At 42.8% G+C, this 72,089-nt stretch overlaps 2 protein-coding genes across 2 annotated transcripts; both read right to left on the reverse strand.

The window, feature by feature from the left end:
- Positions 1-25,178: 25,178 nt before the first annotated feature.
- Eogt (EGF-domain O-GlcNAc transferase) lies at positions 25,179-53,841 on the reverse strand. The gene is made up of 12 exons (XM_080285129.1): positions 53,656-53,841; positions 50,152-50,245; positions 47,188-47,300; positions 41,331-41,479; positions 39,312-39,478; positions 36,955-37,052; positions 35,653-35,749; positions 34,692-34,771; positions 32,848-33,048; positions 31,636-31,769; positions 30,283-30,385; positions 25,179-25,346 (listed from the first exon to the last, which is right to left on the reverse strand). Exons 1-12 carry the CDS (start codon positions 53,830-53,832, stop codon positions 25,179-25,181), a joined length of 1,581 nt encoding a protein of 526 aa, XP_080141255.1. The 5' UTR covers positions 53,833-53,841.
- A 12,138-nt stretch (positions 53,842-65,979) lies between these two features.
- On the reverse strand, positions 65,980-66,354 carry LOC145416031 (uncharacterized). Its single transcript, XM_080285130.1, has one exon. It carries the CDS (start codon positions 66,352-66,354, stop codon positions 65,980-65,982), a length of 375 nt encoding a protein of 124 aa, XP_080141256.1.
- Between the last annotated feature and the right edge of the window lie 5,735 nt (positions 66,355-72,089).

Raw genomic sequence — 72,089 nt, forward strand, 5'->3', positions numbered from 1 at the left:
AGAATAAAACAGAAATGACATACTCAGGCTGAAGAGGTTAATGGCTATCCTTTACTACTGTCAAAAACTAGGAAAAAAGGACTGCAAAAAACATATTAAATCTCCAGTACGTCCAGTAGTGTATTAATGAAGAGACACTGGATGCAAACACCTAAGAATACTGCCAGAACATGTGTGCTTACCCTTTATATCCCAGTGACTCAACTTCCTGTTTAAATAGTGTTGGTGTACTTTATATTCCTCTATACTTGTCAGGCTAAACTCCCACTGACTTTACCTATATGTATGTATGCTATGTAATTATGTCATGTATGTATGTGTGTGTAAATGTATATATGTATGCAAATCAACTATGGATGCAATCATTAAGTCTATTGATTCAGGCAAAGAGTTTTTCAGTGTATCTTGCTGCTACGAAACCATTTTACTCAGCACAGGAAGGGCATTGGTTATTACTGTGGTATATTACTGGTATTTGGTGCTGGCTGCCTTCATGTGGTGGCACTGATATACCTGCCACCTCCACTGACTGGTTATACTGGAAAGGCACTGGTTATTACTGTGGTGTATTTCTGTTATTTAGTGATGGCTGCCTTCATGTGGTGGCACTGATATACCTGACCAACCCACTGACTGGTTATACAAATGTGCCACAAATCCCTCCTTGTCCCATCAACGTAGGCTGGTGGATGACAGGCACAAGACAGCTCCAGCCTGCAGTCCACTAGGTTCACAGCAGCCTGGCGTTGCAAGAATTATTACCGTACTAGTACTATCCAGGCTGTGTCTAACCCCTCCATCTAACCCTCTCCTTGGCCAAATAAAATCATCTCAAGGCAGCATGTATAAAACGAAAAAATCAATCAATAAATACCTCACTAGTTTAACCCCTCACTGGCCGTGGGTTCAGATATTTGTCTGCCGCCCTGGCCGGCCCAGGACCATTCTGTCAGTCTTAAAATCAATTTCTTTTTCTTACAGATGTGAAGAGAGTTGTCTGGCACACCTGACACTGTGTTTATTAGCGTCCTAAACCCATCCTGTGATTTGCTATGACTCACAGAAGATATAAAATTACTCTGCGTGTGCCATTAACGTGTACACGTGTGGGTGAAAACGTGTACACATGTGGGTGTCCTAAACCCATCCTGTGATTTGCTATGACTCACAGAAGATATCATAAAATTACTCTGTGTGCGCCATTAACGTGTACACGTGTGGGTGAAAACATCCAAGAATAAGGACAGAAAGTGACCTGGGATGGTACAGCAGGGTCAGCTTAACATATCAGTGACCTCTGTTCCCTTCCCATAATTATCCGCAATTTTTTACAGCTTCTACTAATTCGACGTCACCGGCACGTTTACGGCCGAGCGTCACAACACCAGTGGGCATTGAGGGGTTAATCTTACACACTAAACAAAAGCAACGGACTCTCACCTTGTATGTCGCTTCATATCCTGGAAAACATCAGTGAGCACATATTACAGTATAAAGAATCTATACAGTAAAAGTCTATAGCAATTTTCAAAAACACTCAGTCCTCATTATAAGCCGTGGATTGATCAGAAATGTCACAAATTTGCCATATATATATATCTTTGACTTACTGCAGTTTGAGGAGACAGACTGACAAAACAGGGAAGTGAAGGAGCGTTGTGGTGTGGACGTGGCTGTGATGGAAAGCACTGGGAGAAATACACTGAGGTGGTTTGGCCACGTGGAGAGGATGGAGGGTGAAAGACTGACATGGAGAGTGTATGTGAGTGAGATGGAGAGAGGGAGAGGGAGGGGAAGGCCACACAACCGGTATTATGTATGTGCGTCAACTAGCCAATTCCTTTAACAGGGACCAATGGCAATATTAACACTCAATTCTTTAATAAGTTAATCTAGAGTCATTGGGAAAAAGAACGACATTAACGCCAAGACTGTAAGAAAGAAAATAATCCTACAACAGGTGTGTCAATTTTTGGTTACCTGGCAAATCAGCATTTTACGAGGCAATGGATTTTTTTGTATGGCAATGTTTGTACGAATTACTAAAGACCTAATGGTGAAGACTGATGCTGATGTGTTTATAATGAGGACTTAGTGTACTGCTGCAGGCTAAGTCACATTAATTACTGCTGTGAGGGACTTCAGGAATGAGGGACTGAATAGGCAGGCTGCCAGAGATTGAGCAGCAGGGAAAGCCGCCATCAGGTGACCAAGGCCAATGCATATAAGCATGTTGGAGCCTTTATAAACTATATGAATTGCTTGCCTGTGGTTAATGGGACTGCTCAGCCACTCAGACTATGAACATTTACAACTACTAATAACAAGGGTATGTCTTGAGTTGTATGAGGGAGTGGGAAGCCTTCATGTGGTGGCACTGATATACATGGCAGCACCTCTGCCAGGGTTATACACACAACCATCAACTCCCTTCCTATCCCACAGAAGGAGGATGGGGGACTGCAGGGGAAGGACAACCTCAGCCTGCAGTCCACTGGGTTTGAGTTTAAATGACCCACAAACAACCAACTGAATTAGCCTGCAGCATTGAAGAATAAATAAATCAATAAATAATAATAATAATAAATGCCGGATGGAGGTTATTTTGAAGCAGACGTGATGGTGTTGAGGTGACACTTGAAGGTGGTGCTTGAAGATGATGCTGAGGTGATGCTTGAGGGTGAAGTGAAGGAGCAACACATCAAGTATCTGTGTTGCTGGTCTTGGCACACCACACACTGGCCAGCACCTGTACAGATAAAACATCCACCATTATATATAAGGTACCAACACACACCAGTACACATCAAGAAAGAACTGTATGTAAGTATGTATGGATGGATGTAAGTATGTATGGATGGATGGATGTAAGTATGTATGTATGTATGTATGTATGTATGGAAGGATGTGTTCAAGTGGTGGGAAGTAATTATCTGGTTTTGTCACTTGGTTCAGCTTCCCTTGCATATACTGGAGTCAAATTCTGGGTGGCAGTGTGTCAAGTTGTCGTTCGTATTGCGTTGTTTGATTTATAAAGGCGCCAGAGTGCTTGTAAGTGTTGGCCTTGGTCACCTATAGGCAGCTCTCCACTCTGCTTGATCTCTGGCAGCCTCCCCTTTCAGTTTCTTATCCCTGAGGTTACACACTATGACCTTGTCGCAGGTCTTCTTTGGTCTGCCTCTCAGAACCCTATCCCCAGCATTCAAACTTCTCACCTTCCCCACCCAACTGTCATCCTCCATCCTCTCCACATGCCCAAAACATCTTAAGCTATCCCTCCTCATCACAACACCAATACAGTACATCCAAGTCCCATGCTTCCTCTAAACTCTTCCATCGTAAACCTACAGCAGCTCCCTCCAGCCCTCGCACTGAAGCACGCACTACACATCCATCTGATCAAGTTGTCATTTCTGTACGTGAGCCATCAAATATCCTCTTCCTTTACTGCCCAGGTCTCACTACCATACAGCATTACAATCCTAAAACATGCTGCACACAATGATATCTTAGCATGGAGGGAGAGCCCTCTCAATGTCAGGACGGGCAACATCTTACCCTTGCCACAGAGCTGCTCCAACCCCATCTCCAGCACATAACATGTCTCCAAAATAACCAAACTTCCACACACTCAAGAGATTCACCAGCAAGGTCAGTCCTTTCAAGCCTGACAATCTCCACCTGCTCTCCCTGACACACCACACACGTGAAATCAGCATTATCTTGCAGTCTACCTCTAATACCACTACATCTCTTATGCACCCTCTTATAAGTACTGCACAAGATTTATAAAAAACTGATTCTGCTAGTTTTCCCTGATTTACAGTGCTATTCATTTGATGTAGTGCTGCCTACTTCTTCCTTCACCTTTATCATTACTTTTCTGTGTCTGCCCTCCTCTTCCTAATTCTCCTATCCTTCCTGTCACTTTTTATTACTCTTCTCTCCACTTCAGGTGACTCTACACTGAGTGACAATCCTAATGGTTTGCTGTAACCTATGGAGTCATTTACAAAGCGTGGTGGTAACCATATGATGAAATAACAGGGTGATGTGGTGCCCACTATGGCGCCCTTGGGAACTAATTACTTTCCATTCATGAGCCAAACCTCTCCACTCTTCCCTACACCTTGCTGTGGTCAGGTGCTGTGTACCACAAGGGAACACTGATTCACTACATGGAACAACCTTGCTGGGGTGGCTGCTTGCCTACAGTTGATGGGTCTGCTCAGCCACACAGATCAACATTAATCACCAACAACACAAAGAGGTACATGAGGTGAATAAAATAACAACACATCTAGACCACTGGGAATATCCTGTATGTGTGATTGCTTGCCTACAATCGATGGGTCTGCTCAGCCACACAGATCAACATTAATCACCAACAACACAAAGAGGTACATGAGGTGAATAAAATAACAACACATCTAGACCACTGGGAATATCCTGTATGTGTGATTGCTTGCCTACAATCGATGGGTCTGCTCAGCCACACAGATCAACATTAATCACCAACAACACAATGAGGTACATGAGGTGAATAAAATAACAACACATCTACACCACTGGGAATATCCTGTATGTGTGATTGCTTGCCTACAATCGATGGGTCTGCTCAGCCACACGGATCAACATTAATCACCAACAACACAATGAGGTACATGAGGTGATTAAAATAACAACTCCTATACAGCACCAAAACTTGCCAAATACCTTTCTAAGCACGGCATTGGCTCCTGCGGCACTGTGAAAAGTAATCGTGCCCACATCCCCAAATTCCCAGAGGCGGGAACCTCGCAGCGAGGAGACGTGCACCTACGCAAGTCTGAGAAGATGCTGGCAATACGGTGGCATGACAAGAGAGTCGTGCACATGCTCACCACCGTACATAAGGGGGAGATGACAGACAGTGGGAAGGTCGACCGTAGGACAGGCGAACCTGTGATGAAACCTGATGCTGTGTTGGACTATAATATCAACATGCGGCTGGTGGACAAGTCCGCCATGATGATTGGTGAGATCGACTGCCTCAGGAAGAATACTAGGTGGTACATGAAAGTTTTTCTGCATCTGATAGATATGACGATGCTGAACGCCTTCATCCTGTACAAGATGAAGGTCAAGCCACCCAAGTCCTTCTCCCTGAGGTTGTTCGCCAGGACTTGTGTCCAGCAGCTGCTGGAAAGATATGGCAGGGTGACAGCAGCAACTCCAAGGCGCCATCCAGTAACACTTCCCGACCGACTTGAGCAGAGGGCGTACATGGATTGGCACAGACTTGAGCTTATGCCTGCCACAGGGAAAAGGAAGGCTGCGATTCGCAGGTGTCAGGTATGTGCGCATACCACCTGCCGCACACCTGAGCACAAACGCACCTCTTGGCAGTGAGCTGAGTGCCAGGTTCCCCTCTGTGTTACCTGCTTCTTCGATTATCACAGCCAGAAGCAGTTCTAACAGTGCAAGTGTGGAAGCAGAATGATTTGGAAATAATGTGTAAATAATGTGTAAATAGCGGGTGAAAGCAATGGATGTTCAGTACATATGATTGAACAGTGTAATATAGTTTTATGTTACTGAAAGTGACAGTGAATAACATAGTGTAAGTAAAATAGAAGGGTAAATATTGAAAATAGAATAGAAAATGTAAATAGTAATGTAAGTAATTAGTAATATAAGAATATGAGTACAAATAATTTATGTTATAACAGTGAAAGTGAATCCGTGGCTCTCTACGTATTTTACTGAATGGAAAATTGAATGACTTCAGTGATAATAAACTAATATGACTGAAGGAAACTTATGGAGAAAGACTCCAGATATATATAAGTGTGATATAGTAATAGAAATATAAAGTGTGAGGGGTTTTATGAATAATAAATGGCAGAGTGCCAAGAGCGAACTAGCGCAAGTGCGACGATCAGACGCGCTCGTAATTTCCATTGCTTTCACAGTGTTTTTTTTTTGGAGTATGGATCCCAAACTACTTGAAAATTATACAATAGTGTTTATAGTGTTTGTATCTGGCTGTGGTAATCATATTACAGGTTGTTGGGAAGTGTAAAGTGGAGACTTCATTACCCTACTTCAGAGGTCTCCACAAGTCCTACGGTAACCAACAAAGGCTCAACAAACATTCCAGGAGAAAGCTGAAGGTATGTGCCATAAGCATATGTAATTTTATTATTCTAGGACTAATAACTGATTTTTGGCAAATATTTTTTGAGAGTCTGTCGGAGCCCGAATAACCCCGCGGGACACGCAAAACATTGGTAAACAAGCCCGCGGTGTAGGGGTTAATTAACAATGGTCAAAATTACAAGACTTCCACCTGGCAATTTAGAGGCTTAAGCGAAGAACCCAGCACCACCACCACCACCACCACCATCACCACCACCACCACCATCATTACCACCATCATCACCACCACCATCACCATCATCACCACCATCATTACCATCATCATCACCACCACCATCACCACCATCATCACTATCAGCATCATCACCAACATCATCATTACCACCATCATCATCATCATCATCATCATCATGCTGATCCTTACCTAATTTCACACTGCTCATGACTTTGATTCTTTTCTTTGTTTGATTCTTCCATGGCTCTGTTTGATACTTCTCTCTGTTTCATTCTTCTCTGTTTCATTCTTCTCTCTGTTTCATTCTGCTCACTCTACATTGTCCTGGAAAGCAAAAAATACTTGTTATATTCTCAACACACTGGTATGGAAAGCAAAAAATAAATGAATGCATAAATAAATAAATAAATAATAATAATCATCATCATCATCCGGACCTCCTTTCCCACCCAAGGGCAGGATAATAATAATAATAATAATAATAATAATACAGGTATACGTTGATATAGGATACCCCGGCTTAAGAATGGGAGTAGAAATACCACCATAAGCCACCTAATGACGGCCAAACCCATTTTACGATGGTTTTTTATTTCTTTTACCAATTTTGATGATAAAATTGTGTGCTGGGTCAATTTATAAACTGTTTTTAGACTTAGATTAATGTGTTTTAGCCACAGGTGGAGTGAACTTTTCATTTTGGGGTACAGTTTACGAAGCTTGATTTTTTCCAGACATATTTGACGATTTTCAGATTTTATTTGTTGGTTTTAGTGAGTTATTTACAGGTGTTAGGCTTAGGTTTGCTTCTTTTACAGCTGTTAGGCCATTTAGATTGCCTTAAACTTGTTCTGGGGTCATTTGGGTGGGTTTTGGACTTGGTTGGGGGGAAAACGTGAGACTGAAAAACGCATCCCTATACTTTACATGTAAATTCTACCCCGATATACGATACCCTGCCTAACGACTGGTTTTTACCTAACCAATTACATCGTTAAACCAGGCCATACCTGTAATAACAAAAGTCATCATCATCCCAACTGTTTTTTCCACCACAACCACCACCATCATCATCATCATCATCATCATCACCACCACCACCACCACCACCACCACCACCACCACCACCATCATCATCATCATCATCATCACCACCACCACCACCACCATCATCATCATCATCACCATCACCACCACCACCATCATCATCATCATCATCACCACCAGCACCATCATCATCAACATCTTCATCACCATCACCATTACTATCATCATCACCACCAACATCATCACTACCATCATCATCATCATCACCATCAAGCTACTCTCCTTACCTGCAAGTAGTGTTGGATGTCACTATAAATGTGGCTGGCAAACTCTAATTTCACTCTTCTCATGGCTTTCTTTCACTCTTCTCATGGTTGTGTGTCACTGTGCTCACTCTCCACTGTCCTGAAATGCAAAAAATACAGGTACTTCTTATATATATATATATATATATATATATATATATATATATATATATATCCTCCACACACTGTTAAAGGAAGTACAAAATAATCATCACTAATACCATCACCATCACTGCCACCCTATCACCACCACCACCACCACCACCCTGCCTCTTTTTCCTACCCAAAGGTGAAGGGAAAAAACAAAAGGGAGGAGTGACATCGAATCATACAAAAACCAGTGTCTGGATTTAATGTATTAATCTAAGAAGCATCTCTGATTATTGTTCTTTCGTTCATTTATAAGGCTCCAACAGGTTTATTAGTGTCGGCCTTGATCACCTAATGGCAGCTCTCCATCCAGCTCAATCTCTGGCAGCCTCCCTAGTCAGTCCCTTATCCCTGAGGTCACACTCGATGACCTTGTCCCAAATATGTTCCTCACTGCCTCTTGCAACCCTACCCTTAACATTCACATCTCTCACCCTCCACACCCAGTTGTCCTCCTCCATCCTCTCCACACGCCCACACCCTCTCCTTCTACCCTGCAGGGGCCACACAATTAGTGAAGGTGTGGCCGTGAAACCAAATCAACCTGAAAGTTTAACCTGATTGGCCACTTGCCATGGTGGGCATGTGTAACTAACAAGCTGGTGTACTTGATATTTCCATTATTATGCATTTATGCAGCTTTTTAAAGCTATCACAATGACAGTTATGTTATGGTTTATTGAAAAAAATAAAAATAAATAAATAAATTCTGTGCATGGCAGCTGCCCTACAGTTTCACACATAAAAAATATTTATAATGTTTACAATCAGTAAGGTGCATATTATTTATGGTGTTCAACAGTTGTGTTATTTCAAATTTTTCTCAAAAACCAATACTAGTGAGGATTTCCCTCCATTCTATACTGTGTCACCTTCAACCTGGCATAGTACCTGCACCTCCCCATCTTAAATACTATGCTATAACAAGAGAGTAACACTGCAAATGGTGCTAGTCATGAAGAAGTGCTGAGGGAAGGATATAGAGCTATACCATTGTCTTATTCTGACCCTCATTCACCATCCCCTCCACCTCATCCCCAGTCTCCGCCTCCCCCTGCCCTCCACCTCACTCACACACACTCTCCTTGTCAGTCTCTCATTCACAGTATATCTCCAGCTTCCATATAACCAATAAATCTGACTAACATCTATGCCTTGGATCCAGCCTCCCGTCACAGCATCACTCATATATACCATTTACCAACTACCTCTGTACACTTTTACACTCTACAATTAACCTGGATTATATAAAAATACTATGGCAATACTTACTTTCAAAATCCAAGCCGTCAGAGTCACAAATATATCAAATTAACTTCCAAAGCGTCCCCCTCACAGACGCCACGTTGTGATGCTCGGCGTCTATACATTATCAATATTTATTACCGGGTTTCAATTGGAGGAAATATATTTAAAATAAATCAATTCTAAATATTCCATCAAATAAGTATAATCATTTTTACATGGCTATTGCTTTTATTTCATTCTACGTTAACGAATTTTCTTTTTGTAAGGTGGATTTAACGCAGCTCATCTATACAAGCCTTGCCAATGTGGTTCAATTATTATTATTATTATTATTATTATTATTATTATTATTATTAACGGGATATTAATAATATAAATCTGAGAGGGAACGGTACGGTTTGTGTGCTACTTAAATATATTAATTTATTATTTTTACATATCCAATCTAATATATTCATAATTTGTTGTTTTCACTGTTCATTGTTGTCTGCATTCTGCACATGAGTTTTGAAAGCAGTACAGACAGTGACTGCTTCTGCCTTTCCTTCTTCCAGTATTCCTTTTCCTTCCTTTCTGTCATCCAATCATCTTTCCTTCCTTCCTTTCACTCTATCTTCCTTCTTTCCTTCATTCCTTTTCCACTATCTTCCTTCTTTTCACACTACCTTCCTTCCTTTCACCCTATCTTCCTTCTTTCCTTCCTTCCTTTCACCCTGTCATCTTTCCTTCCTTTCATTCACCCTATCTTCCTACTTCCCTTCCACCCCATCTTCCTTCTTTCCTTCCGTCCTTTCACCCTATCATCTTTCCTTCCTTTCTTTCACCCTATCTTCCTTCTTTCCTTCCTTTCACTCAATCTTCTTTCCTTTCTTCCTTTCACCCTATCTTCCTTCTTTCCTTCCTTCTCTTCACCCTATCATCCTTCCTTCCTTTCATCCTATCTTCCTTCTTTTCTCCTTTCCTTTCACCCTAGTTCCTTCTTTCTTTCCTTCCTTTCACCCTATCTTCTTTCCTTCCTTCCTTTCACCCTGTCTTCTTTGCTTCCTTCCTTTAACCCTATCTCCTTCTTTCTTTCCTTCCTTTCACCCTACCTTCCTTCTTTCCTTCCTAATCCTTTAAACATCGTCATACTCTGCATAGATAACGAACAGAAAGATATTAACCAGCCACACCCAAAAATAAATCGCAATGGAAGAGGTGTTAGGGAATCTCCTTACCCGACGAGAGTACAGATCTAAGACAAGGAAAAACAAAGAAGCGGGAGAGTTAGCTTTAAAAAGGAAGAAAATAGTAGTGTTTTAATCGACGTTTGAGAAAGATTTAGCAAGACTTTTTCATGCACGAACAAATACTATACTCCTTTCACCTTAACTTGGCCCAGATTTTCGTCCTTTTGCAGCTTATTTTACGTAACTCAGTGGCAGAAAAAGACAATACTACGGCTCTACATCCTTTCCATAGCACTTCTTCGTGACTATACTCCTTTCACCTTAACTTGGCCCAGATTTTCGTCCTTTTGCAGCTTATTTTACGTAACTCAGTGGCAGAAAAAGACATTACTACGGACCTCCATCTTTTCCATAGCATTTCTTCATGACAGTCATTAATTTTAGTGCTATAATAGGCTTACGAAAGAATTTTTAGCCAAGTTAGTGTTAAAAGAGTATAATATTGCTCCGTTTTCTGGCACAATATGAGGAACAGGTAAATATAGAAAATTAAAAAAATAGGGGTGACTAAAACAAAAAGCAATGATTGATATAATATTGATGTTAATGAGTGAATGAGATTTATGCTTGAAACTATACTTCTTTCACCTTAACTTGGCCCAGATTTTCGTCCATTTGCAGTTTATTTCACGTAGTTCAGTGGCAGAAAAAGACAATATTACAGCTACACCATCCTATAACCTTTCTTCTAACTTGGCCTAAAATTACCATCTCTCTATCTTGAATTCTGAGTTGTAACAACAGATTAACACTAGAATATGATGTTAGTGACGAAGTGCTATGGAAAGGATGTAGAGCCGTAGTAACAATAGATTAACACTAGAATATGATGTCAGTCACGAAGAAGTGCTATGGAAAGGATGTAGAGCCGTAGTAACAATAGATTAACACTAGAATATGATGTCAGTCACGAAGAAGTGCTATGGAAAGGATGTAGAGCCGTAGTAACAATAGATTAACACTAGAATCACGAAGAAATGCTATGGAAAGGATGTAGAGCCGTAGTAACAATTGATTAACACTAGAATATGATGCTAGTCACGAAGATGTGCTATGGAAAGGATGTAGAGCCGTAGTAACAATAGATTAACACTAGCTGCAGAATATGATGTCAGTCACGAAGAAGTGCTATGGAAACGATGTAGGGCCGTAGTAACAATTAACACTAGAATATGATGCTAGTCACGAAGAAGTGCTATGGAAACGATGTAGAGCCGTAGTAACAATTGATTAACACTAGAATATGATGCTAGTCACGAAGAAGTGCTATGGAAAGGAAGTAGAGCCGCAGTAACAATTGATTAACACTAGAATATGATGCTAGTCACGAAGAAGTGCTATGGAAAGGATATATAGAGCCGTAGTAACAACAGATTAACTCTAGAATATGATGCTAGTCACGAAGAAGTGCTGTGGAAAGGATGTAAAGCCGTAGTGATAATAGATTAACAATAGAATACGATGTCTGTCACGAAGAAGTGCTATGAAAAGGATGTACAGCCGTAGCATTGTTTTTTCTGGTACTGAGCTTCGAGAAATGAGCTGCAAAATGGACGAAAATTTAGGCCAAGTTAAGGTGAAAGGAATATAGGTAGGGCAGTGGATGTTGGTGTGTGTCTAATGAGAGGACAGTGTGTGGAAACTCCATGTACTGTTGTTTACTGATGATACTGTGTTATTAAGTGAAGACGAAGGGGAGCTGCAAGGTTTCTTGGATGAGTTTGGGAGAGTGTGTAAGAAACGGAATCTAAAAGTGAATGTGAGTTAAGGTTATGGTGTTTGAGGGAAATGAAGACAAAATGCATTGTGAGGTTGGATGATGAGGAAATGGATATGTGAATGCATTAAAGTAATTGGGTAGTGTGATGAGTCAGGATGGAAGTTTAGAGGGTGAAGTGATTGAAAGGGTACAACAGGGAAGAAAGGTTGCTGGTTCCTTGAAGGTAGTGATGAGAAATAGGGAAGTGAGCATGGAAGTAAGAAAGTAGTATGATAGTACTGACGTGATATGAACTCTAACATATGGAAGTGAAGCTTGGACCTTGTTGGAAGGACGCAAGTCAAGAGTGAAAGCAGTGGAAATGAGTTATTTGAGAAGAGCATGTAGAGTTACATGGAGAGACAAACTGACAAATGAGGAAGTGAAGGAGCGTTGTAGAGTTACATGGAGAGACAGACTGACAAATGAGGAAGTGAAGGAGCGTTGTAGAGTTACATGGAGAGACAAACTGACAAATGAGGAAGTGAAGGAGCGTTGTAGAGTTACATGGAGAGACAGACTGACAAATGAGGAAGTGAAGGAGCGTCGTAGAGTTACATGGAGAGACAAACTGACTAATGAGGAAGTGAAGGAGCGTTGTAGAGTTACATGGAGAGACAGACTGACAAATGAGGAAGTGAAGGAGCGTTGTAGAGTTACATGGAGAGACAGACTGACAAATGAGGAAGTGAAGGAGCGTTGTGGAGTTACATGGAGAGACAAACTGACAAATGAGGAAGTGAAGGAGCGTTGTGGAATTACATGGAGAGACAAACTGACAAATGAGGAAGTGAAGGAGCGTTGTGGAATTACATGGAGAGACAAACTGACAAATGAGGAAGTGAAGGAGCGTTGTAGAGTTACATGGAGAGACAAACTGACAAATGAGGAAGTGAAGGAGCGTTGTAGAGTTACATGGAGAGACAAACTGACAAATGAGGAAGTGAAGGAGCGTTGTAGAGTTACATGGAGAGACAAACTGACAAATGAGGAAGTGAAGGAGCGTTGTGGAGTTACATGGAGAGACAAACAGGTGCTGCCATACCTGTATTATCGAACACCAAAAGACGTCACGAGTAAGGATAGCCAGTGTCTGACGTCAAGGGTTCATTTCTGGACAGCATACAACAGGTCTATTTTAGAGGGGCAGAGGTTGGTTACTGGTAGGTGAGGTGAGGTGAGGTTTGATAGGTTAGGTTAGGTTAGGTTGGGTTTTTGGTTGGTTTAATAATAAGGCTTTTTTTTCCCCCAAAGGTTTTTATTTCTTTAATGTGATTTACTTGATTCTGATTTGCATTTCTGCCATAAATCCCTTGTTTTGGCATGTTTCCCCCACCTAAAACCCCTATAGTTTGCCACTGGTCCCCCATTATCTATGGGTGGGCATATATAACTCAAAAACGGGTGATTTCCAACAGAAACAGATATCAGATTAAAAAAAAAAACATTAAAAACTTTGGAAATATAATCTTAAGTTTCTTAGGGAGTTTGGTGCATTTGTGGAAATTACCAGAGGAGGAACGAAGTCACAGAGTGTGCAGTGAGGTTGGATGGTGAGGATATGGAGAATGTGAGTGCATTCAAGTACTTGGGTAGTGTGATGAGTAAGGATGGAACTTTGGGGGATGAAGTGCGTGAAAGGGTACAGCAGGGAAGGAAGGTTGTTGGTACACTGAAAGCAGTGATGAGAAATAGGGAGGTGAGTATGGAAGTTAAGAAGTCACTGCATGATAGTATTGTGATCCCTACCCTGACGTATGGAAGCGAGGCATGGACCTTGCAAGAGGGGAACAAGTCAAGAGCGAGAGCAGTGGAAATGAGTTACTTGAGAGGAGCATGTGGAGTGACGTGGAGGGACAGGTTGACAAATGAAGAAGTGAAGGAACGCTGTGGGGTGGATGTGGATGTGGTTGAGAAGTTCAGGAGAAATACACTGAGGTGGTTTGGACATGTGAAGAGAATGGAGAATGAAAGACTGACTAAGAGGGTGTATGTAGGTGAGGTGGAGGGAGGGAGAGGGAGAGGTAGACCGAGGATGAGGTGGAGGGATGGAGTTGAGAGGTATATGAGGGAGGGGGTGGTGAGTTGGGGGGAGGGTAGTCAAATGGTGGGTGACAGAGCGACTTGGAGGCGTTTTGTCTGCGGCCACCCTTTGCAGGATTAGGGCGTCGGGCTATAGATAGATAGAAAGACAGACCATGTCTTGATATTTAGCCTGACTGTTACCTTACACTTTTAAGGTGACTGCTGTATTAGCCCCTCCAGCACAATGACAAATTTCAACACAGAATCTTGCTAATGTTACAATTTTATTCAGCCCAGCAGACATGGCCCCTGGGCTTAAGAGGCTAGAAACAATTTGATTATTTATCTACTGCGGCTACAGCCAATTTCCTTCTGGCTTTGCCAGATGATTCTACTTAGGATAAACAGCTTAGAAAGGACATTCTAAAAGCTGTGTCGATCCTTAATGTTACCATTACCCTATCAATATAGTGCAATTCTTCTCAACTATTATCAGACACATCCATGCCATTAACAGTTAACTCAGGGCAGGCCTACCCGTGGCCTAAGGAAGCGAGTGATCTGCTGTCTTCCCACCACAAGATAATTCATTTGTGTATGTCGTCGTCTCCACGGCAGAAATCACTTTGAGTCTGGCAGACTAAATCTGGAAGATGCCAACTATTACGACCATTACTGTTTCAACAGAATAAATATTTCGTAACAACCGCATCACGCAGACATCTCACCAGTGCACGGTCACGGCACGACCCGTAGGCCAACCCGTATAAGCAACATTTTCAGGTAGTTCATAAGTATTCAGTTTTGCGAGTTTTTTCCTTTTATTTCTCCGACCATCGTTTCAGCTTACGTTACTGAAATACCCTTCTTCTTCTTTTTTTTGTTGGGGTAACTGCGGGAGGTTCACCTTCCAACCCGTCAGTATCGCCTAGATACCGGCATTCCCCCAAGAGAAAAGTAAAGGTAAGAGGAAAAATTTAGACTAGTTTGTAAAATCTGGTAGGAGAGAGATAGTTGGAGACTAGTTATAAGAAAAGCTTAAGATACGTATTTTTACTCCGCATGTACTCTCTCCCCTCCCTTTCCCCTTCCCTCCTCTTCTCTCTCTTCCTCCATACGTCACAGCCATTCTCTCCCTCACTTTATCCTCATTTAATTCTTCCACTTCAGACAACCATGCTATCCCTTTATCATCTTTTCACTTCTTCCCATCTCACTTCTCCCGCACATCCCCTCATTCTCTCTTCTAACACACCTCTGTCCCTTTTATAGGCCTCGTACTCAGTCGCTGCATGTTCAACAGTCTCTTCCACTCTCTCCCCACCCAACCAGCAATTCGCGCATTCCTTGACTCCCCCGTTACACCTCCCTGTTCTTGAATTTAGCTCCCAGGCCACTGCTCTTACTTTAAAGAGAATCTTGCCACCCAATCTCCCATCGTACCATTCTTCTCTCCCCGGTTTCCTTTTCTTCTTATACATCTCTAATGTCTTCTTGTCCATCCCGCTTTTCCATTCTCTTATCCCCCGCTCTTGGACACGTTTCTCTACTGTCTTCATTAAGTTGCCCCCTCCCTATATTGCCATCCCCTCTCTCCATTCTGCTCCTGGTCTGTCTCGTATCATCCCTAGTTTCCTCTGTCCTCTCCTACATTCTCTTTCCCATCTACTTCTAACCCCCGTCCACAAGCAGATTCTTCTAACCCAGGTATCATCCTCCACTGCATCTGGTCTCAGCCTGAATTTCATCTTCGCCTTCATTACTTGTTCTTTAAAGGTGCTCCATCCCATGTCTCCTCTCACCGCTTCTACCGCTGTCCATTTCTTTGCTCCCAGCCCTAGACTACCTATTATGTTCTGAACTTTTTCCAACCGTTCCACTTCCTCTTCTGGCACTCCAATCCCCTCCCACAATCCTCTTATTATACCTCGTACCCATTTGCTCCCTCCTTCACTGCATTTAGTAAACTTCCCAAAATTCTCCCTCCCTTCCTTACTTTTTCATTAATCTCTCTCTTAAAACCGTTCCTTCCTATCCACACTCCCAGGTATTTGTACTCCTTTGCTTCCTCCATTCTCCTCCCCCCTAACCACCACTCTCTATCCTCCATCTCTTCAACATCGCCCCCTATTTGCATCACTTTGCTCTTCTCTCCACTAAAGCTCACCACCAGTTCCCTTCCATATCTGTCTATACTTCCAGCATTCTTCTTAGTCCTCCTCTAGTTTCGGCCAATACCACCACATCATCTGCAAAACGTTAACACTCCAAGTTTCTATCCATCCCCTTCTACCTCCTCTCCCACCTTTTTTTACTCTTTGCACAGACTCTTCCGCAAAGATACTGAAGAGTACTGGTGATAGAGTGTGCATCCCTGTCTCACCCCTTTTGTCACTCTCACCCAGTCTGTTTCCCATTCCCCTAACCTCATTTTCACTTTTGTTCCTTCATACATGTTTTTTTAAGATTTCCTAGTTTTTTCGGTCACTCCTGCCTTTCGTAACACCTCCCAAAGAGCTTCTGTGTTCACTCTATCGAATGCCTTCTCTATGTCTATGAAGTCTAGCCACACCGTCTGCCCCTGTCTTCTTTTCTTTTCCAAAATCTACCCCAGCACAAACACATTCTCACTCCCTCTCCGTCCTTTTCTGAACTCGTTTTGTTCACCACTTAGCACGCTATTTCTTCGCTCAATCCTTGCTGAACTAGGCTACATTTGCAAACAGCTTACATATCACATTCACTACCGTCACTGGTCTGTAGTTCTTGATGTCCCCCTGGTCTTTGCCTCGCCCTTTGAGTATCATTGTAACTCTTGCCTCTCTCCATGTATCAGGTGTCCTCTCCTCTCTCATTATCCCTTTCATCAACATCCTCAAGTTCCTCACCATGTATTCACCCCCCTCTAGGTACATCTCGGGAGGCAGTCCATCGTTTCCGGCTGCCTTACCTTTCCTTAACTTCTTTATGCTTTTCCTTACCTCTTCCAATGTCATCTTGTCTAGCTCCCGTACATTCATCTGTTTCTCTTCCATTTCCACTATCCATTCCCTCTCTACTTCTTCTCCCTTCGCCCCTCCAACCCATTCCCAGTATTCCTTAATACCTCTCTCTATTTCATTGCCTTGAAAGACCTCTCCTCTTATGAACAGCTTATCCACTTTTACCTCCTCGTGTTCCTTCCCTTTCAACCACGCGAACCATTCCTTACTTCCTCCGCCTTTCTCCCTTTGTATTCTCTCCATTTGATTTCATTCCCAGCCCCCTATTGCTCTACACACTGTCTCTCTCTTGTAATTTCTCTCTGTTTCTCGTAATCTTTTGCCTTAATTACCATTCTTGCATCACTCCCTTCGCCTCTTTCATATTGTTTGCCTTTTTCTATATCTCTTCATCTCTTTCCTCTTTTTTTCTTTCTTGCTTGATTTCTTCCGTCCACCATATGGTTTTCTTTTCGTTCTCACCTTCATTTTTACTGCACCAACCCCCTTCGCTGCCGCTCTAACTATATTCCTTCGTAACCTGTCATTTAGCTCCTCTAACCCCCTCTGTAATATCCTTCCGTTCCTCTAATTCCTCCCTAAACACCTTCCACCTTGCTTTTTTTTTTTTTTTTTTTGTCATCAGATCAACAATCATCATATTGTGGTCACTTTTCAGCTCAACGTCTTCTTCCTCGTCAACCCACAAGCTCTTTATTCTGCCCCTCACCCTATCATTTGCTAACATGTAGTCTATCGCTGATGCTTCCCCGTCTGTACCCCTTCAGGTTGCCTTTCCCCTCAGTCCTTGTTAAATTGAGAATTTCTACCTCATTTTCTTCTGAAGAGTCCAGTAGCAGCTTCCCATTGCCTCTGATTCTGTCTCCAAGCAGTCCAGTATGCCCATTCATGTCCCCCATCACCAACACCCCCCCGTTGCACTGTCTCATTACCTTGCTCATCACTTCATATCGTTTTGCTTCCCTCCCATTTTCTACTCCCATATTTAGCATACCATTACCACCAAGTTCCTCTCTTCCTTCTTTCTGTTTTCCAGCTTCTTTGCCAGCACATCGTCCTGTTCCTCACTATCCCCCAAACGTAATTCAGTTACCCTCTACTCCTTCTTTGCAACTAGAGTTACACCTCCACCTTTCTCTTTTATCCTCTCCCTTCCCTTCCCTATCAGCTTGAATTCCTCACTCATTTTCTCCATCCTCCCTCTCAGACCTGTTTCTGTCAATGTTAAACGTTCCAGGTCCCTTTCTTCACACTTATATCACCTCGCTCCACGTATCCCTTCCCCATCCCTGAGTGTTCATATATCCTACCTTTATTTTCGACTCCTCTTCTCGTTTTTCTTCTGTCTTGCTGATCCGCCCTCCATTCTTTTTGTACTGTACTCTCCTTTTACTCTCTTGCTGTCTACGTTTCTCCTCTGCATCTGCTCTTCCTTTGCCCCCTCTGTCTGCTTCTCTCCCCTCCTGGTTATTGCATAATTATTAGTCAATCTGATTTCCTTTTTTCCTCGCTCCTCCTCTCTTCTCGCCTTATTGCCTCCTTAATCCTTACTGCTATGTGCTCATCTGCTTTCTGCTTTAGGTGCCATTCATCTTCCTCAAAACTCCTTCACTACCCCATCGAGGCCCATGAGGCTCACCTGTTTGATCCCTTCCTTCTTGAATTCTGAGTTCATCCACTGTGTGAGTTCCCCTATCTCCTCATTTGTAGCCAGCCTAACTTTTTCATTGCTCCTGCTTTCCTTTGGCCTCCTCAAAATCCCCCCTATTATGATGTTAGCCCACTTGTTATGTTCCCTGATAGTCTTAACACCTCTTTCTCACTGATTGTTCCCCTTAGCCCTCGTCGTTCAAGCCCATTTCCGCCTCCCTGAATTATCATAGTTCCTTCCCCTCCCTCGAATCTGACATCTCGCGCCTGCTTCACCACTTCACGCACACCCGCCCGTCTAAGGCTAATTGCTTCCGTGTCTGCCTCCTCCAGCCACTCTTTTGTTGTCCTCATTGAGCTATCACCACAGATAATCACTTTCTTTTGTTCTCCTTTTTCCAGCCTGTTATACCCACCTTCCATGCTCTGCGTTATTTGTTCTTCTTCTTTCCCGTCTCTCTGTCTCTTATCCTCCTCCCCCCTTCTGTTCCTTGCTCCCTGGGATCTATTTAGTACCGATACCCCCTGAGACGGGCTCCATTCCCCCCACTTTCCAGCATTTGTTCTTTCCTTTTCCTCCCTCCTATGTGTAGTCTGATCATCGTCAATCTCACTGTCTCTCAAGCGTTCTCGCCTCTCTCTGTCTCTCCTCCACTGTCTATAGTCTATCCTTCTGCTTTTTTCTAAACAGTTTAATACACTGCCTTCATCCTCTGAATCCGTATATTCTCCCTCCTTCCTTCCCCTTGTAACCCCTGGCGTGTCCAAATTTCCTGTAGGTGGCTGTTATGGGACTCCCCAAGAAATTATTCAGGTCTGTATGATCCTCTTCCGTTCTTACATTATTCCCCCGAGTTATTTTTGATTCACTCCCTTTGTTGTAATTTCTATGATCCTGGTGCCGGTTCCGGTAGTCCCTTTTCACGACATGTTCCTTCCTCTCCCTGTTCCTCTCGCTCTCAGCTGTCCTCCTTGCTGCGCTGTCATACATAAACTCCCCGTTCCTCGCTATCTGCCATCTTCTGTTTTTATCTTCTCTCTCACATGCTTTATCTGTTCTTCTTATTTGTTCTTGAACTGTCACCTCACTCATCACCTCCCCCTCTTCCTCGATCATCTCTTTTCTAATAGCATCCCTCACTCTCTCAATTCTTCCCCTCTCCTCTGTCACATCTTCCGCTCCCTGACCTTCTGCATTCCCTTCTGAAAATAGACTTAGCGGTATTTTGTCCGTTTGTTCCTATTTTTTCGGTTCTGTTATTTTCTTGTCTTCTCTCATTACTCCTTTCCACAGTCCTTAGTAGTCTTTCCGTAACATCCACCTGATCTCTGTACCTTTTTGTTTCTCCCTCCAACCTTTCCTTTGGGGTTTCCACCAGAATCAGAAGGCACATCCTGCACTACAATCCCTTCTTTTCTGTGCTATCCCTCCTCTTCCCCTCTGCATCCATTTTCACCGCAGCCGCCCAGCACTCGCATCTTTCGCACTGTACCATAATATCCTCGTCCAGCACCTCTGGCTCCTGATCATCTTCACTCTCTGATCCAGTCTCCTTTTCCCTTCTTTCCCCTTCATTCTTACTCGTAGGCCTAATAATCACAGATTTCACCTTGGCCTTGACCTACACGAACTCCTTGTCACTCCCTTGTTCCCTCCGCGTACTCCCTTAGCTCCCATTCTCGCCATTCTCCCTGTACTGTAATTGGTACAGACGAACAGTTGCGTTGAAAGATGCAGTATTATATGCTTTTTCACGGATAAATTCAACTGTTCCTAATTTTAGAATCTTGGTATTTTTATATGTTAAAAAGAAGACCAGTTAACGTGGAAGTATGCATTTATGAATCACTGTGTATACCCGCAAGAAGACTATGAAGCTCTGGAAGAGGTGTGGATGTCAACTTCAGACGAGAAGGTAATGTCTAGTTCCTTCCAGCTTATTCTCTTGTCTAACATTATTCTTCAGTTTATTCTCGCTTCAGTTAGGCGTCTATCATACCTAGGAGAACGTTCTGGTAGTTGATTGGCTTATGAAGGCTATATCTAACTGCCCTAGCTCAAAACATAGCATTTATAGAAACAGCCTAGCAAGAATGATATGAAGACGGCGTAGTATTGAAAAAATAACACCTGAAAGGGCCTAACATATACAGAAAGGAGTAAAATTATGGCAAATTCTCGCATTCTGAAGTACCGGAGGAGTGTAATTGATCATCATTAAAACGGTATGATAGCTGTCAAGAAATATAAAATGAAATGTTACAATGAGAAGCGACAGAACAACTACAAGAGGACAAGAGTGGAGGGTAGACAGATAGGACAAACCTCAGGATGAATTCTTTTCCTCTGCGAATAACAAATAATTGGAATAATTTACCATGGTGGGTCATCAGTGCTGTATCAGTAAACCAGTTTGAAAGAAGGCTCGACAAGTTCTGGCAGGGACAAGAATATTTATACAATTATAGGGCACGTATAACCACCTCACACGTCCACCATGATTTACAGGCTCTTGAGCTGGAGTGACAGGCTCAGGAGTGCCTTCGTCCAGAAATCTACTGTGAGTTACTGTGAGTTACCCTTAAAATATACAGATTTAATCCTTATTTGATAGTGAAAGAATATATAATTTGATGGGCAACGACATTTCTGTATATGACAGTCTCCTCCTATCCTCCACCCCGCTAGACGTCCCCCCACCCACTTGATTTACTAGAATTTCCTCCCCTGACGGACTTTTCTTGCCCGTGTCCACTCGATTAAGGTAGAGGGATAAATCTTAACAACAACAACAACAACAACTGTATATGAAGAGCAGTGAAGATAAACATGTGCATCAGGAATTAGTTATAGTACATTTTGATAAGGATATTTATGTTTTGGTTTAGATTTGAGGAGCATATTTACATGTACTTTACGGATTCCTCTATTTCAGATTTTTTTTCCCCTTTCACCAGCTAATTATTATTGTCCTGTGTTAGCTGATTCGATGTTGCAGGTTGGAAATGTGTTTTTAGATACTGAACTATCCTCATTTACCCAAACTAAAAGGGATAATAACAATGAATATTTTAATCAGCGTATTCAGATAGCATTACCGGTACTTCGCCGTCCGCAACTACAAATGCTGCTTAATCTCTCGCCGAATATACCTCCTCCCCCTCAGTGTATGTCTTTATTGAGTCCTTTGCTTTATATAGGCTTCTGTAGTGATATTGTTATTGTACGTGTTCTGCAGCGTGTGGAGTGGCAGGGGTCGGAGAGTGAGTGGTGATCTAGGGGTATGAAATCACCTGTGTTTGACTCTACGCATTCCAGGTGAACTGTTCCTGTCTATCAACTGTATCTATCTATTGGTCTGTCTATCCATCTACCTGTCTGTCTATATCCAGAAGCCATAATCCTGTAAGGGGTGGCCACAAACTAGTCGCCTCCCTGTCGCCCTGTCCCCTGCCATTTTGCTGCCCTCCTTTCAACTCACACCCCATTTCTCATACTGATCCATTCCTCTGTCTCATCCTTGGTCTCCCCCTCCCCCTTTCCCCCGCCACCTCTTTCACATACACTCTTCTAGGCAGTCTCCTGCTCTCCACCCTCTCCACATGGCCTAACCATCTCAGTCTTTCTCTTAACGCTGTCAGTCACATCCGCATCCACACCACAACATGCTTTCACGTCCTCATTCGTCAGTCTCTCCATGTAACTCCACAACGCTCCTTCACTTCCTCATTTGTCAGTCTGTCTCTCCATGTAACTCCACAACGCTCCTTCACTTCCTCATTTGTCAGTCTGTCTCTCCATGTAACTCTACAACGCTCCTTCGCTTCCTCATTTGTCAGTCTGTCTCTCCATGTAACTCCACAACGCTCCTTCACTTCCTCATTTGTCAGTTTGTCTCTCCATGTAACTCTACAACGCTCCTTCACTTCCTCATTTGTCAGTTTGTCTCTCCATGTAACTCTACATGCTCTTTTCAAATAACTCATTTCCACTGCTCTCACTCTTGACTTGCGTCCTTCCAACAAGGTCCAAGCTTCACTTCCATATGTTAGAGTTCATATCACGTCAGTACTATCATGCAGCTACTTTCTTACTTCCATGCTCACTTCCCTATTTCTCATCACTACCTTCAAGGAACCAGCAACGTGGTATTAGAGGTAGACTGGAAGATAATGCAGTGTTTGTGATAAGTGGGTGCATAAGAGATGTAGTGGTATTAGAGCTAGACTGCAAGATAATGCAGTGTAATGCTAGGTGAAATTAGGCTTGACTTCTCGTTCCTATATCACCTAACGTGGAGCGGGGTCCTCTTTCGAGACCGGAGCTTAGTGCAATAAAGAGAGGCAGGACACAAAAACTCTAGGCAACAACCTTTACACGAATATTACCACAGTCAGACACAGGACAAATCAACAGATATTACAGCACAATACATAGCGATATAAAACCTTATCTAGGATATGTGTATCTCGCAGGATACTTGCTTCTCTGATAGTAATGATAACACAATCAATCCTAGTGTATCAGAAGTGCAATAAATATAAGCGCGCACGGGGGCGTGGGAGGGGGGTTTAGTCTCATGAGGAGGAGATAGGGGCGGTGCGGGGAGTGACCTGTGACGGCTAGGGGAAAGTTATGGTAATACTGGAGAGCGGCAGATATTAGCCGTGAAGTTTATATGGTTTCCACTAGCCGAGGGACTTTGGTAATTGATTTTATTCTTGATTCACACTTACTCGGGATATTGGAGTGAGAGAGGGTGATAAACAAGATTTATGGGTAGCGTGGGGGAGGAAGAGAATACCATTAATACTCCCTTTCACAATATTCCTTCACAGTAATGGGGGTATGTCTTTATAGGGGAATCTCCAGGCGGCACAGGTTTACTAATTGTATAACAGGGATGTCACTCATAAGTATAGTTCATCAGATCTTACACACTCGTCCTTTAACTTCTCACTGTGATCTTATTTACCCCGATATTCACTATATGAAATCACTGCACAACACTTACATTAGGGGAATTCACACTTAACCTAAATCACTCATACTACAGTATCACACGTATTCATCAGGGGGATAGGCAGGAACATGTCGTCGGCGATCCTGCCGGGCTAGGGGCACCGCCAATGCGAGGCGTGCCGAGAGGGCACGGGATAACTCGTAAGGGCGTCCTCTCGCGTCCTGGGCTTCCCGTGACTTCCGGGCTTGGCTCAGGCGTGTGGCCCTCGGGACTGGGGCCGAATAGCTCCAGGAACCTCTGTGATAAGTCCCGGCCTGTGCATTTATTTACGTCTTCCTTGTCATGTCACTTCCTTTGCTATTCTACTTGCATTTAACATCCTGGCAATGATCAAGTGTTTTCTATTTCATACTTCCTCCCTCCAGGCAATTTTATCCAGTTGACATGAGACTCGCTCAACTGGGAAGGGTTAAGACATGACATTCACTAACCCCTTCACAAAAGTAAATCTCTTGTACAATGAATAAAACTGGAGGTACCATCACCAAAACACTGTAAACACACGGAATGGGTTAAGTTAAATTAGTAAAATCATGTTAAAATTCCAGTGCTACTAATAAAGCTGATTTACCAATTTTCATTAAGATATGTCACCTCTATTTTTATGTAATTTTTTATATCAAGTGTATGCAGTTAATTACGGAATATTATCCATTTGAATTTCATTGCTACCTAACAAGTTGAATTGCCAGTCTGCTTTAATTTAAGGTACCAACTGTGTACATTAAAAAATAAGACGTTACAGGGCGACATGGAAGCAATTTGTTTGTGGCCACCCCTCATGGGATTAAGGCATCTGGCAATAGATAGAGATAGATAGACAGACATTCTGAACATTGACATATACAACCAGTCCTCACTTAAAGCCTTACGTTTTATGCAGGCAAAATGCTGCTTAACAATAAACACTGGTAAAGTACTGTCAAATATGAGCAACTGGCATATCAGGTTTACAGGTAGCAAGGGAAATTTACTATCAACTCTTCTGTAAAAAAAAAACAGTATGTTAAAATGGTGACATAAAGAGGATTTGCAAAAGTAGGTGACCTTTTGTCCCTGAGTGTATCACTGTCTCCCCCTAGCCATGTGGAACAACAGGCCATCCATCCCCTTACTCCTCATTCTTGTCGGCTTGGGAAGCTGGTTGCACTTCTTCCTTTGCAATATATCTTTACTACAACTTACTATTCTCTTTTAAGTTATTCAAATCTTTTAAATATCCACACAGACTGCATAAAGAACTTAACTGAGAATATTAATGTATCAAATACTGATATAAACTACTGATAGTAAGGAAGAGGTGCTGGGAAGCCACCTTAACCGACAAGGATACAGGGCCTTGTGTCACCCGTCAGTACCTGAGTCACAACTCGGTGTGTTTGTGCGTAGTATCTGACGTGGATTGTAGGTTCTGCCAGGCATGGTGTGATCTGACGTGTTTTGCTGCTTCACCCACAAGACGAGTGAACTCACCCTCATCAAAGTAGTAGTTGGTGAATTTCTCATGGGCTCCTAAGTCTGGATGATGACCCTGTGGGGAATTAAACAGTTACATGTGTTGTAGGTGGAAGGTTGATACAGGAACAAATATATATATATATATATATATATATATATATATATATATATATATATATAATAGTATATACTGTATATATATAAGAGAGGCATTTAACTCCTTTACTAGGATGACAAGGTGGTAGGTGAGGGAATCCATCATCACTAACTTGATGTAGTACTGCCTACTTCTTTCCTGTCTATCATTCTTTTCCTATGTCTACCTTCCTCACTTCTTATTTTTCTCCATTCCTTCCTGTTACTTTTCATTAATTTTCTTTCCACTTTAGGTTGCTTTACAATGAGTGACAAGCCAAATAGTTTCCTGTAACCCAGGAAACCATTGACAATGCTGGGTGGTAATCATACAACCAAATAACAGGGTGATGTAGAGCCTACTATGGTGCCCCTATTAACTGTGTGGTGACAAATGTGGCATCCATCCAGGAATCAAACCTCCACACTAATGTGGTGAGGAGCCGTCTGCCACAAGGGAACTTATAGGTTCACTGCACGGAAGAGCCCTGCAAGGGTGAATGCTTGCCTATGGTTGATGGGTCTGCTTGACCAGACTGCTACAGAGGGACAACCTCACATAGTGGCACCAATATAACTAAATGGCTTCCTGCTTGGTGAAGCAAATGCCCTTAAATTTTCACCCTATCCCCTGCAGGGAGGATGGTGAACTGCAGGAGAAAGGTAATATCAGCCTGCAGTCCTGTGGGTTGTCATCCAGAGGAGCCTGGGGCCCCAGCAACAATGACAACATCCAGAACAATACGTATGATGACACCTTACATATTTCATTTGTGCGTCCCTGCGTCCAAGGCCTGGAGGGGCTGGGTTTACAATGAAAGAGTTGAGAGGTAGGATGGGACTAGAGTGTATTGGTGTTGTGATGAGGAGAGGTAGATTGAGGTGGTTTGGACATGTGGAGAGGATGGGGGATGATAACTGGGTCAGGAAGGTGAGAAGTGTTAATATTGGGGGTGGGGTTATGAGGGGTAGACCGAGAAAGACATGGGACGAGGTCATTAAGTATGACCTTAGGGTTAAGGGACTGAACAGGGAGGCTGCAATGGATCGTGCAGCGTGGAGAGCCGCCATTAGGTGACCAAGGCCGACACATGCAAGCATGTTGGAGCCTTTAAAAATGAAAACAAAACGATACATCTATCTATCTATTGCCAGATGCCTTAATCTCGTAAGGGGTGGCCACAAACATATCGCCTCCATGTAGCCCTGTCCAACGCCATTTCACTGCCCTGCTCCCAGTTCACACCCACCTCTCTCATATATCGGTACCTCTCCACTCCATCCCTCCATCTCATCCTTGGCCTCCCCCTCCACCTCACTCACATACACTCTCCTTGTCAGTCTCTCACTCTCCAGCCAAATGACTTATTTGAAATTGAGGACACTTTCTCAACTGAAGGGATTAAATAAGGCCCTTAGAATCATAAGGTACCTTCTGCCAGAAATAAGAAACGGAGAAAAACACATTTAAAGTTTTCATTCTTTCAAAATGTCATACCTCTGAGACTACTGGAGATATTTCAATCATTTTTTTTTTTTTTTAATTTAGCTAATGGCATCTACTTTAACACAGAAACACTTTCATCTTGAAAATTGTGTGGCATTTTGAAGCAAAAAACTTTGAATGCATTAAACTCTAACTGCGCAATACCGCACTGCAACATTTGTTCAACAAAATAGTAACATTTTGTTCCCCCCAACAAAGATATTCAGTCTATCGTATGTCTGATGGTAAGTATAAGCTTGTACTATAGCCCATAAATGATTTCTATCTATCTATCTATCTATTGCCAGACGCCTCAATCCCGTTTGGGGTGGCCACAAACAAATCGCCTCCAAGTCGCCCTGTCCCCCGCCATTTCACTGCCCTGCTCCCAACTCACACCCCCCTCTCTCATATACCTCTCCACCCCATCCCTCCATCTCATCCTCGGCCTCCCCCTCCCTCTTCCCCCCTCCACCTCACTCACATACACTCTCTTCGTCAGTCTTTCACCCTCCATCCTCTCCACATGGCCAAACCACCTCAGTGTGTTCCTCATAACGCTTCCTATCACATCCACATCCACACCACAACGCTCCTTTATATCCTCATTCGTCAGCCTGTTTCTCCACGTGACTCCACAGGCTCCTCTTAAATAACTCATTTCCACTGCTCTCACTCTTGACTTGTGTCCTTCCAACAATGTCCAAGCTTCACTTCCGTACGTTAGAGTTGGTATCACAATACTGTCATGTAGTAACTTTTTCACTTCCATGCTCACTTCCCTGTTTCTTATCACTGCTTTCAAGGAACCAACAACCTTTCTTCCCTGCTGTACCCTTTCAAGCACTTCACCCTCCAAACCTCCATCCTTACTCATCACACTACCCAAATAATTAAACGTACTCACATTTTCCAATTCCTCACCATCCAACCTCGCTGTACATTCACTAACTTCACCTCTCTCAAAGACCATCACTTTACTCTTCCCTACATTCACCTTTAGGTTCCGTTTCTTACACACTCTCTCAAACTCATCCACCAAGCCTTGCAGCTCCCCTTCGTCTTCACTCAACAACACAGTATCATCTGCAAACAACAGTACAGGGAGTTTCCAAACACTATCCTCTCTCACCAGGGCCACTCCAACATCCACTACCCTACCTTGTACCTCTTTTATTACCCCATCCATGTACAGATTGAACAACCATGGAGACATGACACATCCCTGTTTCAAACCAACTTTCAAAGAGAAAAATTCACTTAGTTCACCATCCACACGCACTGCAGCCTTCGCACCATCGTACATACTCTTCACAGCATTCAACAACTTCCCATCTACTTCATATATTCTTAACACTTTCCACAATCCTTGTCTATCCACCCTGTCATATGCTTTCTCCAAATCCATGAAAGCCGCATACAACTTCTTTCCCTTCTCTAGAAACTTTTCCACTAATGATCTAAGAATGAATATCTGATCTACACAACCTCTTCCCTTCCTAAAGCCTCCCTGTTCTTCTCCAACTAATTCCTCTGTTCTTTCTCTAACTCTGTCTATAAGTATCCTACCATACACTTTTCCTATTATACTAAGAAGACAAATGCCCCTATGATTACCACACACTTCTTTTTCCCATTTTCCTTTGTACAAGGGAATAATTATACCTGACTTCCAATCCTCCGGGACTCTACCTTCCTCCCAGGCCAATCTGCACATCTTCCACATCCATTCTACTACTATCTCTCCCCCATGCTTCAGCATTTCACCACACACTCCATCAATTCCTGGGGCTTTCCCTGATTTAACTTTCTTCATTGCTTCCACAACTTCTATCCTACTGATTTCTTCCTGTCTTCTCACCTCCCTCCTTCTCCCAGCCATTCCCCAGCCACTTATACTTGCATTACTTCCATCCTCTACGTTCACAGAAGAAAATAATCCTTTCCAAGTCAGTGGAGCCACGATAATCGTCAATAATTGAAGTGCTGAGTGTTGACTACTAAATCTTCCTATGTTTTGCACGACAAAAACATTCTGATATGTACTGTTATTTTAGTAGTAATGAAATAATAAAAGCTGCAGGCATAAAAAACCACAGCCAAAGAAACAGAAAGGAACAGGTACTAGTGTAGGAACTACTATTAACAGTAAATCCACCAAAAATAAGCAAGAAAATGCCGAGCAACAACAAGCTGTGGCGACGCAGGTGAATGTAAACAACAGACTTGGGGAGAAAGAGAGCAATCAGATGCACTGATTGGTCGACAAAACAAGGCTCAGGCCACCGCATTGGCTCGGGGATTCCCAGACGACATGCATCGCGTCTTCTCATTGGCCCACTAAGACACGAGGGGTGGGGTGGCAGAATGTATCTTATGGACCTAAACTCAGGCTCTCAGACGACCACTCACCTGCACGGCTTCACACCTCACTGTAAAGAATGGGAATTTCGACCTCTTTGACAAGACCACAGAATACACCCAACGTGCTCTCCAGACAGAGCGGAAGTTGCTGAATATAATGCTATAAAAAAACCATTTTCCCCAAACATGGCAGAATGTACCTTATTTAATATACTACAGCCTTCATTAACCCCTTCAAGACTGGAGGCTCTCTCCTCACTGAAAAAGTCTGGATGTACCACAAAAAAAGTAAAAAATAAAACACCGTAGTGAAGGGGTTAATTACAGGTGATACAAGAAGATGGAATGTATTGAGCATGTTTGAATGGAAGAACTGAGTCATCATAATAACCACCCTGTTTCCCACTGGTAAATGAAGTGGTTATGCTTTAGAAATTGGTGCAAAAAGGCATAGAAATGGGAGAGCCATAAAAAAATGCCTAGTGAAACAAGCCACACATCTATTCATCCATCATTTACGGTTTCATAACACACGACTTCAACCCACACGTCAATCCACCCGAAGAAAAACACCGTACGATTAAGAGTTATATTCTAGACAACATAGAGGACTTTGTAGCATCTCTTCTGTAGCTACATATTTTCTACATTACACTATTCCATTATCCTGTTATGTATATCATTTTAATAAAGATATACCATACAGTCCTCATTTTATGGTAATGTTGTGTTCCAAATATCACAACTTTCCATACAACTGGTGCCTTGAACTGGAGGGGGGAAACTGATATATCTGCTTGGTAGGAGGCAATGCAACTTTAACAGGCAGCCTTTTTGTAAATTAACATGGACTTTATGAGAAAATGAACATCAGATAAGATGATACATAATGAGGACTTTCTTCAGTGGTCTGCGTCAATAATATTCAAGATAATATTGAGGTGTAATGTCCAGAATATATCACTTAATGAGCTTATACAAAATATCTAAAGCCCCTTCCAGTACAACCCTTCCTTGCTCTCACCTCATCCTCGGGTGTGAGCTTATATTTGTCCTCCCACGTGATGTACTTGATGCCCCTCAGCCGAGCCAGGTCGTTGTAGCAGTTAGGATCACCGCAGTTGTACCTACAGAGCATAGTCCAGTTATTATAGTCAGTTATTATGGTCAGCGTGTATGTGAGTGAGGTGGAGGGTGGGAGAGGGAGGGGGAGGCCAAGGATGAGATGGAGGGATGAAGTGGAGAGGTATATGAGAGAGGGGGGTGTGAGCTGGGAGCAAGGCAATGAAATGGCGGGGGACAGGGTGATATGGAGGCGATTTGTTTGTGGCCACCCCTTACGGGATTAGGCGTCTGGCAATAGATAGACAGATTCTTTTTACCTGACAGATCTAGGCTACTCCCACGAAAAAAACTTGTGACTGCATGAAATTTGATGAGCTTTATAGTTATGAGGTAGGAATGAGTCTTCTTGGTTACCACACTCAGTTTGTTTCCACCTGACAAAACTAGGCCACTCCTACAACATGTGTATAAAGTCACAGCTGGATGAAATTTGACGAGCTTTGGTCAGGAAGCAGGAACAAGTCTTCCCGGTAACTAGTCAAATCACCCCTCTAATTTCACTACACTAGGCCATCAACCAAGCTGAAAAAGGTTAGGGATCTTTGTCAGGACAGAGCATATGTACCAAAGGGGAAACGTACATCATACAAAGCCTCTTCCTTTGTGCCACAATAGAGCAAGCATAGTAAAAAAACAAAAATAACAAACACACACTGTACAAACACAGGCCAGAACTGCCATGAGTTTTCTTACATTAATATGGTGTACAGATTAAAAGCTGGCACAGATTTTTTCATTGACTACGGAGAGGAATGAATGCAATCAGTCATATGTACGGGAATATAACAGAGGTGGAAATATAAAAGAGGTGTCTGGTTAGTACTTGGATGGGTGACCGCCTGGGAACACCAGATGCTGTTGGCATAACGTTCTCCCTACGTGTCAAGTGGGGTTGGTGGAGGATTAGTGCCCCTCCCTGTAAAACAATTAACTCTAAGCCCTTGGCCACCCCGTTTGGGATACATGGCGTCTGGCAATGAATGAATGAATATTAGGATGGCCACTGCAATACAGGGCTTCAAAGATGGTTGCTCCTTAAAAAAAATAAATAAATAAAAAACAGCAGCAGAATGTCTCAGGAACCATTCTATTTAGTCAGTGCAACCTAACGTACTTTCACCTTTAACTCATGTACCCAAGAATGTCTTATTTCTTCTACATTCACCACCTCCTGACGATTAAACTTATGATTTTATTAAACTTATGATGGATTCCTTAAACTGTCAAGTGGTGGATTCAGAGGGTAACTTACAGCTCAAAGACAACAGCCCAGTCAGGGAGGAAGAGGAGGTGGGTGAGGCCGGCACCGTGCATGGCCACAAATACGTCAGTCCACTGGTCCTGTGCAAACTGAAGACGCAGGTCCTGTTGGTGGGTGTACTCGGCCTGCAATAATAATAACAATAATAATAATAATAATAATGAAAATCACCACCATCAATAGCATACTAACCATTACTACCATCCTTATATTCACCATTAGCAACATCCTCACCATTAGCAACATCCTTATCTTCACCATCACCATTATCATATAAAGGAGCGTTGTGGTGTGGATGTGGATGTGATAGGAAGCGTTATGAGGAACACACTGAGGTGGTTTGGCCATGTGGAGAGGATGGAGGGTGAAAGACTGACGAAGAGAGTGTATGTGAGTGAGGTGGAGGGGGGAAGAGGGAGGGGGAGGCCGAGGATGAGATGGAGGGATGGGGTAGAGAGGTATATGAGAGAGGGGGGTGTGAGTTGGGAGCAGGGCAGTGAAATGGCGGGGGACAGGGCGACTTGGAGGCGATTTGTTTGTAGCCACCCCAAACGGGATTGAGGTGTCTGGCAATAGATAGATAGATAGACCATTATCATCACCATCATAATCATCATCACCATCCTTAAACTCCTCATTCTCATCCTCACTGTCATCATCATCATCATCATCATCATCATCATCCTACTTTCAAGAAAAAAAAAATGTCATATCTAAAAATATTAGAGAAAGACAACTTTATTTATGAGGAAGGAATGGGTCTCCTTGGTTACTAGTCAGTTTGTGTTCACCTAACAGAACTAGGCAACTCTTACAACTTGAATACTAAATCGTGTTTGCATGAAATTCCATAAGCCTTAGTTATGAGGTAAAAATCAGTCTCCTTGGTTACCAGTCAAATCAACCCTCTAATCCGATTACCCTTGTCCAGCAACTCGGCTGAAAGGGGTTAGGCATCCTTGACAAGTTAGAATAAACACACTAAAGGAGGTAATTGTGGCTACTAACCTTTCGGACAGCGTAAGCCTTCTCTTGAACCTGAAAACATGCAAGTGGTGGTAGTTAAAAAAAAAAAAAAAGTCATCAGAGAGAAGGGGACTTTTTTCTTTTTTTTTTAATTTCCTTTGTATTTCCTTCCTCCATTCATTCTCAAAAAAAAAAAAAAAAAAAAAAAAAATCTCGTCAATGGTTGCGGCTACGAACCTTTTGCACTACATAGGTCTTGTCTTTCTGTAGGGCCGATATAAGCTGATCCTGGTTGAGTATGCGTCGGTGTTTGGTGGCCCGAGACAGCAGCGTTATGTGCACCCGACCGTCACCCGTTGTACGCTGCGGCACTCCCAGCCGGTGCAGCAGATGGCCGGAGAAAGCGTGGAAGAGACCGCTGGACTCACAACCCCAGATCTGCAGAGAGCTGATTGATTACAGTACCTGATCCTGGCAGAGCGACGTCAAAGGTCATTTACGTCATCTACCATCATCATCATCAATCATCATCATTATCAACAATCATCAACATCATCATCATCATCATCATCAACAATCATCAACATCAACATCATCATCAATCATCACATCATCATCTTCTCTAGATTTTTTTTCCACTCTAAGATGGGGTGAGGTTGGGTCCAGGAAGCAAGAGATAACAGTACAACAGGGGGAGAAGCATCATAATCACAACATGCCCAATGAAATGTGTCAAGCATTCATTCACTCACCATTCAAGCTCATGGAATTTTGACCCTATAAAGCAAGCATGAAATTAAAACAAGGATAAGAAACACAAACCTCTCAAAAAAGCCTTCACACAAAACGATACTATTATACTACACAAAAACAATAGCTGAATGGGGAAGCCTGCCTCCTTATCAAAAGAAAAGGTGGCTTCCCCCATCACACAAGCCTCTTCACCAGGCACTAAAGCGAGAAGGCATGATCCACCTCCTGCCCTAAACCTGAAGCCTGTGGTGTAGTGGTTAGCACATCCAGCCTGGAACTCGGAAAACCCAGGTTCGATTCCCTAGCCAGTCATACTTTTGGATAGAGTTTGATTTCTTTATGTCCCCATTCACTTGTAGTACAACTGGGAACCTGGATGAAAATTTGATTATATTCATTTCATAGTCTAGAGGATGATTGTCACTTGGGCCCATATTTTTGTCAGTTAGGAAGCTCCCTAACACCTCTTCCAAAGCAATTTATTTTGCTTGTTACACCTTGCTATCCTCTCATGCATTAGTTAAACCATTCTAATATCACCATACTCTTCATATATAATATACAAATTAATATTAATCAAGCATAATGTATTAAGAAATAAACAAATCACTAAAGATGCGGTACTAGGGAGACTCCGTGAGTGCTGAGAATACAAATCTTGATACAACATTACTGTCTGCCTTAAGGACTCTAAAACAGCTGAAAGTATTAATCCTGAACCTTCTTCCAGGACTGTCTGTACCACACAAACAGGTCAGAAATGGTCAGGACAATCATCATCCACTCACTTGATGTAGTGCTGTCTAGTTCTTCTTTCACCTTTATCATTCTTTTTCTGTGTCTGTCCTCCTCTCTTCCTATTTCTCCCACCTTTCCTGCCACTTTTTATTACTTTTCTTTCCTTTTCAGGTGGCTCAACACTGAGTGACAAGCCTAATGGTTTCCTGGACGCCAGGAAACCATTTACAACTCTGGGTGGTAACCATATAACCAACCCATATGTGTTCCCTACGTGTCAACAAGTGGGTTGGTGAAGAGTTAGTGCCCCTCCCCTTAAAACAACTAACTCCAAGACAAATGGCCACCACTTACAGGATTATGGCATCTGGCTATAGCTAGATAATCTTCCTTTTAATGTTTTATTCCTGCTGCATCTAGACAACTTTATTCAGCTTTGGGTGGGTCTCCTAGAAAGAAAAGGTACATGAGGGCTGTATCTAACTTGTTCTATTTGAAAAGTTTCTTCAAAGATGAATAAAATAGTCTGATCATAGCAATAATAAATTTTAAAATACATCAACCAGAGGGGCTAATAATGACATACATACCAATGGTGTGTTGTAGAACAGACCAAAGATCATGCGAGGCAGCAGAGGGAACACCACCTCTCGAAAACATACACGCTTCCCTGAAAACATAATGAGTGTGTGGTAACTTACACACCAACATGACTGCTTTACAATACCATAACCTTATCTTACACTAAAAACTGGCATGCCACTGTGTGTGAAAACAGTGGGTGGGGCTTAGGGGTGATACTGCAGATTTTTATGCCTCCCAGTGATAGTCATTGCGTGGGAAAAGCTAAGGGATGTCACATCATGGGTACTGGCACAACCCACTAACTGTGTAGGACAGTGAGTGGAGCTTAAGAGAGTGACATCACAAATTTTGGTGTCTCCCATTAGCAAAGAGCTCAGAGGGAGGAGTATGCATGTTAGCCTGCTGCTGCCAAGACATCTCAGCAGCATAAACAAGCACTGCACAGAACTGTTTACGGCACTAGGTTTACAGGATCTCCACTGGGCTTTCACCAATCCAGTGCAGAAGACAGGCTTATGTTGCTGGTATCACTCCAACACTGGGAGGTGGTGGCTGACCAGTTTGTGAAATTGTCTCCTATCCAAAAAGATATCAATTCAGTCTGAAGCCAGCGGAAGGATTGGTTTCACAATCTGAATATTATTAAAAGAGACTTTACTGATCTTCCATGAGACCCATCAACGTCAAAAATACCCCTCCTAATACCATTACACTAGTCCTGAATAAGTCCTAGTATGTTTTCAATGGACAAATACTACTTAATATTCACGCTGCGGAAGTGGCCCAGTTCTCTCAGGTATAAACAGACAAGCTCTAATAACAAAACAGACTCCTTCCTACCTCATAACAAAGGATATCAAATTTCATACAAAAGCTACTGAGTATTCAAGCCAAGGAAGTGGCCCAGTTTCATCACATAAAAACACATCAACACAAGACATACAAGACACTGGTTGGTTCACTCACCTGAGACCCTGCTGAGGTTCCACACTGGATTCTTGGTAAAGGCGTCAAAGGCTGGGGCAAAGTTAGAATAATGAGGTATTGTTTGCCACACCAGGATCTGTAGAGTATGATGTCAGGATAAGGTATTTTGATCCTCACATGGTTCTGTGTATGTATGGTGTGCATGGAAAGTTGCTGAATGTTGTCAACGAGTTTTCATAATCAGAAGTGGAACCTGTGTAAGGGTAGGTGGGTTTCTGTGTAAGTGGTTTAATGTCAGTGTTGGATGTCCCCATGGCTGTTCAATCAATCAATCAATCTATCTATCTATCTATCTGTCTATCTATCTATCTATCCATCCATCCATCTATATATCTATCCATCTCTCTATACACATACATGGAGTTATGAGAAGTGAAAACTCAATTATGGAGAGATGGAGGAGTTTTGTAATGAATGGTGAAGGGAGGAGGGTGGAGCACCAGTGTCTGAAATCCAATGTAATGTAAGCAGAAGATGCTGCGCTACCTGCTAATAGTAAACAAGAATTCTGGAGACTTGTACAGAGTTCTGTTGAAGTCTGTGAGCACTGTGCTTTGAACGTGTAGAAAAAAATAAAGACTGTTGAGAGCGAAGGTTACTCTCAGTGTGATTTGCTGATAAATGGAGAGACCTGAATTGGTGAGGGAGCTTAAGCCCCTGGGTTCAATGATACATGAGAAGTAAAAATGTGTAAAGGAAGCGACAAGAAGAGTACCAAGGGCAAAGAAAATGTCTGGTGCATTGAACACTTTGATATGAACCAGAGGTCTGGTTGGGACAACTTTTGTAATCTATTCTATTCCACCTCCAGCTCATGTCATGTGATTTTATTTTGCCAACACTGAGTTGAAAGAACCTGAGAAGAGTTAGTCCTGTATTTTCAATGGTTATGGAGGCTCCCCAGCACACCAGCTTATTTCTGTATCTGGCATACAATCTTGAAGGTTATAAATGTACATGCAGTGTATGTAGATATAACGGTAGTATCAGTTGCAACCCCAGGCTCATCTAAAATGCGAAGCCAGAGGACTGTAGGTTTAAACTGCCCTTCTCTTGCAGTCCACGATTCTCCTTTCAGGGAATAAGGAAGCAGCTGAGGGACATTCATATAGGCAGGTAGTTGAGGTGTCAGGCTATACCAGTGCCACCACATGACGATGCCCCTCTCCTGCAACTGTTGATATAAACTGGATAAAAGCAAGCAACACACAAAAGAACAACAAAGTCATATGTGCAAAATAAATAATTAAAGATGGGGTGCTACGGTACACAATGCTTTACCTGATTATCGGTAGAGAAGGCCCATTCATCGGTGTTGTTGACATGCTGAGATGCATACAGGTTGAAGAAGTCACAAAAGTGGTGGTACATGTTCACCGCTGTCAAGAGAAAGCACATTAACATTCCATTATCTATACATATGACCATGGAAATAATGCCATTCTTCTTCCTGTAAGGAATCCCTACTGGAGTATCCTTACGGTAAGACTGATGTTTTCCAAGGGATGGAAGCTATATTGTCAAAATCAGTGTACTTCCCAATGGTTGCTGGAAGTTGTTGGAAACTATTATTTTTACGGTGGAAGAAATATACATAAACAGGAACAGCCAACCTCATTTTACCCCATCATGGTGCTGGTCCAGAAGCTAAACTACCATACTATAGTCTTGTATATTTAAGGGCAGATGACCAACACACTGAGGTGGTTTGGCCATGTGGAGAGGATGGAGGGTGAAAGACTGACGAAGAGAGTGTATGTGAGTGAGGTGGAGGGGGGAAGAGGGAGGGGGAGGCCAAGGATGAGATGGAGGGATGGGGTGGAGAGGTATATGAGAGAGGGGTGTATGAGTTGGGAGCAGGGCAGTGAAATGGCGGGGGACAGGGCGACTTGGAGGCGATTTGTTTGTGGCCACCCCAAACGGGATTGAGGCGTCTGGCAATAGATAGACAGATAGATGACCAACCTACTTCTCTTGGTGGCAGTATATTATTGAAAAGCTTCTGCACCTCTTCTTTGGCCAGCCCTATGAAAGCCCCATTATTAGGATGTCAGAATTAGAGGGATGTGAAATGCATCCTTGAGAACGAGGCCTAGGGGGGCCAGAATTTTGACCAAAGCGCTGAGAGGAAACATGGGACTTGACTGTACTGATGTTGTGATGAGGAGAGGTAGACTGAGATGGTTTGGGCATGCTGAGAGAATGGAGGATGACAACTGAATGTGGTGGGCGAGAGGTGTGAATGTCGGGGGTAGGAATGCAACAGGCAGACCAAAAAAAAGACATGGGACGAGGTCATGAAGTGTGACCTCTGGGATAAGGAACTGAATAGGGAGGGTGTTCCAACCACCAGAAAACCATGGGTCCACATATTAAAACTGAGTTTGTTGTGAAAATGATAGAGTTTTAGCCCAACATGGACCCTCGTTAAGTATAAACGTGTAGAAAATTTGTGTGTACAGTATGGTGCATAATCTTCTGTCTTTATTCATACCTGAAGAGGGTCTAAGTCAGACTGAAAATGCTGTACCTTCAGAGTAAACACAATTTCAATGTGGTTTAAACTGCTTTCATTTAAACAAATCATCTATTCTACTATCTACAGCTAGATGCCATAATCCTGCAAGGGGTGGCCATTTGAGTTCGCTCTTGTACGGGGAAGGGCACTAACCCTCCACCAACCCACTTGTTGACATGTACGGATATGGGATGGTTATATGGTTACCACCCAGCATTGTCAATGGTTTCCTGGCTTACAGGAAACCATTAGGCTTGTCACTCAATGTAAAGCCACCTGAAAAGGTAAAGAAGGATAATTAAAGAAAAAAAAGTAAAAAAAGTGACAAGAGAGATGGGAGAAATAGGAAGAGAGGAGGGCAGACACAGAAAAAAAATGATAAAGGTGAAGGAAGACGTAAGCAGCACTACATCATGTAAGTGAATGATGGTCACCACCAATTACCATGGTAAACATACATGACTTTGTGAAATGATGATCCACAGCATCTTTAAAATACAATTTTATTATCATTTATAGTTCTTTTCTAAATTCCAGTAGGTCCTTATTATAAGTTTACCAATTTTCATATTCTTTACATGTATGGAGTACACAGTAAATCTGCCTATTAAGGTGAAACTGCCTCCACTTAAATGTACTACAGGAATGATTATCATAGGTCTTATTTGACACTAGTGTATTTGTTCATGTCTCACTAAACAGCTATAGTGATCACACCACAGTAGATATGACATGTAAACAAATATACCGGTGCCACAACAGACCCTCAACACACCAGCCCTGTAGTATGTAGAAATGGAGGCAAGTGTACATAGCTACCTGTAAACCTAATCTGCCAATCTACTTTATAGGACCAGTTATTATGGAATGTGTTGTGATATTCTAGAACACATCTCTGACTTAAATTCAGCTTCTATGAGGCTTTAGATATTTTGTAACAACTCTTAGTGATCTACTGTGCACATTACAGTAAACCTCAGCATCCTCAGTTGTGCTACTGATGCAAACTATGTTGATATAAAATTGATAAAAAGAGGTACTATGAAGCCCCCAAAGCCACTCAGGATATAGCTCTTATAGTGGGGACTGCCTGTGTTTTATTTACTAGTCTCTTACTCACTGGCATCCAGCTTCATTATGTACGCAGGTTTATCCACCCACACATCACAGTGGGGGCTGCGACGGATTATCTTCTCCTCAAGTCTTGCAAAGTTGCGCAGTTCAGGACCCCATGACTGCAAGGCACTGATCATGTCACACTGTTTTTGTAGCTTCTCTCTGTCCAACCTGAAGGATGTAATGACCGCAATAAGCCTTCCTAACTTGTAATAGTTTCTTGTTCAGCTTCATGGATATGAATAACTTGTCAGTCTTCTTAAACTGTTGCAGCTCCCTGTCCTGTCTGAAGGATATGTATAATTACAGCCAGTCTTCCTAACCCGAAGTAGTTTCTAATCCAGCCTGAGGGATATACACTACTGGTATACATATAACTAGAGTCAGCCTTCTTAAACTGTTATGGTTCTTTTTCAACCTGAAGGATATAATATAACTACTGAATACAGCAGTACTGTCTGCTGACCAGCTTTTTTTTTTTTTTTAATAGAAGTATATTCAACTTTAAGTGGGGTTGGTGGAGGATTAGTGCCCCTCCCTGTAAAACAATTAACTCTAAGCCATTGGCCACCCCGTTTGGGTTACATGGCATCTGGCAATGAATGAATGAATGAATGAATATTCAACTTTGGACACAGACTAAACAATCCATTCCAAGACCTAGCAATTCTCCCAAACATAAAATATGGCATCATACACCTTCACATATTACCACTTGAGTCTTAATAATGTACCAGTACTATCCATACTGGAATATTCTATGGCTGTCACATTCAGGAAGGAGTAATGGTGTTCTACATGTCAGTGGCTATTGTGAATGATTAACCAAATCATTTACCCACATTCAACTTCCAAACATTCCTGCCCAGCCTAGGACTGATCTCACATATTTTCCATAAATAGTTCACAAATCCTGACCACCACCATTACATATCCTCCTCCTCCCCATTATCCTGACCTTAGCTCAGTGGGTTAGAGCGCTCCGCTCTGACCGAAGGGTCGGAGGATCGAATCCACCCAAGGGTCATTGGTAGACATCAGGAAGGGCATCCGGCCATAAAATGCTACACGCTCCAAACCAAAGTCCTCTACCCAGGGGCAACGCCTTAGCCCTTATCCAAAAAAGGGGTACCTGGCGTAAAACTCACTCTCTCTTATTTTTCCCCCCCAAATATGGGCTGGGGTAGAATCTAGAAGGCAAGACAAGAGAAAAACATGACAGAGGGAAAACTAATTAACAGCATGCACAATGAAAGGGGCTACACACTCACTCCCTCACCATTCAGGCCCCCAGACACCTGATTCCACCACCACTTGCCCTTCCTAATTTGACAAACATAGCCACTCCAATACAAAATCCCACATTGGAGAGGATGGAGGGTGAAAGACTGACGAAGAGAGTGTATGTGAGTGAGGTGGAGGGGGGAAGAGGGAGGGGGAGGCCGAGGATGAGGTGGAGGGATGGGGTGGAGAGGTATATGAGAGAGGGGGGTGTGAGTTGGGAGCAGGGCAGTGAAATGGCGGGGGACAGGGCGACTTGGAGGCGATTTGTTTGTGGCCACCCCAAACGGGACTGAGGCGTCTGGCAATAGATAGATAGACTTCTCACCGTACACTCTAAATGCCTTCTGTAACTATACATGAAACACTGAGGAGGGGTAGACAGGTGGCTTTTCCAGTGACAGACAATGATGTTCCCTGGTGTATGGATCTGTCGTCCTTCAGGTATTGTAAACCATCCATATCTCTGTGTACAGCAGGGCAGCCTTTTCATGTCAGGCATATGTGAGCTGGCTGGTACAATACATACATACAGGCAGTCATGTTCAAAGTTGCCTTTTCTTTTGACATTTTTTCGCTATCAAGTCTGCAATAAATCAGAGAAAGACTGACTATTAATGTTCTGATGAAACTGGATTGCTGGTTTCCTTCAGTACCAGCTGAATGTAAAATAGCTGTGATACTTTGGGACTCTGTACATAAAATGACATACTGTTCATTGGTTGACCTGCTGTGAACTTACCTGCAGTGGCCTCCAATCTCGCCGGGCTGGAGGACATCAATGCTGTAGTGAACAGGGTCTCGCCGTTGTGGCAGACGTCTCAGATCCAGGAACAGATTCCGACCTCGGCAAAATCTCAGGTGGTCACTACATTCCAGTGAAGAGTCACCCTAGTGAGAATACAAGGCAGTCCAGATATTATGCAGTCCACTTCTTGTATGTTGTAGGGTCAGCTCGGTCAGATTTACCAGTGTCTACCTTGTATCATTTTGTATTTTCAAAGTGTCTGCTCCTTCTCACATTCACTAACCACGTGGCTGCTTAAGTTTCATTAAGTAACTCAAATGCCTCCCTCCTCATAAATGCAGACTAAGCATCCCCATAACACACAAAATTAGACAGCTACGTACAGAGCACCTGTATACTGACCATGAACACAGTGGCTGGAAAGAGTAGGCTAGTCCCAGGTCCTCTTCCTGATGGGGTAACAGAGGATCGGATGATGGAAAGATGAATGATAATTGTAAGGGGTAACTGTGAATTCCATGTTACTCCTTTCACGGTGTCGGGGCCTGAAGCTAAATTACCGCAGTTCAATATACTTAAGACGAGAGTACGTGAATAGTCTATTTCCCTTAGTTACACTACAGTCAAAAAGCCTAGAGTTATCTCTCAGGGACTGAAGCTATGGGCAGCTATCACTCTGACAAATGTGTCTTAACTGTTAAACCAAATACATATGGCGGATGACTGACTATTATGCTATACACACATCAGTTATGCAGAATACAAATTCAGTTTGGCCATGTGGAGAGGATGGAGGGTGAAAGACTGACGAAGAGAGTGTAGGTGAGTGAGGTGGAGGGGGGAAGAGGGAGGGGGAGGCCGAGGATGAGATGGAGGGATGGGGTGGAGAGGTATATGAGAGAGGGGGGTGTGAGTTGGGAGCAGGGCAGTGAAATGGTGGGGGACAGGGCGACTTGGAGGCGATTTATTTGTGGCCACCCCAAACGTGATTGAGGCGTCTGGCAATAGATGAACAGATAGATAGTTATTTCCCAATAGCCTGTCAGACGTTATACGGCTACAACTTTCCCAGTTTACTGAAGGTATCTTTATTTATAGTTTGGAATATGTATATAAATGAATATGACGTATCACAGAGAGATCCTATCCATAACAGAATTCAAGTTAATATCCATCATCTTTTAATCTTTTCAATCCTGTGGTTTACTGATGTATTCCTGCTACCTCCAGATGACTTTACTAAGCTCTGGAGATGCCTCTTGTAGTGAACGGGTAAATGAAGGCTGCAATTAACTATGCATTGTTCAGTTTTCTTTAAAAAGGGCAGTAAGGAGGAATTCTGCAGGATCTCTGCCTTGGGCTCTCTTTTTCACTTAAAAGAAACTTCTTCCTTGTGAAGTTAACACTGAACAATTTTGTTAACTTCATGTACATCACTGCATTGGCATGATTTATGCAGCAACTACGGAAAACAGTACCAGTTACTGTACTGATATATATATATATATATATATATATATATATATATATACAGTAACCTCTCAAATAACGCGAGGGTTAGGTTCCTGGAGAGGTCGTGTTAGTTAAAAACGCATTTTTTAAACATAATTTTCCCATTAGAAACAATGGTAATATTGGGGGTTACGTTCCTGGACTCTGGGAAAGTCTACCTATTTGGGGAGTTATGCTGCTCTAAACTTAAAAGCAACAATATTAATTTGAGGGAAAATCCATGTAAACAACAAAAACAGTATATTTGGGGAGAAATAAACAACATTTGAGCCCTAGTTGGGCCGAAGCACTGTTTACTTCTCCCCAAATACAAACTGTTTTCGTTTTTTACGTGGGTTTTCTTTCAATTCTGCTTCATTCATGGCATTGTGAAAGTTCCTCAACATTATTAATGCATTAGTAGGTCTTAAAAACACTACAGTAAAAGCAACATTTTCATTACAGTATGTAGGTCACAAACAATAACAACACAGCCTCACTTCATCTATGCATCACTCGTCATCTGCTGCTGTCCCTCCTCACCCCACTACCCCACCTCCTGCCACTCCCCACTCTAAATTTGTTGTCCCTCCTCATTCTGCTGTCCTTCCTCTTCCTCTGACTTCCGTGCTACTGGTGATGAAGATAACTCCCTTAAGTTTTCTGTCTTCTTAAGAACTGCTCTATCTTGGTCTGAGTGGTTTTCTTCTTTCTGTTCTGCAGCATCAAGTTGTAACAATATAGATCTACCATTACTTTCCTGGCCAAATTTTGTCCGAAAATGAGCCAAATTGCTCAGAATGGGGCCAAACTTCATTTTCGAATATTATAGTTTGAATAAAACCAGTTTAAGCAACAGACAAATAAAAAATTGTATTTATGCATAAACTGCCACACACGGTCTATCAGCTTGGGACTGTCCAAGGCGCACACGGCTAATTTGAAACCATCACGTACGTGTAAAGTCACATTAAATCGAGAAACCCTTGTTAGTTAAACATATCTCCTTTAATATTTATTCGTGTTAAAATGAAAACGCGTTTTTTAAACTCGTGTTAGCTGAGAGGCTACTGTATTACATATCGTTTCGTTTCTTTTCGTTTCGTTTTTAAAGGCTCCAACATGCTTGCATGTGTCGGCCTTGGTCACCTAATGGCGGCTCTCCACGCTGCACGATCCATTGCAGCCTCCCTGTTCAGTCCCTTAACCCTAAGGTCACACTTAATGACCTCGTCCCATGTCTTTCTCGGTCTACCCCTCATAACCCCACCCCCAATATTAACACGTCTCACCTTCCTCACCCAATTATCATCCCCCATCCTCTCCACAAGTCCAAACCATCTCAGTCTACCTCTCCTCATCACAACACCAATACACTCCAGTCCCATCCTACCTCTCAACTCTTCCATTGTATATACAGTATATATATATATATATATATATATATCTATCTATCTATCTATTGCCAGACGCCTCAATCCCGTTTGGGGTGGCCACAAACAAATCGCCTCCAAGTCGCCCTGTCCCCCGCCATTTCACTCCCCTGCTCCCAACTCACACCCCCCTCTCTCATATACCTCTCCACCCCATCTCTCCATCTCATCCTCGGCCTCCCCCTCCCTCTTTCCCCCTCCACCTCACTCACATACACTCTCTTCGTCAGTCTTTCACCCTCCATCCTCTCCACATGGCCAAACCACCTCAGTGTGTTCCTCATAACGCTTCCTATCACATCCACAACAACACCACAACGCTCCTTTATATCCTCATTCGTCAGCCTGTCTCTCCATGTGACTCCACAGGCTCCTCTTAAATAACTCATTTCCACGGCTCTCACTCTTGACTTGTGTCCTTCCAACAACGTCCAAGCTTCACTTTCGTACGTTAGAGTTGGTATCACAATACTGTCATGTAGTAACTTTTTCACTTCCATGCTCACTTCCCTGTTTCTTATCACTGCTTTCAAAGAACCAGCAACCTTTCTTCCCTGCTGTACCCTTTCAAGCACTTCACCCTCCAAACCTCCATCCTTACTCATCACACTACCCAAGTACTTAAACGTACTCACATTTTCCAATTCCTCACCATCCAACCTCGCTGTACATTCACTGACTTCACCTCTCTCAAAGACCATCACTTTACTCTTCCCTACATTCACCTTTAGATTCCGTTTCTTACACACTCTCTCAAACTCATCCACCAAGCCTTGCAGCTCCCCTTCGTCTTCACTCAACAACACAGTATCATCTGCAAACAACAGTATAGGGAGTTTCCAAACACTACCCTCTCTCACCAGGGCCACTCCAACATCCACTACCCTACCTTGTACCTCTTTTATTACCCCATCCATGTACAGATTGAACAACCATGGAGACATGACACATCCCTGTTTCAACCCAACTTTCAAAGAGAAAAATTCACTTAGTTCACCATCCACACGTACTGCAGCCTTCGCACCATCGTACATACTCTTCACAGCATTCAACAACTTCCCATCTACTCCATATATTCTTAACACTTTCCACAATCCTAGTCTATCCACCCTGTCATATGCTTTCTCCAAATCCATGAAAGCCGCATACAACTTCTTTCCCTTCTCTAGAAACTTTTCCACTAAAGATCTGAGAATGAATATCTGATCTACACAACCTCTTCCCTTCCTAAAGCCTCCCTGTTCTTCTCCAACTAATTTCTCTGTTCTTTCTCTAACTCTGTCAATAAGTATCCTACCATACACTTTTCCTATTATACTAAGAAGACAAATGCCCCTATGATTACCACACACTTCTTTTTCCCCTTTTCCTTTGTACAAGGGAATAATTATACCTGACTTCCAATCCTCCGGGACTCTACCTTCCTCCCAGGCCAATCTGCACATCTTCCACATCCATTCTACTACTATCTCTCCCCCATACTTCAGCATTTCACCACACACTCCATCAATTCCTGGGGCTTTCCCTGATTTAACTTTCTTCATTGCTTCCACAACTTCTATCCTACTGATTTCTTCCTGTCTTCTCACCTCCCTCCTTCTCCCAGCCATTCCCCAGCCACTTATACTCAGCATTACTTCCATCCTCCACGTTCAACAATTCCTTAAAGTGTTCTCTCCATCTGCTCACTTTTTCTCCCTTCTCCACTAGTAATCTACCATTTTTATCTTTCACTCCCCTGCTAACTTCACTTCCACCCTGTCTTACTCTTTCACCTCTTTCCAGAACATTTTCTTACAGTCCCTCCACTTTACACTCAAATTCCTTCCAAATTCCTCATCCACTCTCTTCTTACTCTCTCTTACTAATCTTTTCACCTCTCTCTTTCTTTCTACATATAACTCTCTCTTCCGCCTCTCAACTTCTTCCACGCCCCTATTTCTCATCCATTCATTGTATGCTTTCTTCTTTTGTGCCACAGCCCGTTTCACCTCTTCAGTCCACCACGCTGTTCCTTGCACCCCCCTCTGTCTTCTCTTCCTTCCACACACCACATCACATGCTGCACATATTTCTTCTGTAAATATTCTACACACACCTTCCACGTCCCCCATCTGCTCCAGTTCATATTTGCCCAATCGTTCCTCCACTTCTCTCTTATACTCTCTCTTATATATATACAGTATATATATACGGTATATATATATATATATTTTTTTTAATGGAACTAGGCCATTATACAGTAAAAGTCCAATTCTTCGGCATCCAATTCCCCAGCAAATCTGACATTTCGGCAGTTTTGAGAAATAGTCCCATTTACGAAAATCTCCGATCGTTCGGTAGATTTTCCGATTTTTTTCGTCCCCTCTACTGCTGGGGACTTCTTCCAGCAGTAGCAGACTCCAATCAACCCCTTCTATTGTACATATGTAATTAAGGAACCTACTATAAGTTTAGGTAAGTGCATGTGAACTTGTAGGCCTACTGTACCATTACATTTATATACAGTATGTTCACTAATTTCTTTATTTTTCATATTCATGTATAGTACTGTATTCATTACAGTATTGTACAGTATCAAACAGTATACAGTACTCTCTCCAAACACATTTGTAATGATATGAGTAGTGATGATAGTGTTCACCGAAACATATAAGGTACTGAGTGGGTAGGGTTTTTGATAATTCGGCAATTTTGATTTTTCGGCACTTGCCTGGTCCCATAGATGCCGAAAAATTGGACTTCTACTGTAACTTGAACACTATGTTGTGGTTGCATGAAATTCAGTAAGCCTTGGTTTTGAGGCCGAAATGAGTCTTTAGTTCCTAGACAAATAAACCCTCTAATCTGATAACACCTGGCCATCAATGAAGCTAAAAGGGGTTAGGGATCTTTTAGGTTAGAGTAAATGTGCTAATAAATCTCACCTTCTGTTCTGGATGACAATACATCCTGAGCTCCTGTCTATGTTGCTGGACATAGCCAAAATCACCCTGTTCATAAAATGTTCTGATCTGCTCCTCCTTTGTCTGCACCCAGCCTGTGAAGGTAAAAAAGGTCACTGGTCACTGGCTTAGCACTGGCCTGTATGACTCATTAAGTCACTCACACTCAAAGCTGGGAACGCTACTGATAAAAAGTAGCGGCGCTCCCATTCCCGCTACTAGCTCGAAAAAGTAGTGGCGTTACTGGTTTCGCTACTTGATACGAAATGTAGCAGCGCTCCCGCTACTTTGGATAAGAAAAAGGTACACGAAGGAAAGGTTAACAAAAATCTGTGATGTAGCAATACACTATATACTGTTTTGATAATATTAGTCAGTCTGAGTGGTTATGTTGTGTACCAGTAATGTCAGCATATACTTGTATTGAAAAAATATATATATATATGTATATGTATATGTGTGTGTATATATATATATATATATATATATATATATATATATATATATATATATATCATATACATGTCGGTGTCACTTTAATGAAGCTTAGAGCCGAAAGTACAGGAAAAAGGTATTTACTGTATAATGTAACAAATGTTCTTTTACACTGTTACCTAGTATACCTACTGAAAGTAACATACGTAAATAAAAGGCAAAAAAATGTGGCCTACCATTGATACATATTATATAGATTTATTATACTGTATTTTCAATGATACCTATTTAAGATATGTATGAAAACGAAAGTAAAAATGAACTGGGGCTTTGTTTTAAAGGCTATTTATACAGTAGCAATGTTTTTTTTATCCATTACATTAAACTGAAAGTAACATACTGTTACGAAATAATAACGTAGTGAGTAAGAATTAGTTTGAGAGAGTGGGGGGGAGAGCGGGAGTTAGAGACGGGGATAGTTAGAGGTGTGTGTGTGTGTGTGTGTGTGTGTGTGTGTGTGTGTGTGTGTGTGTGTGTGTGTGTGTGTGTGTGTGTGCTGCTCACCAAGCTGCCAGTTATGTAATTTAAATGATCGACAGTTACCTAGCAAAGTCCTGTCTAATTAATGCACATTACTAACTATCTATCTATCTATTGCCAGACGCCTCAATCCCGTTTGGGGTGGCCACAAACAAATCGCCTCCAAGTCGCCCTGTCCCCCGCCATTTCACTGCCCCGCTCCCAACTCACACCCCCCTCTCATATACCTCTCCACCCCATCCCTCCATCTCATCCTCGGCCTCCCCCTCCCTCTTCCCCCCTCCACCTCGCTCACATACACTCTCTTCGTCAGTCTTTCACCCTCCATCCTCTCCACATGGCCAAACCACCTCAGTGTGTTCCTCATAACGCTTCCTATCACATCCACATCCACACCACAACGCTCCTTTATATCCTCATTCGTCAGCCTGTCTCTCCACGTGACTCCACAGGCTCCTCTTAAATAACTCATTTCCACTGCTCTCACTCTTGACTTGTGTCCTTCCAACAATGTCCAAGCTTCACTTCCGTACGTTAGAGTTGGTATCACAATACTGTCATGTAGTAACTTTTTCACTTCCATGCTAACTTCCCTGTTTCTTATCACTGCTTTCAAGGAACCAGCAACCTTTCTTCCCTGCTGTACCCTTTCAAGCACTTCACCCTCCAAACCTCCATCCTTACTCATCACACTACCCAAATACTTAAACGTACTCACATTTTCCAATTCCTCACCATCTAACCTCGTTGTACATTCACTAACTTCACCTCTCTCAAAGACCATCACTTTACTCTTCCCTACATTCACCTTTAGGTTCCGTTTCTTACATACTCTCTCAAACTCATCCACCAAGCCTTGCAGCTCCCCTTCGTCTTCACTCAACAACACAGTATCATCTGCAAACAACAGTACAGGGAGTTTCCAAACACTATCCTCTCTCACCAGGGCCACTCCAACATCCACTACCCTACCTTGTACCTCTTTTATTACCCCATCCATGTACAGATTGAACAACCATGGAGACATGGAGACATTACTAACACATAATAATTAATAAATTACTGATGTAATGTAGAACAAACATCATTGACAGAACTGACGAAAGTATTATTTTTCATCATTACTAAATACAACAAACCGTCGGCATATCTGTATGTACCGGTACTCACCGACTCTGGACCTGTATTCGTCGCGTGAGTAGCGAGGAGCACGGTAACACATGAGTACGGCCAAAAAGTAGCAGCGCTCTCAGTTCCGCTGCTAACTAAAAAAAGGAATGGTGTTACCACCATCACTATAAAATAGTAGTGGTGCTATGTAGCGCCGCTACTAATAGCGGTGCTATTCCCAGCTTTACTCACACTAGTGTAGTGTCACTGGACAATCAAATAGCTCACTGCCACTGACTTTGTCATAAAAACCATGGGCAGAAAAGAGAGAGAGAGAGTATGCAAGGCTGCAGGCTATCAATAAGCCCCCTAGAACAACAACAGGATAATTATTGGGAGATATGTTTGGTGGAGGAGTAGTAAGCCGTATCCACAAATTACTTTTCTTATGAGTATTAAAAATGCTCAAGCATGCATCTTGAAGGCCTCAGGCCCACAGATATGGGTAGGTGGTACTTCACCACAAAAAAGAATCAATATTTTATCAATGATTGATAATCACAGCTATCAGCTAAAATCATACCAAACAGACCAGTATCAAATCAGTGGAGCATCATGCAGGCCTTCCTATTTAAGTTGGTGATGAATTCCAATATATCTTTTTATATAAAAATGGTATTGTAAATTGTGGGAAATGGCAAATTAGACTTAATGGTAGCAATGGAACATTTAATGGTCAATTTTTGTCATATACTGCAGGCTTAACAGCATACATGAGCTTTTACATGAGGTGATTTACAACAAGGACTTACTATAATGCAATTACCAAATGTAACTGTGTATTTATAGTGAAAAACTGACCTCTGGAATCCCCCGGACAGGAGGGATAACTGTAGGCCTGATCTGAGGTGCAGTTAGTCTCATACCCCCAGCACACACCACGCCGCAAGTGTACCTGCAATGAAGACCATTTTACTAAGAAACATCAAACAAATAATGATAACTGACCGAATAACACTTACTCTACCTACAGACAGATACCTTAATTCCATAAGGGGTAGCCACAAACGAATCATCTCCATGTCACCCTGTCCCCCGCCATTACGCTGCCCTCCCTGCCCCACTTCACATCTGCCTCCCTCATGGTGACATGTGAGGTGTATGGTATGTAGGAGGACGGCTGGGCCTTCAAAGCAGGCCGTGAAGCCTATGCCCAGAGTCGGACACACACAAAAATATATATATATATATATATATATATATATATATATATATATATACCCGGTATATATATATATATACAGTATATATAAGTGGTAGGTGGTGGTGACCATCATTCACTCACTTGATGTAGTGCTGCCTACTTCTTCCTTAGCCTTTATCATTTTTTTTCTGTGCCTGTCCTCCTCTCTTCCTATTTCTCCCATCTTTCCTGTCACTTCTTATTGCTTTTCTTTCCGTTACAGGTGGCTTTACATTGAGTGACAAGCCAAATGGTTTCCTGTAAGCCAAGAAACCATTTACAACGCTGGGTGGTAACCATATAACCAAACCATACGTGCTCCCTACGTGTCAACAAGTGGGTTGGTGGAGGGTTAGTGCCCCTCCCTGTAAAACAAATAACTCAAAGTCAAATGGGCACCCCGTACGGGATTATGGCGTCTGGCAAAAGAAAGAAGAAAGAACTCTACACTCCATTCCTCCTTCTCATCCTCGGTCTACCCTTCTAACCTTACTACCACTGCCAAACATGAGGTGGGCACTGTGGTTGTTACTGTAGCTCCAGGCACTGCTGAACAAGAGCTTGGTGGACTGCAGGCTGAAGCTGCCTTTCTCCTACACTCCACCTTCCTCTTTGGGAGTGACTGGGAGATGGGTGAAGGACATTTATATAACAGGACAGAAGAGCCATCAGTTACATCAGTGCCACCACAAGAGGGCATACTTCTCCAGCACCAATGATAGTAGTAGTAGTAGTAGTAGTAGTAACAGTAGTAGGGTGGTGGTGGTGGTGGTGGTGGTGGTGGTAATAGTAGTAAAAATAATATACTGGGTAACACTAATAATACCAATCTATCTATCTATCTATCTATTGCCAGACGCCATAATCCTGTAAGGGGTGGCCATTTGACTTTGAGTTAGTTGTTTTACGGGGAGGGGCACTAACTCTCCACCAACCCAGTTGTTGACACGAGGGAAGCACGTATGGTTTGGTTATATGGTTACCACCCAGCGCTGTAAATGGTTTCTTGGCTTACAGGAAACCATTTGGCTTGTCACTCAATGTAAACCCATCTGTAAAGGAAAGAAAAGCAATAAGAAGTGACAGGAAAGATGGGAGAAATAGGAAGAGAGGAGGGCAGGCACAGAAAAAGAATGATAAAGGCTAAGGAAGAAGTAGGTAGCACTACATCAAGTGAGTGGATGATGGTGAGAAATAGGAAGAGAGGAGGACAGGCACAGAAAAAGAATGATAAAGGCTAAGGAAGAAGCAGGCAGCACTACATCAAGTGAGTGGATGATGGTGAGAAATAGGAAGAGAGGAGGGCAGGCACAGAAAAAGAATGATAAAGGCTAAGGAAGAAGTAGGCAGCACTACATCAAGTGAGTGGATGATGGTGAGAAATAGGAAGAGAGGAGGGCAGGCACAGAAAAAGAATGATAAAGGCTAAGGAAGAAGTAGGCAGCACTACATCAAGTGAGTGGATGATGGTGAGAAACAGGGAGAGAGGAGGGCAGGCACAGAAAAAGAATGATAAAGGCTAAGGAAGAAGTAGGCAGCACTACATCAAGTGAGTGGATGATGGTGAGAAATAGGAAGAGAGGAGGACAGGCACAGAAAAAGAATGATAAAGGCTAAGGAAGAAGTAGGCAGCACTACATCAAGTGAGTGGATGATGGTGAGAAATAGGAAGAGAGGAGGGCAGGCACAGAAAAAGAATGATAAAGGCTAAGGAAGAAGTAGGCAGCACTACATCAAGTGAGTGGATGATGGTGAGAAATAGGAAGAGAGGAGGGCAGGCACAGAAAAAGAATGATAAAGGCTAAGGAAGAAGTAGGCAGCACTACATCAAGTGCGTGGATGATGGTCACCACCGCCTGCCGCTATAATAATAAAAATAAAAATAATAATCCATTCATCATCCAATACTACGTTGTCCCATGAAGAGCGTAGGAGCTTGGGGCTAGGCAAGTTGGTCCTGACATTTAAGATGAGAGTGATGATAATGATAATAATAATAATAATAATAATAATAATAGTATCTGTTCATTTCAGACTACAAAAATGGATAGAAAAAAAAAAAATATTTGAGGGTATGTAAGGAAGCTGCCTCCAACAGTCTCTCCAGCCAGATACATTATTTACCGATGATGTTGCCAATGGGATGTGTTGGTGCATTAAATATACTCATGGGTATGCAGTTTAGAAGCCATTCAAACCTAAATGAAACCTGACGATCCAACCCAACCTAATCTAACTGAACCTAGCTGAGCCAATCTAGGGAGCTTTGCCCTCCCCAAATCCTCCATGATTTTAACCATCTACGACTGCCACCTGATCAAACATTGAAAACCCCTGAATGCTGATCAGGCCAAATCCTTATCTCAGTCCTAACTTACAAAACCTAAACCAGTCAATGATAATCCAACCTCAACTATCCTAACCTAATCAATCCATATTCACAAAACCTAACACATTAGTGACAAACTTGAAACTGTGTCAAAAGATGTGCATCAGGAAAATTTGTCAGCAAAGTTTAGCTCTTGGTGGTAACCTCATCAGAGCAAAGGTGTGATATAGTAAATCTACCTATTTCACTGGTAATGTAAAAAAGGCCCAATGTTTGTGGTACAGTAATCTATGAAAACCTGATAAATATCCTGTGAAAGGCCCATTTCAATATGAAATCGGGAAGACTTGTATCTGTGTATAACAATAATAATAATAATAATCTAGCTATCTACTGCCAGACACCACAATCCCATAAAGGGTGGCCATTTGACACTGAGTTAGTTGTTTTACAGGGAGGGGCACCAACCCACTTGTTGACACGTAGGGAGCACGTATGGTTTGGTTATATGGTTACCACCCAGCGTTGTAAATGGTTTCTTGGCTTACAGGAAACCATTTGGCTTGTCACTCAATGTAAAGCCACCTGTAAAGGAAAGATAAGCAATAAGAAGTGACAGGAAAGATGGGAGAAATAGGAAGAGAGGAGGGCAGGCACAGAAAAAGAATGATAAAAGCTAAGGAAGTAGGCAGCACTACATCATGTGAGTGGATGATGGTCGCCACCACCTACCACAATAATAATAATGATAATAGTAATAATAATATTAATAATGCTTATGACCAGAACTAACCTTGTAAGGACAGTTGGGGTCCTGGTGACACTCATCCGCCAGTGTTGGGTTAGAGTTGAAAAAGAAAGGTAAATGTTGTGGGTGAAGGTTGACATCGTCCCATCTTCTGGCCGTACCTTCACCTGCCACCACAACTGATATCGCCGCCACCACCAGCTGTACTGTTTTTCTGGCCATCCCTTTCCACTGTCACCTGTGTGTGGAACTGACAGCCATTAAATTGCTGAATCCATTACTCTGGAACACCAATGAATAATATGACTTCAGACTTTTATACAGCAATTTTGGAAAATGTTTACCCCTGTTTGGTTAAATCTGGTAGTTTCACTGGAGTGGCACAGCCTACAAGGATGCCTCCCAATCTGCAAGACCCAGAAGTAGGTCCTAAATATAGTTTTAAAAGAAAAAGGTGCCACAGCCTGGTACATGCCTCAGCAACTTTCTCTAACAGTAACGCCTACACAACTGGAAGGCAAACCGGCAAAACAAAACGGGTTTAAGCAAGAAATAAAATTGAGCTCACACCTGTCGCAATACATTTACAAATGACAGGAATGGAGGATGAAACTGGTGGCATTCGAGATCCACGGCGCTTCTGTCACTCCAAATAATCCGCCAGGTGCGCTCCAGTTACGACACAAGGAGATACGTCATGTCAAGCTGTTACGGCCATTTCCATTGGCTGCTTCCTTTCATCCCTGTCAAAGCCACTTCCCGGATACTGATTTATTGCCCCAAATCTTAAGAAGAGAATTACAAATACAGTATTGCACTGAATAATCTTACTCGCATGTGTAACTGATAAAACGAAATACATACTAGTCAGGTGTAAAATAGAAGGTTTACCTGTCCTCAACCAACCAATCACAGGCGTTCTTATGTTTATATTTACCTCGCTTATTTTCCGACGACAATCGCACGTTGCTCACTATCCACTCCCTTTATAATATTAACGGATTTGCAAGAATCATTGAATTGAACTGAGTTGAAATATTTATTGTTGTAAAAAGTACAGAGTGCTAATACAACAAAAAGCTTTATAAAATGACTATTCTTGCTAATTTTAAATTACTGCTTCTTCGAGGCTTGCTAGACCTGCCATTAACACCTCATATCTGTGATGAGTATACACTATTTCGATGTTCCCACTAGCTTTTATATTGTAAATTTAAAAAGAGATTTTGCGGTGCTTGTGCATGACGATGGTTCTATATACTAGCCAATAAAAACAAAGCAGTGGACTGGTGGCTGGCTGCTCGTCGGGATTTCCCAATGCTGGAATGCAGACTTTACTGTTGTGAAAATATAATTTTCTTCACCATATAGGTTCAATTGTGCTTTTTAATCTGTTAATAGAAATTAGGATTCAGGGAGAAAACATGCTAAGGTTAGCGAGTATTTCTACTTTAGATCGCCAACACGCCTTGACAGACTTGTCTTGCACAAATACTGATTTACAGTGCAAATAACTGTATCTGCATGTTACATTAATATTCATACAAAGCAGAAGTTTGCCAAGGCGTTGAGCTAAAGGAAACACTTGCGCTAACTTTAGCGTTTTCGCTCCGACTCCTAAAGTTTTATTAACAAATTAAACACAAAAATATGATCGGATTTCAGATAATTAGGTGTGTATGAACCTATATGGTGATAAAATCTATAACACCAATTAAAAGTGCCGATTCGGTAAATGACCAACGATTTCAGTATTTCGTCGCTCCCTATCTAAGGCACTTTACTACCAAGTTGAGAGTCATTCACAGAAACTGTCCTTTTTTCAGAAAACTAATAATGAAGGGGTCAAATATTAAACAGTCATGATCATAATACCAATGTAAACTCTAACAAATGATACTGTACGCCATACATTAAACATTTTCCACCATTGGATCATATAGACCCGTTACGTTACAGGAGCGCGCTACCACTCCCGGCACAGCAGTCCCGGGCGAGGCTCGAACTCGCAATCCCCCGATTACGAGCTTGATGCTCTACCACTGAGCCACCGTGCCCCCTCATGAGTACGAGCTTGATGCTCTACCACTAAGCCACCGTGCCCCCTCATGAGGTATGAGCACCGCTAGGGAATGGTGTACTTGTAAGCTACTTCTATTATAGTCGGTTTCACTGGAATTTACTTACCTAAGAGTTACCACCCATTTCATTCATTCATTGCCAGACGCCATGTATCCCAAACGGGGTGGCCAAGGGCTTAGAGTTAATTGTTTTACAGGGAGGGGCACTAATCCTCTACCAACCCCACTTGACACGTAGGGATGCCAACAGCATCTGGTGTTCCCAGGCGGTCACCCATCCAAGTACTAACCAGACCCATTTACACCATGAAAAGTATTCCCTCACAACCTACCTGAAGGGAGTAGTTTGGATTTACTGGGGCCATGTTGGTAAATATCTTGACAAGTATTATCGATGTCACTGGTAAAGTCTTGAAGAATTAAGGCTATCACGTCTTCATCAGTACAAGTGATAAAGTAAGTTAAAAAATACATATACCGTAAGCTTCTAGGTACACAGCAGAGTGCACCTGTCATGTTTACTCAGAACCGGAAACACGTCGACTGAATAATGAAACTTCTATTGTCGAGTAAAATACAAAACCATATACACATACCAGGTGGATGGTCCAGCATCATGTATGTTCCCAGGGTGGCTGGTGGTCTGGTGGTTAGAAAGTCTCCAATGAACTGACGGTCTTCCATAGTGTGAACCCCAAGAGGTGGCTGCTGGAGTCTCATAAGTTGTGTAATGCCACCAAGGTAGGTAGGCTGGTCTTCTACCCCTACACTTCAGATAGGGTAGAACAGAACTGCTGCTACCAATGACTTCTAGGGAGATGTGGCAGCAAAAATAATTTCTGCACCTTGCACTTAACATACCCGGTACTTGTCTTGATGAAGGCCAATGCCATTACCTGTGGAAAAGACAATACACCATAGTACAGTACAGTTCAAGTTTCTGTCTTCTATTTCACAAAAGGTGATGAGGAAAACACTAAAGAGGTGAAAGATGAAAATGGCAGAATGTTGGTGGAAAATGGAGAGAAAGTTAGCAGCTGGAAAGAAGACAGAATTGCTCAGTGCAGAAAATAAAAGTAGTGTAAATATAATAATCCACCTTTTAGGGAAGTGAGGCATCTGGCAAGAGATAAATAAGCAGAGAGATACAATAATCTCGTCTTGGTTTTGAGTCTCCTGTGATCACGTAAACAGAAAATGCTATGCAGGTTCCACTGAAAACGTATTGTACAACCGCCGCTGTATTCGCGGATTCAGCTTTGCCAGTTTCAGTTACTCACAGATGACTCAACCGCATACAATCCACTGGTTTAACTGTGCCCTGGGTAGATTTAACAAAGTTTGTTTTAAATAATATTCAAATATCCTGTGAACAAGTACATTTTAGTGTCTGGTGGTGTCCGGGGCACTACAGAGGGTTTTAGGTCATCACACATACCCAGTAGTTACATTATGGCTTTGGGGACCAGTTTTGCGGGTTTCATTGGTGTTAATTTTCACATCACAGGTGCATTATTTCCTAACAGCCACAAAACTAACATGGGACAACTGCAGACAGGTATCCCTCATTTTACAATATAGTTCCAGTGCCCAAAGCTTTTCTGTGGGTACGAAGAATGTCTGTTTCGGAGTTGGGTTACATCCACTTGGGTTTGGTTGTGTAATGACCACTCCAACAACATCAAGGTTAGGAGTAAAGGATACTCAGGCTACAACAATGAAAGAATTACTGGACTTTGTTATCCAGAAAGAGAACCCACATGATATTAACAAAAACAAAAAGTCTAAAGATTTTTTTTGCCACCCTTCTCGATAGATAATTATAGTATTTACAGGAAAGACAGGGAAACCAATGGAGGAGGTGTGGCAATCCTTACCCGAAAAAATACTGTATCTCAAGTACGTGAAGATGATCTATGGCAAAATGTCGAAGCACTGACCTGTGTGGCCAACTTGGGTGGCAGAAAGTTGCTCGCATGATGGCTGAACAGACCATCACAATCAACCAGAGAATATAATGCCGTTGTGAGACAGACTGCACTGGCAATGGTAAACACGGATGCCAATCAAGTGTTGCTCTGTGAGGATTTTCATTACACAGACATCGACTGGACTAACTATTGCATTGATGGCGGCCCAGACAGTGAACAAGCAAAATTCTATGAATCATGTCAAGATGCTTTCCTACACCAACATGTGGGTCAATTTACACGCGCTCGTAGGAGTGATCACGCTTCACTCCTTGATCTCATACTGACTAAGGAAGAACTTGAAATTGACAATATACATTATGCAGCACCTACAAGGTCAAGTGATCACTCAGTTCTAGTCTTTAAGCTTAAGATTCAAAGGTATCTCAATGTGCAGTATAATGCAATGACCAAATATAACTATTTTAGAGGAAATGAATGAGAGTTTTGAACAAACAGACTGGGAGTCCGCTTTCATGGGAAAACGACCAAGATGTGGGAATCCTTCCTATCTAGGTACAGTGAAGCTGTTTCATGCTGTGTCCCTAAACAAAACGTCTTTGGTAACGGAACTCGTCCCAAGCCAAAGTGGCTGACCAGACACGTGTTGAGGAAAATTGAGGGAACAGAAAAGGCTTGGGAGAACTACAGGAAAAGGAAAACAAGACACAGTACCAAATCTACTGTAGAAAAAGGAATATTTGCCCTGAGGCTGTGAGAGTAGCAAAATACAATTTTGAACGAAGGTTGGCAGTAGAAACAAAAGAAAATCCGAGAGCTTTCTATGCATATCACCGAAGCAGAACCACCATCAAAGAGGAGGTCACCCATCTGGAAAAGGCCGATGGTTCCCTAACCCAAACCAACACCGAAAGCAGCGAGCCTCTGAGCGTTGAATTTCAGCGAGTATTCACGTAAGAATCCAACAACCCAGCAAAATTATGAAAACAACCCATATCAAGGCCAGACACTAGAAAACTGCAACTTTTCAGTCGAGGAATTGAAATAACTGATGGATGGCCCGAAATGTTCATGTGCTTCAGGACCTGATGGAGTCCACTCAAAGGTTCTGAGGGAATGCTGGCACAGTCTGGCGCCACCACTATGGAGTATTTTCCAAGAATCATTAAAAACAGAGACAGTGCCACATGACTGGAGGGCAGCCAACATCACCCAAGTCTTCCAAAGTGGGAAAAGATCCAACCTAATAAACTACCGTCCAGTCAGCCTAACCTCTGTTCCTTGTAAACTCATGGAAAAATTGATAAGGAGAGTAGTAGTGCAGCACCTAGATGATCACAATCTTCTGAGCAAGGACCAACATGGCTTTAGGACAAATAAATCATGTTTGACCCAGCATCTGGAATTCCTAGAGGAACAGGAGACTGCTGTGGATGAGGAAGATAGCGTGGATGTCGTCTACTTAGACTGCAAGAAAGCTTTTGACAGTCCCTCACAAACGATTACTGGAGAAGGTCCGAATGGTGGGAATAATCAGAAAGATTGAGGAATGGATTGAACATTTTCTAAAAGGAAGGAAAACAAGTAAATGTTAAAGGTGACCTTTCTGACTGGAGATGTGTGTGGAGTGGACAGACCACAGACAGACACAAGAGGCCACAGTCTCAAATCAGCCAAACCAAGGCACAGAACTACCAAGTGCAACAATTGTTTTGATGCAGGAACTGTTAACAAATGAAACAGTCTACCTGAACATGTAGTGAGCAGCCCAAGTGTTAATACATTCAGGAATAGTATGACCACTACAAAAAAAAGTGTTAATACATTCAGGAATAGTTATGACCACTACATAAAAGTGTTAATACATTCAAGAATAGGTATGACCACTACAGAAAAGAATCCCTGAGATGAGGCAATCCCTGTGAGCTCTGCCTCCCTTTACACCATCACTAAGGTACGCAAAAGGAAGAAGGTTGCTGGTTCTTTGAAAGCAATGATAAGAAATAGGGAAGTGAGCATGGAAGTAAAAAAGTTGCTACCGGTACATGACATTCAGGATACCAACTCTGACGTACCGCATGGAAGTGAAACTTGGACCTTGGTGGAGGGACACAAGTCAAGAATGAGAGCAGTGGAAATGAGTTATTTGAGAGGAGCCTGTGGAGTTACATGGAGAGACAGGCTGACAAATGAGGATATAAAGGAGTGTTGTGGTGTGGAGTTACATGGAGAGACAGACTGACAAATGAGGATATAAAGGAGCGTTGTGGTGTGGAGTTACATGGAGAGACAGGCTGACAAATGAGGATATAAAGGAGCGTTGTGGTGTGGAGTTACATGGAGAGACAGGCTGACAAATGAGGATATAAAGGAGCGTTGTGGTGTGGAGTTACATGGAGAGACAGGCTGACAAATAAGGAAGTGAAGGAGCATTGTGGTGTGGATGTGGATGTGATAGGAAGCGTTAGGAGAAACACACTGAGGTGGTTTGGCCATGTGGAGAGGATGGGGAGTGAGAGACTAATGAGGAGAGTGCACATGAGTGAAGTGGAGGGAGGGGGGTGAGGGAGAGTTAGGCTGAGGATGAGATGGAGGGATGGAGAGGTAAATTGAGAGGAGGTTAGAGCTGGGGGCAGGGCAGTGAAATTGCATGGGATAGAGCAGCATGGAGGCAATTTGTTTGTGGCCACCCCTTACAGGATGAAGGCGTCTGGCAACACATTTATATCGACAGAACTGTTATGGCAGGTGAAGAGACCACATCCATCTCACCAGGTCAGTACTTGTGTTGCGGCAGACATTATTTGTGGCGTCACGACACTGTCACAGATCTGGCAGCCGATGCAGTAGTGAGTTTTGGGTGAATCATGTTCCCACGGAGGATGTCATTTGCTATGGGTGACGGTATCCTCTGTATCACATCATTGCTATGGAATGTTTTTGTTTGTAGCACATAATTAGCTATGGATGTCCACTCTGTATCACGTAATTTGCTATGGGTGACGTCAACTCTATATCAGGTAATTTGCTATGGGTGACGTCCACTCTGTATCAGGTAATTTGCTATGGGTGACGTCAACTCTATATCAGGTAATTTGCTATGGGTGACGTCCACTCTGTATCACGTAATTTGCTATGGGTGACATCAACTCTATATCAGGTAATTTGCTATGGGTGACGTCCACTCTGTATCAGGTAATTTGCTATGGGTGACGTCAACTCTATATCAGGTAATTTGCTATGGGTGACGTCCACTCTGTATCACGTAATTTGCTATGGGTGACGTCCACTCTATATCAGGTAATCCTCCTTTGTATCAAGTAATTGCTGTGGGTGACGTCCATCTTTGTACAATGTAATTTGCTGTGGGTAACGTCCTCCTCTTTCAAAAGTACTCTGCTATGGGCGACGTTCTTCTCTATGATCTATTGCCAGATTGTAATTTCCTATGGGTGACGTCCTCCTTTAACTTATATAAGCAAGCGAGGCTATAATTCGCTTTGTAACTTAAAACCCTCGTGTATTATCCAACTGAGAAATTATTACAGGACATAGCATACACCACTATCAACAAACACAACGCCAAGATGTATAATTGTACGCATTGTACAGTACTGTTTTATTTTTTGTCACGCATAAATTTGCAGTATGAACAGTACTAAATAATTCAGATAGTTTAATTGATTTTTATAAGACAAACTTTTAACTCTCTCAGGCTTAATTATGCGATGTACAATACTAAACGGAAAGTGAGATCGTACCTTACGATTTTATGACGAGATTATATTTGTACTGTACAAATGTAACGGTTACTACTAATGTTTCATTATTTTTGTTTCTGCATTAGATATCTAAAATCTAATCCTTTACTGTCCCATTAGAGGCGTATGCCCCCGTGTGTAAGATATTGAGTGAAGCTAAACCATCAATTGTACGATAATTATGGTATGGTAGCACTGAGCACTAGGAGAGCTGTGATGATGGTATAATAAATAGTAACATACAATCGCATTGATTTTGTTTTATAAAAAAAAAAAAAAAAGAGACAATATAATAGTATATTACCTTCTATCAAGATATATCAAAACAGAAGTTCAGTTTTCTCTTTCCACCCCGATAAGATCGTATATATTTCATGGAGTAAATATTTCAATCAATATATGTATAACAGTTTCCCCGGGTGGTAAATGCTGGTCTATAAATTGGCCCTGACCTAACTTCAGCATCAGTCGTCCTTCAGTTACCGAGAAGGTAAGACGTACTACGGAAAGTTACCCAGTATTGTTCGTGTTACTTAATTGTAGTTTTATTATTCTGAACGTAGGCGTAACTTAATACTTGGCACAGAACTAGTTGTTAGTGTATTCACAATGGCTTACGATCTGGATAAGAAAAAACTTTCTGTCACGGAAATCCGTAGTAACATCAAAGCCGAGGGTCCAGTACTGGGAGCTGGTACATACGGTACGGTAAAAATTGTTCATTATAAAGACACTAACACAGACACTGTTTTGCAATGTTGTATGAAAGAGACCGACATTTATATGGATAAATCAACTGGTTCCAAACGCTTTGATAATGCAGTAAAACAATATCTAAAAGAAGCCTGGGTCTTGCAGGAGCTGGACGGTGCAGGGGGCGCCCCGCGTCTTATTGCGGTGGCCCACGACAGCCCCATGATCGTCATGAGTTTATGTCAAGGACAAACGCTGCGGCAAGTTCTTTTCGAAAACCACCAACTCGGTTTTGAGGACTACATCAGAATATACAAGGAAGTGTCAAACAGTTTACTAGCAGTACACAAACGGGGTTGGATTCACAACGACTTCAAGAATGACAATGTTTTGATCGAGTTGACGAGAGGGTAGGTAAACGCATCCATAATAGACTTCGGACTGGCCAGCAGACCAGGTGCAAACCTGACTTTCCCTACCGGTACCTCTGAGGACCATATGCTGTACCAGTGGTATGCGCCTGAACTGTACTTGTGCGGGGTCAGTTTAGAGCAGAGTGATTCCTGGTCTCTAGGTGTTGCCATGAAACGTACATTTACAAAACTACAAGAGCGACAACCCGACGTAGGCGCCCTGCCAGATGACCTGGACAAACTTTTAGCTGACATGACCGATCCACGCTGCGCTGCGCGGCCAACCATGGCTGTCCTTTCCGACGCCCTCACACGGCACCTTGCAGCCCACTCGCAGGCCAGGTCGCCAGCCAAACGTAAGATGGAGTGCACTGAGGAGTGTGACAGCGGGGCAGGAAAGCGCATGAAGATAGCACCAATGCGCCCACCTTCCTCCACTTCGTCCGGCTGCGCCCCGTCACACTCACCCACTCAAAAGTCAGCTCAGCCCCGTCCTCTCAAGGCTGCGGTTAAACCATTAGCATCATCTACATCATCATCATTATCGTCCTATCCGTCCACCGTCTCTTCCCCTTCCCAGTCTTCAAGTCTGTCCTCATTACTTCTTACTTTATCCTCCTCCTCCTCCTCCTCCTCCTTCTCCTTCTCCTCCTCCTCCTCCTCCTCCTCCTCCTCCCCCTATTGCCCTCCCTCTTCTTCCTCCTCTTCCTCTTGATTATCCTGTTTCACCTCCACCCAATTACATGGTCAGCTTAACCTGAACCCATTGCCAACACTACTTAAACCCATGGTGAACATTACTTAAACCCATGGTAACATTACTTAAACCCATGGTGAACATTACTTAAACCCATGGTGAACATTACTTAAACCCATGGTGAACATTACTTAAACCCATGGTGAACATTACTTAAACTCATGGTGAACATTACTTAAACCCATGGTGAACATTACTTAAACCCATGGTCAACGTTACTTAAACCCATGGTAACATTACTTATACCCATGGTCACCATTACTTAAAACCCATGGTCAACGTTACTTAAACCCATGGTCAACGTTACTTAAACCCATGGTAACATTACTTATACCCATGGTCACCATTACTTAAAACCCATGGTCACCATTACTTAAAACCCATGGTAACATTACTTAAACCCATGGTAACATTACTTAAACCCATGGTAACATTACTTAAACCCATGGTAACATTACTTAAACCCATGGTAACATTACTTAAACCCGTGGTCATTACTTAAACCCATGGTCAACTCTACCTAACCATATTGTCAGCTTAACCCAAACCCATTGTCAACTTAACCTAAACCCATTGTCAGCTTAACCCAAACCCATTGTCAATTTAACCCAAACCCATTGTCAATTTAACCCAAACCCATTGTCAATTTAACCCAAACCCATTGTCAGCTTAACCTAAACCCATTGTCAGCTTAACCCAAACCCATTGTCAGCTTAACCTAAACCCATTGTCAGCTTAACCCAAACCCATTGTCAGCTTAACCTAAACACACTGTGAGCCTCACCTTCCATTTGTGCCTTCATCTACACCTTCCTGTCTGGTCGTTCCTTAGCCGCTGTTGTAGACGGCCATCGTTCTTCTCCTAGATCTATCAACAGTGGTGTTCCTCAGGGCTCTGTCCTATCACCAACTCTCTTCCTTTTATTCATCAGTGACCTAAGCTGTACATCTAACCCTACCCACTCATGCGCTGATGACTCCACCCTTCACCTTTCCATTCGGTTGCCGCAACGTCCATCTCAGCAGTTGTTGAAATGGCCGCCCTTATAATATACTGCAGTTATCCAAGCGGTCGGTTACGCTACCAAGCTCAGACATAAGGAAAACGATGCTTGGCAGACTAAAGAGAAAGTTACATTAATACAGTGCATATTGTAACATCCTTTCCCTCTTGAGAGAAAAGACAAGAGTTCCTTTAACCTTGTTTGACCATAAGGAACAGATATAAGTATATACTGCATCAAGTCACCGCACTGTGGCCAAAGTTAACAAAGGTACAAGGGTAAAATTGACTGTTTCTATTATCAGTCTTTTAGTAGTTACCCTTGTAATGGGGTGTATAAGAGCAAAAGCCCGCATTGCTTAGTGGCAAAGCGAGGATGCTTTCTTTGGCTCAGTGGTAACGTGTGGGCATATGAGGCGTGTGGCCAAAGTTAACAAAGGTACAAGGGTAAAATTGACTGTTTCTATTATCAGTCTTTTAGTAGTTACCCTTGTAATGGGGTGTATAAGAGCAAAAGCCCGCATTGCTTAGTGGCAAAGCGAGGATGCTTTCTTTGGCTCAGTGGTAACGTGTGGGCATATGAGGCGTGAGGGCCTGAGTTCAAATCCCGGCCAGACCAGTGATTAACATGTTAAGTTTCAATTCGGTTTTTACACCCTGAATTCGGTAGCTAAAGGAAAATACTATCTGGCACACGAGTGTAATTCAACAACCTCACTGCTCACATCAAGAGATACTGGACTGGTAAGACTTCGGCTCCACATGACATGTAGGTAAATAATAATACAGCATATGCGTAACAAATTAAAGCTTTCTCCACATAGGTAATGCATGAACCAACTTAGAACCATAATACGTCCTGCCAGCATCACACTGTACTGCCTGTGATTAATCCAAGACCACGTCAGGTTTAGGCTCAACCTACTAACACCTATAAACAATACAGCATTATCTTATTTACAATATACCACTCCTGTCTAAGAGGCAATGTATTTCTTGTTGCCCTTTGGGAATATCTGCTACCAACACTTCTCTCTCTCTCTCTCTCTCTCTCTCTCTCTCTCTCTCTCTCTCTCTCTCTCTCTCTCTCTCTCTCTCTCTCTCTCTCTCTCTCTCTCTCTCTCTCTCTCTCTCTCTCTCTCTCTCTCTGCATTCATTTCTTTCCCCTCATCAGTCCTCACACTTCTTGCAGTCTGGTCATTCACGCTGGTCTGAACAGTACCGGTAGTACAGTGCGCTCTCAGTCCTGGATCACCCGAACTCTCTACAGTTTCTCTCTGATCAGATTCATTGGACAGCCTCAGGTGTTGTCTATTCCGCCTCAAAATACCAGAATCAGTCGTGACTTCATACGATCTGACACCAGCTTCACCTGTCACACTGCCTCTCTTCCAGACTGTCTCGTAAACTGGTTGGTTTCACTCGCACATCACCTCTTTCAACGGTTAAGGTCTGTCGCACCTCTGTCATGGCACCAAGCACTCTTCAGATTCTTTATCCGTTTTTTCTTATGCATGGCAACATCTATACCATGACGCTTTAACAAACTATATTGTTGGCAGCAGAGTACGCGTCCTCCTGCCAATCCTCTGAGCAGGACTTAAATCCACGTCTTGACTTGGAGTGTTACGATAGTGTAAGGCAGCCAAATACGGGTCTTTACCCCTGGACAGTGCTTTAAGAATCAGGTTCTTAGCAGTTTTGACAGCAGCCTCTGCCATGTCATGCGACTAGGGGTACTTAGGGCTACTTGTTCTGTGTTGGAAATCATAATTAAATGCAAATGTTTTGAATTCCTCACTAGGAAACTGAGGACCATTAGCACTAACCACGACTGATGGAATACCATATCTGGCAAAATGAGCCTTTAGCTTACGCATTACAGTACATGCTTTGGTAGAATCTAGTACATCAACTTCCCAAAAGTTACTGGAGTAGTCCACAGCTACTAGAAAGGTTTGACTTTTCAGTTCAAAGAGATCCACGCCCACTCTCTCCCATGGCCTTTCGGCAATCTCATGAGAAATTAGTGTTTCCTTCTGGGAATCTTTGAACTTTGCACATACTTCACAGCATGAGATGTGTTCTTTAATCTCGGCATTCATACTAGGCCAATACACACTCTCTCGCACGTCTCAGACACGCCTCCACCCGGTGTGAGATGAGTGTAGGGCTTCTTTAATATCAGGCCGCAACTCCTGTGGCATCACAATTCGCTCACCCTTAAAAATCACCGTCTACGTGTCAAGTGGGGTTGGTGGAGGATTAGTGCCCCTCCCTGTAAAACAATTAACTCTAAGCCCTTGACCACCCCGTTTGGGATACATGGCGTCTGGCAATGAATGAATGAATGAAAAACTCCTGTGGCATCACAATTCGCTCACCCTTAAAAATCACCGTCTTGGGCTGAAAACTCATCACGAAAACAGGAATATGGGAGTAGCTGACACGGCAGTTCATCTCTGGTCTCAGGCCACCCACGTATGATGGTCTCTAAAAGAACATTCGTAGTCTCATCACAGGCACTAGCTTTCCTAATTTTGTCAAGACGTTCAGGCGTAATGGGAAGGTAAGAAACCATATTAACTGATTCAAATGCCTCTCCGCCTCCACTCTCTGAGAAGTGTGTCCTTGAAAGATTTGCTATGTGCATCTCTTTACCTGGCTTGTATTCTAATTCTCTGTCACACTGGTGGGGGCGCGGTGGCTTAGAGGTAAAGCGCCCGACACGTAATCGCGCGGTTGCGAGTTCGAGCCTCTGACGGGTCACCGTTGCCGGGAGTGGTAGCGCGCTCCTGTAACCTAGCGGGGCTATATGGCCATAGTTGCCTAGCTCGGGGATGGTTAAATCGTTTTAAATCTGTCATACTGGAGTGTTTGTAGCAACATTCCTTGTAGGCGTCTTGGTGTATGATCCAGCGGTTTCTTCACAATTGACTGTAATTACTTTTTATTTTGGTCAGCCTGCCAAACGTGTACTGGTGAAATTGAGTCAAGGCAAACACAACAGCCAACATTTCCTTCTCTGTTTGTGGGTACCTGATTTCCGTAGGGGTTAAAGCTCGACTAGCATATGACACGGGTTTTGCCAGCTTGCATTAAAGTTGCTCCTAACCCTGCCTGGCTGGCATCACACTGAATAATTAGGGATTTACTCTGATCACAGTAAGCCAACACTGGTGAAGATGTAACTAACTTCTTACTCCTGGCTAGCGCTTTCTCTTGCCCTTCTCCCAAGTGCCTCTCTACCTTCGTGTTCATCAACTGCCTACGGGGTTTCATTACATCTGACAACCTAGGATGGAGAGTGAGAGACTGACGAGAAGAGTGTATGTGAGTGAGGTGGAGGGGGAGAGAGGAACGGGAAGGCCAAGGATGAGATGGAGGGATGGGGTGGAGAGGTATATAAGAGAGGGGGGAGAGGTGAATTGGGAGCAGGGCAGTGCAATGGCGGGGAACAGGGAGACGTGGAGGCGATTTGTGTGTGGCCACCCCGTATAAGGGATTAAGGCGTCTGGCAATAGATAGATAGTTAGCTTTCTCTTGCTCTTCTCCCCAGTGCCACTCTACCTTCTCACTGATCATCTGCCTAAGGGGCCTCATTACACCAGCCAACCCAGGCAAAAACCCAGCCAGATAATCTACCATTCCAGCCAAACACTGCACCTCTGCTACACTCTGAGGGCCTGTCAGCTTTGCAATTGATTCTGTTTTATCAGAGTCTGCTTTCACCTCATCTCTGGACACCTTGTGACCGGGAAAAGTTTACCTCATGACTTCTCAGCTCAGTCATACGTTTATTGGGTCTACTCCTCCGGCCCCTACATCTTACTAACAAACTGCAAACATTGTTGTCATGATCTTTGTTAGCCTGTGCATCAGTGTCACCAAAGCCGTACTTCAGCATGTCATCAGCCACGCATACAACTCCTTTTAGTCCCTCTAGATCAGCACGTAGCCTCTCGTGGAAGATTTCGCTACCTTAACCACCTGTACCTGCCAAGAGGTGTCTGGAAAGTTGTGAGAGAATTTGGTCATCTAGTTTACAGAGCCAGTAGCCAATTTTAAACTCTGATTTTGAAAAAGCCCTTGCCTTAGACAGACCAGGTACTACATCGTCAGTTACAGGAATTGGTGTACCTCTCTTTTAAGTGCACGGTTTAAAGCTCGAGGGTCAATACAGATCCGTAGGTCACCAGATTTCTTACTACCCACAACCACCTGGCCCACCCATTCAGTTGGCTCATCCACTTTTGTTATGATCGTCAATCTTTCCAGTTCATTAAAGTTACCAAACACCCTTTTATAACACTTATAGGCACAAGACAAGAAGTTACTGCTGTTGGCATACAATCAGGGTCAACAGGATGCTTAACAACTCCAGGCGATGTCCCTGGTACATCTGAAAAGACATCAGTAACCCTCTCGCGCACGGATAAGTTTTTTAAAGTCATGAATTACATCCTGGACGTGATTAACATACTCCTAAATACCTGCGATCAGGTTCATTTGCTCAGATGTTCTTTTACGAAGCATTGGTGTGAACTCTAATTCCACTACAATGAATTCTACACTGTACTTCTTATCATTCCTAGGGTTCTTCAGTATTACCCTACATTTTCCAGGAGAATTAACCTCGGCGGAGTTGCACATAAACAAAACAGTGTTGCGGGCCTCCAGCGGGTCATCGGATGTCAGGCATCTTGGTAGAACGTTCACGCTGGCGCCACAGTCCACCTGGAATTTCGCCTTGCAGTCCCTTACGTCCAAGGTAGTCATTATGGCCTTATGGGATCTCCACGTTATGTTTATTGTAAATTGGACATCTTGATCTTGCTGTTCCTCCTTCTGGATGCTGTTGAACTCGCTTGGTCTTGGCGTTTCACTTCACGGCAAAATGGTTCCTGTGCCCACATATGCTACAGGTCTTCCCATATGCTGGACATGCTTCCTTCTTCCATAATTATGCTTCTGGCTGCACTCCCTCAGAGGCTTCAAAGGTTGCACAGTCTTAGGATGCTTCGTAATGCTTCAACTTCATCATGCGTCTGAGTTCCATTTTATTTATGACCTCAGTACCTTGGTCACGGAAAACAGCCGTCTGGTTCTTGGACGCCCGACACAGATCTTCACAGCCTCAGTAAACGCCAGATCTTGCACCTCAGAGAATTCATCTCGTAACGCATCATCTCGGCAAGGCAACACAAGCTGATCGCGTAAGTTATCGTCTTTTCGTGTACCATATTCTCACTCCTTACACACTCCTTACACACTCCTTATTCACACTCCTTACACACTCCTTACACACTCCTTACACTCCATAGTCACACTCCTTACACTCCATAGTCACACTCCTTACACTCCATAGTCACACTCCTTACACACTCCTTGCACTCCATATTCACACTCCTTACACACTCCTTATTCACACTCCTTACACTCCATAGTCACACTCCTTACACACTTCTTGCACTCCATATTCACACTCCTTACACACTCCTTACACTCCATAGTCACACTCCTTACACACTCCTCGCACTCCATATTCACACTCCTTTACACACTCCTTACACTCCATATGCACACTCCTTACACACTCCTTACACTCCATATGCACACTCCTTACACACTCCTTACACTCCATTTACACACTCCTTACACTCCATATTCACACACTCCATACACAAAATTTTTCCACCTGGTGATCATTGAGTCCAAAATCTCTCCTGGTTGTTGCACAGTTTTCGAATTTGTACCAGTCAGCAAGTTCTTTCGTGGCGCAAACGGAGCATCACTATCTGTCTATCTATCTATTGCCAGACGCCTTAATCCCATACGGGGTGGCCACAAACAAATTGCCTCCACGTCGCCCTGTCCCCCACCATTTCACTGCCCTGCTCCCAACTCACACCCACCCACCTCTCTCATATACCTCTTTACTCCATCCCTCCATCTCTTCCTTGGCCTCCCCCTCCACCTCACTCACATACAGTCTCCTCGTCAGTCTCTCACTCTCCATCCTCTCCTCATGAGCATAACACTTAGCTAACACAATCTCGATCACCGTAGAAAGATTAGGCTGCTCCGAACTTGCTTCAGGAAATTCAAAAGACTTGTACAGTTCCAGTAGGTCGTCCCCTCCTAATGTTAAAAGCAAGGCTACTTTCTCCTCACCTGATTTCCTTTTTTGTCCACTAGCTAAAAGATAGAACTCGAATTTCTGTTTGAACAATTTCCAGGCAGGCTCAGTGTCACCTGTCAGGCTTGGTTTTTGAGGCACTGTGACTTCCATTCTGCAAGGGTCGCCACTCTGGTCACTCGCCTACCCACTATATTTTTGCCTCGACACAGTTGCTCGTAGTTGCCTCTCCTCTGCTTGCTCTCACGTTTACCGCTGCCACCACGCTGAAATGGGCGCCCTCATACGTGTAGTTAAAGTAAAACCGGAGAGGAGTCCTGTGATACACCAGCTGGGAGTGCGGGATGCGATGTGATGACTGGTCGGAGTATATGCCTCTACATCGTCTAACTCCTTTTCCTGATCTTCTACTACTCCAGTTTTTGTTGTTCCTTAGTTTTGCTTGGTTTCTAGTTTGCCTGCCACTCTCTTATACTTTTCTCCCTTCTTCTCCACATACTATATAAGACTTCCTTCCTTACCAAGTTCTCTCCATTGAACAAAAATTTTCCTGTTACTGCTGTCTCTTCTCCGTTGATACACACTGACGTAGTTCACCAGCTCCTCTTCTTTCATTATCAGTACTAGGGCATACTGGCATGAAGTGCTTTAGGTCTTCATTTCCATATCCACACAATGACAGGCTATTTCTCCGTTTGTGTGTCTTCATATTGTTTAGTGGCAGAGTCCCGCTTCTAGCTTTGTCCAGGATACTTGATGCTCGGCGATTGTCCTATATATTCTCTTCTTTAATATTCACCTTCCATCTCTTATATATTTCCAGACTGGGCTTAATATTAACTTCTTCCCTCCAAGTATTAGCACTCTATACCTTTTGGAACAATAAATATTTCAATTCAGTTCAATTCCAAGTATATTGCAGCGAACTACTGCAGCAACTCAAGCGGTCGGTTACACCTCCAAGCTTAAGCATAAGGATATCGATGCTTGGCAGACTAAAAAAAAGTTACATTAATACAATGCATATTGTAACAGTAGTTCCATCAACAAACAAGGGACGACGCTGTGGCACACCTAATGTCTGACTTGGCTCGTATCTCTGACTGGGGTAAAAATGATCTGGTTGTTTTTAAAGCATCAAAGACTCAGTTCGTACACCTATCAACCCGACAAAATCTTCCACAGGTATACCCACTAATGTTTAATATTATCCAGCTTAATCCTGCATCATCCTTGAACATGCTCGGGGTTTCATTTGCTCGGGACTTATCTTGGAAAGATCATATTACATCTCTTGTAAAATCTGCTTCCAAGAGATTGGGTGTGCTAAGCCGACTCCGTTCCTTCTTTATCCCTGCACAGTTGTTGACTCTATACAGGGGTTTTATTCGCCCCAGTGTGGAGTACAACTCTCATGTGTGGGGAGGCTCCCCACATACAGCTTTTTTCAACAAGGTGGAGTCAAAGGCTTTTCATCTCATTAACTCTCCTCCTCTTACTGGCTCCCTTCAACCTCTGTCTCTTCGCCGCACTGTTGCATCTTTATCTCTTTTCTATCGCTACTTCAATGGTCACTGCTCCTCTGAACTGTCTGCTTTCATCCCTCCACCTCTACGTCGGACGCGTAGCACCCGTCTAGCAACAAACTCTCATCCCTTTTCTGTCCAACTCTCTAATGCAAGAGTTAACCGTTACTCCCAG

The sequence above is a fragment of the Coenobita brevimanus genome, chromosome 104 (genome assembly GCF_032717465.1).
Source record: "Coenobita brevimanus isolate Jiangsu-jjx chromosome 104, ASM3271746v2, whole genome shotgun sequence".
Classification (NCBI taxonomy): Eukaryota; Metazoa; Arthropoda; class Malacostraca; order Decapoda; family Coenobitidae; genus Coenobita; species Coenobita brevimanus.

Bases quoted from the DNA above. Each gene is read 5' to 3' on its own strand.
- Eogt (XM_080285129.1), bottom strand. From the start codon at position 53,832: ATGGCCAGAAAAACAGTACAGCTGGTGGTGGCGGCGATATCAGTTGTG. The intron at 37,053-39,311 runs GTGAGTAAGAGA...TTCTCTTGACAG, and splicing joins CATAATGAAGCTGGATGCCA to CGGTGAACATGTACCACCAC. The intron at 34,772-35,652 runs GTGAGTGAACCA...TTATGTTTTCAG, and splicing joins GAACCTCAGCAGGGTCTCAG to GGAAGCGTGTATGTTTTCGA.
- LOC145416031 (XM_080285130.1), bottom strand. From the start codon at position 66,354: ATGAATGCCGAGATTAAAGAACACATCTCATGCTGTGAAGTATGTGCA.